This window comes from Astyanax mexicanus, chromosome 12 (assembly GCF_023375975.1).
Source record: "Astyanax mexicanus isolate ESR-SI-001 chromosome 12, AstMex3_surface, whole genome shotgun sequence".
Lineage (NCBI taxonomy): Eukaryota > Metazoa > Chordata > Actinopteri > Characiformes > Acestrorhamphidae > Astyanax > Astyanax mexicanus.
The window spans coordinates 29,018,867-29,090,955 of NC_064419.1; the positions used below are offsets into that span (position 1 = coordinate 29,018,867).

General features: G+C 36.6%; 2 protein-coding genes across 2 annotated transcripts; one reads left to right on the forward strand and one right to left on the reverse strand.

The window, feature by feature from the left end:
- Positions 1–1,746: 1,746 nt before the first annotated feature.
- hpdb (4-hydroxyphenylpyruvate dioxygenase b) lies at positions 1,747–12,157 on the forward strand. The gene is made up of 14 exons (XM_007237391.4): positions 1,747–1,878; positions 2,063–2,089; positions 2,333–2,395; positions 3,442–3,546; positions 3,666–3,708; positions 3,808–3,890; positions 5,281–5,370; positions 6,887–6,990; positions 7,103–7,180; positions 10,173–10,335; positions 10,931–11,002; positions 11,243–11,365; positions 11,620–11,736; positions 11,960–12,157. Exons 1-14 carry the CDS (start codon positions 1,876–1,878, stop codon positions 12,068–12,070), a joined length of 1,182 nt encoding a protein of 393 aa, XP_007237453.2. The 5' UTR covers positions 1,747–1,875; the 3' UTR covers positions 12,071–12,157.
- Positions 12,158–15,998: 3,841 nt separating this feature from the next.
- setd1bb (SET domain containing 1B, histone lysine methyltransferase b) lies at positions 15,999–46,717 on the reverse strand. Its single transcript, XM_022670521.2, has 20 exons — positions 46,407–46,717; positions 46,174–46,298; positions 44,373–44,471; positions 43,981–44,245; positions 43,097–43,218; positions 40,900–42,360; positions 37,744–38,475; positions 33,313–33,459; positions 31,986–32,070; positions 29,593–29,795; positions 27,990–28,068; positions 27,359–27,718; positions 26,133–26,312; positions 23,330–24,300; positions 21,759–22,050; positions 20,312–20,472; positions 19,567–19,671; positions 19,136–19,255; positions 18,268–18,405; positions 15,999–16,639 (listed from the first exon to the last, which is right to left on the reverse strand). The coding sequence occupies exons 1-20, from the start codon at positions 46,444–46,446 to the stop codon at positions 16,466–16,468; spliced, it is 5,859 nt and encodes a 1,952-aa protein (XP_022526242.2). The 5' UTR covers positions 46,447–46,717; the 3' UTR covers positions 15,999–16,465.
- Positions 46,718–72,089: the final 25,372 nt, after the last annotated feature.

A 72,089-nucleotide genomic window follows, 5' to 3' on the forward strand; every position in this document is an offset into this window, starting at 1 on the left:
CGCCCACCCCTATTGGCAAGTGTACATTTATCAGGATTAAATGAAAGTTGTAAATTTGAAAATGTATGATTTATTTTGTGATGTTTCATTATGTCATTCTATATCATTCTGATACTTCTTAAACTATTTGAAAACATAATGTATTTTTTTCTGTCTACCAGGAATGAACCGTGTGCCCCTATCCAAAGGGAACACAGAGATCAATCCACTCTCTACAGTTACAGCACACCAGAGTAAGCAGACATTACTTAACCACTGGTAATGAAGTCCCAAGATGCACACAGCGTTCAGTACAAGCTCTCATCTGGGAACAAAATACAGAGAAAGAAAGACAGAACATGATGCCAGAGTGATCTAGAGACTTTACTAGTATGCATTACCCAAATGTTGCAAACGTTGCATATTTTATAAAAGGGTGGAGTTGGGAGGGGTTTAGATTATAGGCTTCAGAATGACTTTGCATTTTTTTTTGACAATGCATGAAACTTTAAATGATTCCAGATAATCTTCTGAATATACGTATGTTTTGTAAATAAAAAAAAAACAAAAACAAGCTTCAGACCTAATCAGGGTGTGAACTGGTTAATGGAATGGTTAGTTAATGTTTTAATCTGCATTGCAGGACAATGTTTGATACAAAGCAGATCCACCTTAGCAGCTGGCCAATGAGAGTCGAGAATCACTTCTCCTCCTCTTGTTTACTCCAGATGCACAAACAGCTGGACAGAACCGTAAAATGCCCAAATTACTGAGACCGTATACTGTGTGAACTGAGTTTTACTACTTTGTACAGGATTTCTGAACCTACAGAGTTACAGCTGACATCTGATTCAGTCAACATAAACATGAACATAAATACGACTTCATTTGAAATTGTGGTGGAGACAAACAAGAAAGAAGCATTTTGTATTATGTGCAGATAAATGTATGATCATTCTGAACAATTATCATCAATCATTTTTATTTATAGGAAACTGAGAAAAAAATATGTAGATTGATGCATCTAAACATGCCTTTTGGATTAATTTAAAAGTTACTATTGATATAAAAATGATAAAATACTTAGTTACCTCTTTACACTATGGGTCACAAAGAACAGTACTTAAGACAGTAATAAGTTAAGGAATGTATCAACTAATTATAACTAATAAATATTTTTTTATACTAAACATTTTTAAATGTTAAACATATTAAACATATATGTTTAATGCTTGTGTATGTTGTGTATGACTTTATAATTATTTGAGACATTCTGTAGTAAATAATGTACCCTTATTGTAAAGCGTTTCCAATATTTAATGTAATTTTCTCTTGAATGACAGAACATTTATATATATGTAAATACATATACCTTGACATGCACAAGAATGTGCCTATTAGCTTTACATTATATATATAATTTAGTAAATGAGTACAGGAAACATTTTTTGAATATTTGATCAAATGTTACAGATGCAACTAAAATCATGTGGACTTTTTTTTTTTTAACCTTATTATTAAGTCTTACTTGGTATACCTGTTTTCCATACGGGAACCTAATGCCTTTTGTATATGTCTATTATGCAGCTGCACATAAGAAACCTGTTCGTGTGTGAATTTTAATTCCATTGCATTTGTGATCGATTATACTTTATATTATTTCAAATTAGGTGCCAATAACTATCTCTCATTAGTTTTGTGATAATTGTCATCAGTCCATGTTAAATTTACTATACAGTAATTCCAGACCAGGCATTAATTTTGAGGTAAGTTCTGCATACTGCATGCATCCGGTGGGAGGGGGAAACGCCCCCTAGCTTCTCTTGCTCTTTAAATTCAGGTTGGACCAACATTCTGCCTCAAAACCCCTCAAAACAGGACCTGCAGAACATCAGCATGGTGAGATGCATTTGGTTTAATCTAGCTTTGAACTGAAAATGTTTTTCTTGCAGTTTTTTTTATGTTGTGCAGATATTATTATTATTATTATTTTTTATGAAAAAGCATCTGAAGCTAATGACCTTCCACTCAAAAATATAAAAAAGAAATACAAAAACAGTGTTTTTCTCTGTTTTTTTTTTAGACAACTTACACAGACAAAGGTGAAAAGGTATGTGACTCAGGAACCACTTTTACTCTTAGTAGTTAATGTCTTTGAGGAAAAGTAATATGCTTTATAATTATACCTTTGACAGATAACAGAGTAATATAGGATGTAAAAAAGCCAACACAAATATATAAAACAAACTTTTTATATATATAATTTTTTGCATTTAAATCTGAGCAATTGCAGTGAGTATTCAGTATATTTATTTTATATATAAAAATGTTTTACCCGATTTTCTTCCATCAGCATGAACAGGGCAGGTTCGTCTGCTTTGACCACATCACCTTCTGGGTGGGAAATGCAAAACAGGTCAGCTTATTTTCTAATGTGTTTTCTGCAAACAGTGTTATCCCTATGTTCTTCATCTTTGCTGTGAGAGGAGTAGAGGAGAGGAGTAGAGGAGTTTCTGTAGAAAAGGATGCTATTGGTTCTCATGAGGGGTGGAGGTATCAAAGATTCAGCCACTGAACACCATCCGCTCACTAATTTGATCCATATTGGCATTCTTTTTCTGGGGTTCTTTCACTGAGTGACCACATGGGGGTGCTCTCTCCACAATTTTAAATCTGAATCTCCTAAAAGAATTCTGTTTTTAGTCGCTGTCATTGAGAACTTTAAAATTCTTTATAATATATAAACTGTGTTTAGTTTCATTATACATTTATATAATGTATATATATTTTTTTCTGATTTTGGTTTTTATAGGTTTATGTTTGAGGAAATTGAACATTGCTGTTTTTTTTCTTTAAACTACAGACAACATTTCTCCCAAATTTCAAATACATTTTTTGTCATTTAGATATATATTTGCAGAAAATGAGAAACAACTGAAATAACAAAAAAGATGAAGAGCTTTCAGACCTCAAATAATGCAAAGAAAACAAGTTCATATTCATAAAGACTATTAATATGTGGTGGAATAACCCTGTTTTTTGTCACAGTTTTCATGCATCTTGGCATGTTTTCCTCCAACAGTCTTACACACTGCTTTTGGATACCTTTATGACACTCCTGGTGCAAAAATTCAAGCAGATCAGTTTGGTTTGATGGCTTGTGATCATCTTCCTCTTGATTATATTCCAGAGGTTTTTAATTTGGTAAAATCAAAGTAACTCATCATTTTAGTGGATTTTTTTGAAACTGTATTGTGAGAAATGCTTGGCATGTGTTTATAAATTTTTTGGGCTCAAAAAATAAATCATTTTTGCACAGATTTCAGAATCCTTTCATTCTTTACACTTTCCTTTGTTTTTTCATCCCTTTTATTTTTTGCAATTGAAGAATATAATTTGTATCACGATATCTTCACGTGTATCTATAGCAAATTACTTATTGTTCTGTGTTTTGTGTCTCAGGCAGCTTCTTTTTACTGTAATAAACTGGGTTTTGAGCCGCTGGCATACTCAGGACTGGAGACTGGAAGCCGTGACATGGTCTCCCATGTAGTCAAGCAAGGAAAGGTGGGGATGTTGTTACTGTTATCATAATCTTCTTAACCTGCAATTTTAGTATAATAAAAGCTGCTATGATTGCTTCAACATTGATATGTTCTTGTTCTATGTTCTCTTGTTCACTGTAGATCATTTATGTCTTTTCCTCTGCCCTGAATCCTGGTAACAAAGGTAAAACAATGTGAAACAATATTTTTTTTTATTCAGCTTTTACCAAAAACGTATCAATAAAGAGTATACTAATACTAATTTACTGCATTGTTTAATCAGAGATGGGGGAACACCTTGTGCAGCATGGAGATGGGGTGAAAGATGTGGCTTTCACTGTAAACAACTGTGAATTCCTGGTGCAGGTAATGAACAACTCCCTGCCCTTTTGTTATTTTATACAGAGTTGTGTTAAATTTACTTTTTTTTATATTATTATTATGCACATATTATAATTTAAGACAAAATTGAGATTCATTTTAGTTCAGTAGAAGTTTATCATTATTATACCTTTGCACGAGTATACATACCTGTCAAGTCTCCCGTTTTGGCCGGGAAACTACCGTATTTTACTCCTCTTTCCCGCCGTCCTCCCGTATTAGTATTTTCCCGTAAATTTCCCGTATTATACTAAATAAAAAAATATATAGGCCACAGGCGACAATGCACTGACCGCTGTGTGTCTCTTAACCAATCGTGGTGCCGGTTCAAGGAGAAAGTCCCGCCTTTCAGGAGAAACAGCCAATCAGCTTGCTGGTTTTGCGGAGCGCAGTTTAGTGTGCGGGAAGCCCCGCCCCTCCCCTCGCTGTGAGTTCAGGCAGCTAGTCGGAGCAGCTGTCGTTAAAACTAATCTGGATATACGGAGATTTTTCTAAAAGAAAGGTAGTGTAAACTGTGATGAGATTGTTTCTGATAGCTGGTTAAAAAGACTCTTCTCTGAATCAAAACATAAATTAAACCCACTGTGTGTTTAATAAAATACAGCTTGTGACTCTTAACTTTAGAATTAGCTAGATAGATATTCAGGGTTTGAGAAAAATCTACATATATATATATATATATATATATATATATATATATGTATATATATATATATATATATATATATATATATATATACATATATATATATATATATATATATATATATATATATATATATATATATATAATGCCCTGCCCTGATGTGCCTGATCAGCCAATAACTATCATTTCCAAACTCTATTAGTTCAGGGCTAGTTTTAGGGTTTGTTAGAATTTGTTTAAATCTCAAGTATTGTGGTGTAATGTATTATTTAGAAGGGGTAGAAGAGATGGTTGAGCTGGAGAGAGAGAAAATGTGGAGAGGGCTGAAATTAACTGAACTGATCAGGAGTGGGCTGAACGATAGAAAGAAGTATTAATGAAAGATTATTAATTGTGTAGGCCCCTTAGGACTATTATTTACTTATGGAATATATCTGATCCATGTCCTTTTTGTAAATTTGTGCACCCTTCAATTTAAATTTTAAATCTATTAAATAAAAATATATATATAAATATATGTTGGGGCGGCGGAAAAAATCCCTTATTTTTAAGTCCAAAACTTGACAGGTATGAGTATAGAGTATAAAGAGAATGCTGGTTTTTGTCTCTGTTTATACTGAGGACTGTCAGTTTTCATTTGTATTAATTGACAGAAATCAGAAATACAAATACATTTCTACAAAAATGCAATACTACTGTTCAGAACATGTTTTGTGTGTAACTAAACAGAAAGCAAGAGAAAGAGGTGCCATCGTTGTCAAGGAACCTCATGTTCTAGAGGACAAATTCGGCAGGGTGAAACTTGCAGTGCTGCAGACTGTAAGTATTGTGCCTTTATACACAAAGTAAACAACCATTTTATAGTGAAAGTGAAAAATGCATTGGGTTTCTTTACTATTTTAGGCCTTCTACATAAATAACTATAAATCAACCATTTATTCCGTTTTTTTTTTTTCTGTAGAATTGTAAATTATTTTTAAAAGATTTTATGAATTAATTAATTTACAGTACCAGTCAAAAGTTTGCATTGTATTGACTAATATTTAAAGTGGAAAAAAATAAGATACATACATGGAATTATGTAGTAATCAAAAAAGAATTTGGCCTCCACAATCCCCTGACCTAAACCCAACTGAGATGGTGATTTGGGATGAGCTGCAACTTTAAAGTGTGAAGAAAAAGAAGCAACTATTGTTCAGCACCTCTAGGAACTCCTTCTAGGAACTAATCCAAATTTAGCAAATTAAAATAGTCTAAAGTATAAAACATATTCTGGTTTGATTACCACTTTTCCACATGTGCTTGTGTGTAGCTTTAATGCTTATTTTTAATAAAAAAAAAATCATATAAAAAACATAAAAATAAAAAACATGCAATGAGAAGAGGTTAGTTCAAAATGTTGAACTCTCCCCTTACCACCCATTCTCTCTACCCTTCTTTATCTCCTTATTTATCTCCCCTTTTCTTTTTATAACTCTATATTTCTCTTTCATTTTCTCTTAATTTGTTATCTTTCTCTTCTTTTTCTCCTCTTCTCTTTATTCCGTTTGAACCCCTGGCCTGTCTCTAGGTCCCTCTTATTAGTATTTGCTATTTGTCCACTTTATCTATTATCTAGTATAGCTCTTTTTTATGTAAAAAAAACAAAAGAATACGTGATTTCTCTTTCTCCTCTCATTTTATATACTTAGTTTGCTAGTATTTCCCCACGCCCTTACTGAAAGAGATGGAAAAGAGAGAGGGGGGCGAACTCAGATGATTGGGCAGGAGTTCGGGGCAGCTTCGCTGGAAAAGCGTGAAGCTGAAACCCCCCCACACAAGAGAAAGGGAGAAAATTAATGAAGGAGGAAGATAGGGAGGAGGTGGGTTGCGAGGTTGTTCGACACGCAGGTAGAGAGGAAGTGACGGTTTATATATGGAGAGTGGGAGGAGTAAGGGCGTGGCTCAAACTCCCAAAATTAAGTTAAAAACTCCACTAACTACACTCTAAGCCAAGGGTGCTTATTTCTTGTTCTGAAGATCTACCACTCTGACTTGAATATTCAGATGCACCTTTGAGTTTCCATAGACCTATACAGAAAAATTGCCTTTTCTAAAGAAACTTTGATTAATGCTCCTTATTTAAGGTATATCATTATACTAATGTATAAATTATGAAAGTTTAGGAATTAAAGAAATCTTAATTTAAATTAATTTAATTAATTTACATACAGACTCTTAGATTTAATTGTGTTAACAAATGCAGTCTATTAGCTATAGCAACATTTTAACATGGTTTTGCGTCTGCAGTCTTATAGAATTTCAGATGTTCAGCTCTTTATGTTCTCTAACTCAGTACGGAGACACTACCCACACTCTGGTGGAGAGGGAAGGCTATAATGGGCTGTTTCTGCCAGGGTTTCATGCTCCTCTGTTCCGTGATCCTCTATTGGATAAGCTGTAAGTAAAAAATATTCACAAAATCTTGATGTGTATGTCACGCAGCAGTTATTGTCATTGTTTTAATAACAGTCACATCATCAACAATCAACATCTATAATTTTTTTCACAGTCCATGTGGTAAACTGGATTTCATTGACCATGTGGTGGGAAACCAGCCAGACGATGAGATGGTGCCAGTGGTGGAATGGTGAGAAAGCAGCTTAGTGTCTCCTCTCACACTATCCATCTTTTTTAAGGGTGTTCATTAATTTGATTTTTGTTCAAATAATAATAAAAAATAATTCCAATTAAAAAATATGAATCATATTATAGACAGGTGGGAAGGTAAGTAGAGTGTGAGACAGCAGGGTGTGAATAATTATTAATTATTAAAACTTTTTATTAAACCAAAGAGCTGCAGCCCACAGGGCTATGTTAAATAGCTGGCCCTCCAAAGGGAAACTGCCATTCCAGTCCTGACCAATCAGAACACAGCTCACAGAGTCCTGCTGTCTCTATAGTGAGGGTGAAGAACACTAAAGCGAAAGTGTAGCTAGAGAGAAAATGCCAGGAATGGCAGAAGACAAGGGAAAGGGAAGGAGGGAGGTGGCTGTATTTCACTGAATGCTAGTGGCTGCCCGCCTATTGTAAGATGAGGCGCCAGTTTTGCATGAGAGTGAGTTCAGCCATGACTCAGCATCAGTCTGCATCTGGAGGTAGTTATGGGCGGAGAATTGAGGGGCCCTATATGCATCCCACAAACAGCAATTATCTGAGTGCAGAGGAAAGGGCCAGCAAGGGGCCTAAGATTATGAGACTTTGCTGCCACATTCTGCGCTTAACTAAAATCTTATTTAATTTCTGGTTATGAACACATATTTAATGATAATATTAATAATAATAATAAGAATTAAAACAAATGACACTCAGTCATTTGTTCACCCTTACATGTAGCCAGCTGTGGTATCTGACAGTTATCATTTAATCACAAATGGGCCGTTAGAAATGACCTGAAATAAAAATTCTCTTCACTTGAATCCTCGTTCGAATTAAGGAGGTTTTGGTCTCCTGGATGGTAGCCATTTTGGATTATACCAATTAACTTTACATTTGCACTTACTGCATTTAATAAATGGATAGTTACATTACATTACATTACATTACATTTGGCAGACGCTTTTGTCCAAAGCGACTTACAATAATGAAGTACAAAAGTAATAGGAATTAAGATAAACCATTTTTAGATAGGGCTTAAAGGAGGTCGAAGGGAAATAAAGGGATAGAGAAGTGAAGGAGGGGAAGAAGGAAATGAAGTTAGAAGTAGTTAGTGTGTTAGAGGTGTTAGGAGAGTAAGTGCTCTTTGAAGAGCTCTGTCTTCAGGAGTTTATTAAAGATAGTGAGAGATTCTCCTGATCTGGTAGTGGAGGGTAGTTTGTTCCACCATTGGGGAACTCTGTATGAGAACAGTCTGGATTGCTTTGTGTGAGTGTTTGGTAAAGCGAGGCGACGTTCATTGGAGGAGCGCAGCGGCCGGGAGGTAGCGTAAGCCTTCAGGAGCGAATGCAGGTAGGAAGGAGCTGTTCTGTCATCACCTTGTAGGCGATTGTAAGAGTTTTGAATTTGATGCGAGCATCAACTGGTAGCCAGTGGAGCTCAATGAGCAGCGGGGTGACATGTGCCCGTTTTGGCTGTTTGAAGACCAGACGTGCTGCTGCATTCTGGATCATTTGGAGTGGATTTACTACGCAGGCCGGGAGGCCAGTTATCAGGGCATTGCAGTAGTCGAGGCGTGAGATGACGACTGCTTGTACCAGGAGTTGGGTGGCCTGTTGCGTCAGAAACGGTCTAATTTTCCTGATGTTATAAAGCACGAAGCGGCAGGATCGAGCAACTGAGGCCACATGGTGCGTGACGGAGAGATAGTCATCAACCAGAACACCCAGGTTCCTAGCAACCTTTGTCGGTGAGAGAGAGAGAGAGTCGATACTTATAGAGAAGTTGTGTTGAAAAGATGGTTTTGCTGGTATGACCATAAGTTCAGTCTTTGAGAGATTTAATTGAAGGTGATGCTCCTTCATCCATGAGGATATGTCAGAGAGACACTGTGTCATAGTTGTCATAGTTGAGCAGAATTCAGACACATGCTGAGGCAGAAAACTGTATTTATTGTATAAAGGGGCAAAACAAAGAGTGGTCATAACAAATAGGGTCAATACCGGCAGACAGGAGCAGCAAGGGTTAACCATATCAGAGCAGAAGGAGAGTCAAGGGTTCATACACAGCAAGGCGATATCAGAGGAGAGGCAAAAATCAGGGTAAACGAGAAAAACAAATCAAGGTCGGTACACGAGAGATCAAAACATGACAACAGACATGACAATAGTAGTATAAATATGTAGTGTACTCATTTAACCATAGTTTTTATTCGAATATTAATGCACTATTGAGAATTGTGACTTAATTGGTAATTGTTTATTTTGGTTAAGCATATATTGTTGAATCCCACAGTGTTTTATGTTGCTGCCTACAAAACTGATATTACTACTTATTACATGAATGTACTAATAAGTGTCACAAACAGTTGGTTTACATACATACGTAAATCTAAGGAATTGTGCAAAAATAACCTAAATAATTGGTTGTTACCGTTCAGCCTAGATTTTATTTTATATGGATGGCAGCATTAATGCGAAGTAGAAAAGAAAATGGACATATCATGTAGTATTCTGTCATGCCCATATTAGGGTCTGCTGGTGTAGCATGGATTTAAAAAAATCACTACTCCTGATTTTAATTACTGCCAAGGAAACCTGGCTAACCTCATTTCTGCAGCTAGTTGATGAGAGTTATTTCACATGTAGCAAAATGTATCCTTTGGCACAATAACAACATAATTCTGAGGATCCACAGATGTTAACCACAGGGCTTGATATAATAAAAAAAATGATCATTTCTGTTAACAACAAATCCAGCTCAGACCAGAGTATGTAATATAAGCATGATGCTGTCTGTGGGACAACTACACAACTTCAGTGGTGTGGAGAAATGTGGATACCTGTACTGTTCTAGGAGCGTTTAAGCAACATTGTGTGAGAATTGGAATTTATTTGCTCCTTGTCAGTGAAGAATTAACAAAAAAGATACAGCTGCATTAGGGCAATTCTGTTTCTGCTCGTGTGTGTGTGTGTGTGTGTGTGTAGGTACCAGAAGAACCTGTTGTTCCACAGGTTCTGGTCTGTGGATGATAAGCAGCTGCAGACTCAGTTCAGTGCTTTGCGCTCCATAGTGGTGGCAAACTATGAGGAGACAGTGAAGATGCCCATTAATGAACCAGCCATGGGAAAACGCAAATCCCAGATCCAGGCAAGCACACACACACCCACACACACACATGCACAATTTTGAGGTTACCTACACACGCGCTTTAGAATGCGTGTGTCTGCCCATTTACACAAGGAAATAATTAACATGCATACACATGTGCACGCATTCTATTTATATCCAGATGCACTTCAGTAAACACACATGCACCTACACAAACACATTCAGTTCCCATACATATGTGTCCACACACACACATTTTTAATTTAGTTCACACTTCACACACACATCAGTGTACACCAGCAGATCGGCATCAACGAAGAGATCACGTACGATTACATACACATATATACCCAAACACATATTATTGCTGTTGTTCAAAAACCTTGTCTCTCAATTTTGCCATTTTTGCTCACTTTTTGACATAAAGTGTGTCTTGCAGTTGATCTTTACATTTGGCCAAATTTAATGATTAATGGACCAATATAAGTGCACCAATAAAAATAAATAAATAAATAAATAAATAAATAAATAAATAAATAAAAAAAAAAAAAAATATATATATATATATATATATATATACACTGATGCCCACTAATGTTTTTTTTTGTCCTTCTTTGTGTGTTTGTTTGTGCAGGAGTACGTGGAATACTATGGTGGCCCAGGAGTCCAGCACATTGCCATGAACACCTCCAACATTATTGAAGCTGTGAGTAAACCCTAGATATCTCCAACTATTGGATTAAAAACAGCAGGATCAAAACCAGAATACCTGGTATAATGAAGGATTTGACTATTAGCCAATAATCTTTTTACAAAACTGAATTAAGTGCAGGTATGCAGAATGAGTTAAATGCGATGAGATTTACAAAAATTAATTATATAAATGAACTAAATAAATAAATAAATATATAAATACGTTAAAAATTTTTTTTGCCTTTTTCCTTAGATCCGAAATCTGAAGGAGCGTGGCATGGAGTTCATGAGTGTACCAGGTACCTACTACCAACAGCTTAGAGAAAATCTAAAGCTTTCCAAGGTCAAAATTACTGAGGACATCAGCATTCTGGAGGTGAGATATTACCTTCTTTTTTATTACTATCCAAAATATAGTATATTTTGTATAGTATACTATATATTATAGTCTTATCCTTGAGTAACATTAACTAAGTGTCCTTTATTGTTATTTTTATTATTTATTTATTTATTTAGTTAGTAAGTTAGTTAGTTACTTAGTTATGGTTCTGCTAATGGAGGAAATGTGGATTTTTGCTATTAAGCTAAATCAACAATTCAACAACACTTTAAATCCTGCATTTCCTCCAGGAACTGAAGATTTTGGTGGATTATGATGATAACGGCTACCTCCTCCAAATCTTCACCAAACCAGTCCAGGACAGGCCCACTGTATTCCTGGAGGTTATTCAGAGGCACAACCACCAGGTGAGTTTGAAGAAGAAAAAAAAAAACATTTTAACCATGTAGCTTCTCCCTGCAGGCTTCACAGGTTAAAAGTGTTCAATCCATATGGGGATATTTAACAATAACATGTTAGCTCATAACATAGTCAGTAACATTCTGTTAAACAAAGTACACGTCTTTGTTCATAAATATATTTTGAAATTACATTTAATATTAAACCACGCTTTTGTTTTCTTTATTACAGGGATTTGGTGCAGGTAATTTCAAGTCCCTGTTTGAGGCAATAGAGGCAGATCAGAATGCCAGAGGAAACCTCACTGTCCTGACTCCTAATGGAAACACTGAGGAAATCTGACATACATCACTACACTCAGCAATAAGAAAGAACAATAAATCCATTGTGTTGGTTTTTCTACTTTTTATATTAAACACTCCTACAACACCTTCATTGTTTTATTTGGTATTTATGAATGTTGTTTGTGGTGCCCAAAAACTGTTAGCTATGTGTGTTTTACCCACATTATCTAAGGTAGCTAAGGTAGCTTTTGAAAATAGACCACCTAAAAACCTTTCTTTTTAAAACTTTTCTTTTTTGATTTTCCTTTTAACAATATTGAGAGGTTAATGTAATATTCCTGAACATTTAGAAGTTACAACTAAAGTTTTTTTTTTAATTACTGAGGACATCAGCATTCTGAAGGTGGGCTATTACATACAACAACACATTAAATGCAACTGCATTTTCTTAAGGAACCGACATTTTTGTTGGCTCATGATAACGACTACCTCCTCCAAATCTTCACCAAACCTGTCCAGGACAGTCTTGTGGAAAAAAGACCACCTAAAATCCTGTCTTTTTTTTTTAAATATGAATATTTGATTTTACTTTAACGCTGTTGAGAGATTAATGTAGCTAATGTTACTGAACACATAGCTAAGCTAACACATAGCTAAGCTAAAATATGTTAAACCTTTTAGACCTAAATAAAAAAAATAATTGAAATTATATTTTCTGCTTCTAATGCACACAAGTGTGATAAATATTGTGATAAAAAAATAAAAATAATAAAAGTGTTCTTAATCACATATAAGTATTAAAATAAGCTCTTTTAATTTGGCTCTCCCAGTGCAGTGGGCAGGGCTAAGCTATTGTTTCATTGGCTTCATGTTTTTCATATTCTGATTAACAAAATGTCAACCTTCTCAAAAGGTCTTAGTGTTATGTGCACCAAAACATTTGAAAAAAAAAAAAATAAGAAAGAAAATACATTTTGTCCATTGTAATGGACTCAGTGTCTGAAAGGGTTATATAATTTGAAAAATCTAACAAACGACAAATGGCTGTTTTGTTGTGAGGTAAAGTTTGGACACTCCCTAAGTTACATGTATTACTATTTAAATATTTAAATTAATAATGTATTGTATACAATGTAATGTTTATGAATATTTAAAAATATTAACAAACTCACCTCAATGTTACTTTTGAAAACCGAATATACTGTTTGGTGTTTTTTTTAGCAAAAGTCATAAAAGCCATCGTTATTTCGGTTTCCAAACATTTCAAAATAAAAGTCTTTGTTTAGCCTAGGCGATAGCGTTTTATAGCTCAAATGCGCCGAAAATAAACCCGGCAGCATAATAAAATTATAATTTTATGAGAGTTGCAGCGACAACGCTATGAACACTTAGTTATAAAGGCATGCATCATATCTTAATAAAATAGAGTGTACTGGCCTATTCATCTTCTATCAGTGATAACTCTATAGCTGTCCGCGCTGTTTCAGAACGGGGAATTGGCGCTACCTGGAACACAAGCGCCGGCTTTCAGCACGCCAATCGTGTCACTCCTCTTCCAACGCCGCTTCCATTTCTCTCCAATCAGCTCACGGCACAGCGTCCATTTCTTACCAATGAAATCTACTCCTCGTTTATCCCGTCCATTTCTTACCAATCAAACCCCCTGGTGTGTCTCCATTTCTTGCCAATCAAATCGCAGCGCTTGCCCGATGCTCTGTCCATTTTTAACCAATTAAATGTTTCTCCACCGCGGGCCTTCCATTTCTGACCAATCAAAATCCTCGCCACCTTAAAGCGTGGCTTAAAGAGATACACTCTTTAAAAAATTACACTCTTTGATTTTGAGTGTGAATTCAAACGAATTCCTTTGAAATTCAATTCATAATTTAAGTCTGGTTAGTAAAAAAAATACATATTATAAAAACCACCTTCAAGTATATAAAATATTGTGGCGTCTGTTATACTATATAAAATATTGTGGTATCTGTTATACTATATAAAATATAGAGGTACACCTGTTATACTATGTAAAATATTGTGGCATCTTTTTTACTATATATATATATTGTGGCATCTGTTATACTATATAAAATATAGTGGTACATGTGTTATACTATGTAAAATAAATGCTGGTATACCTGTTATAATATATAAAATATTGAGATATACCTTTAATACTATATAAAATATTGTGGCATCTGTTACACTATATAAAATATTATGTTATCTGTTATACTATATAAAATATAGTGGTACATGTGTTATACTATATAAAATATAGTGGTAAACCTGTTATACTATATAAAATATTGTGGCCTCTGTTATACTGTATAAAATATAGTGGTACACCTGTTATACTATATAAAATATTGTGGCCTCTGTTATACTGTATAAAATATAGTGGTACACCTGTTATACTATATAAAATATAGTGGTACACGTGTTATACTATATAAAATATTGTGGCCTCTGTTATACTGTATAAAATATAGTGGTACACGTGTTATACTATATAAAATATAGTGGTACACCTGTTATACTATATAAAATATAGTGGTACACCTGTTACACTATATAAAATATTATGGTATCTGTTATACTATATAAAATATAGTGGTACACCTGTTATACTATATTAAATTATTGTGGCATCTGTTATACTATATAAAATATAGTGGTACACCTGTTACACTATATAAAATATTGTGGCGTCTGTTATACTATATAAAATATTGTGGTATACATGTTATACTATGTAAAATATTGTGGCATCTTTTTTACTATATAAATATTGTGGCATCTGTTATAGTATATAAAATATAGTGGTACACGTGTTATACTTTGTAAAATATTGTGGTATACCTGTTTTACTATGTAAAATAAATGCTGGTATACCTGTCATACTATAAAAAATATTGAGATATACCTTTAATACTATATAAAATTGTGTGGTATACCTTTAATACTATATAAAATATTGTGGCATCTGTTATACTATATAAAATATTGTGGTATCTGTTATACTATATAAAATATAGTGGTATCTGTTATACTATATAAAATATAGTGGTAAACCTGTTATACTATATAAAATATTGTGATATAACTTTAATACTGTATAAAATATTGTGGTATACCTTTAATAGTATATAAAATATTCTGGTATCTACAATATTGTGGTATACATTTTATACTATGTAAAATATTTTGGTATACCTGTTATAATATATAGAACACTGTGGTATACATATTATACTATGTAACAATTTGTGATAAGCCTTTTATAGTACATAAAATGTATTTTTTTTTTCACATAATTTAGAGATTAACAGTAAATTAAGATTAGTGTATAGAAAAACGTGTTTAAATGCCTCAAAATTTCAGTAGATTTTAGGTACATTTAAAATCTAAGCTGCTGTTCTTTGATAGCACACCGGGATTTGAACTCGCGACCTTTGTATCTGCCCCGATCTTCCCTTTAGCTCAGAAAATGACAATAATAATATAAAAAGAAACATATTCAACGAAATAAACACTGCAGTTCTTTAAAAGAGGCAGAACCATTTCATTTTTCAGTTTTTGCTCGATGGTTAACTTTTCTTTTTCTCGCTTTCTTTCCTTTTCCCTTCTCCCCCCTTCTTCCCTCCATTTTTTCTTCTTCCCACGGCAAAGCAGACTATTGTTCCCCAGCTTTGGCGCAAATGGTAGAGCGCTCGCTTAGCATGCGAGAGGTAGCGGGATCGATGCCCGCATTCTCCAAGAATCTTTTCACTCTTCAACTTAAATAAAATATATATTATATATTTTTTACAAAGCATTCTTAAACAACGTACAGTATAATAAGTTGTTTTAGTACCGAAATAATATATAATGTACATATGTTAAAAATGTAATATGCCAGTCCAAGGCATTCTTGCACAGGGCAAGTAAGATAAGTATACTAACTACTTCTTTTTTTATACACAAAACAACCCGAAAAAAAGACGTTCTTGCAAGAAAATACTTTATTCATCCTGCATGTTTAACTATGAAATCACACAGGCTGAATATGCTTTTTAAATTAAGTATTTAGCCTTTGTTAAGGATAAGAAGAACTGTACAAGTGCTGAGAATCAAACTGTGTACAACGCTGCCTCCTGCTGGGTACATTTTATAAATACATGTATAAAACATTGTTGCTCATCGTCATTTCTACAATATAGTAGAGTCTACAACCGAGTAAAAACTACACAAGGCTTTTATAACCCATTTATAATACTTGCATAATCATCCAGATACCATATCTGATGCTCAATATACAAAATGTAGCAGTGTGTGCATCAGTTTCATTGCCAGTTACATTTCCACATCTTCACAAAAGGCTTTAAAAGATGTCTCCCATGTCTACAGGATGGATGAATTTTGCATTGTTTAGATAATGGCTCTTGGATATTGTCATATAGTGTCATAAACTCTAATTGAGGGTTCCTCTGCAGTTCTCTGCTCCACACAAACAGGGGATCTTCTCGTCCTCGATGGGAAACTTGTAATCGTACGTGATCTCTTCGTTGATGCCGATCTGCTGGCGTGAATAGATGACTATTTTCTTTTTAGCTTCAACTGTGATGACTTTAGCATAGCAGTTTGGCTGAAAGAAGGAAAAAAGGAAATGAGAGACAATCAGTCTCTGATTAGAAACAACACTTACATTCTAACTGGCCAAAAACTAAGGCTACGTTCACATTATAAGCCACATTGCTTAAATCAGATTTCTTCCTCAGTTCAGATTTGGTTATCTTGATGGTTCACACATTCACAAAGGTAAGTTATCTGTATCTGTGTGCAATGTGAACAAATCTGTCCCTAAAACACCTTACATGTGCACATTACGTGTATAAATGTCGCCTTCTTCACCAACAACTAAAAAAAACGTCATATTGGAGAGACAACTCGTAGCTTCATAAAGGTGAAATGAATGCATTAGCAGCTCATTTGTTAACATCTTTTTCTCGAGTGGAGAGTAAAGAGCTGGTCTGAAGTACATGCTCAGGTCCAGGAGGAGAAAAAAGGCCAGACGGTTTGCTTTTGCTGTTTTTGCAGCTATAGTTGCACAGCTGCACCAAGAGATGGGTGGATATGAGAGAGAAGCACATTACATTACATTACATTACATTACATTTGGCAGACGCTTTTGTCCAAAGCGACTTACAATAGTCAAGTACAATGTAAAATAATTTTAAAGGTAAAACATCTTTGGATAGGGATAAAAGGAGGTCAAAGGGGAATAATAGGATAGAGGAGTGAAGGAGGGGAAGAAGGAAATGAGGTTAGAAGTAGTTAGTGTGTTAGAGGTGTTAAGAGAGTAAGTGCTCTTTGAAGAGCTCTGTCTTCAGGAGTTTCTTAAAGATAGCGAGAGATTCTCCTGATCTGGTAGTGGAAGGTAGTTTGTTCCACCATTGGGGAACTCTGTATGAGAACAGTCTGGATTGCTTTGTGTGAATGTTTGGCAAAGCGAGGCGACGTTCATTGGAGGAGCGCAGCGGCCAGGAGGTAGCGTAAGCCTTCAGGAGCGAGTGCAGGTAGGAAGGTGCCTGTTCTGTCATCACCTTGTAGGCGATTGTAAGAGCTTTGAATTTGATGCGAGCATCAACTGGTAGCCAATGGAGCTCAATGAGCAGCGGGGTGACATGAGACCGTTTTGGCTGGTTGAAGACCAGACGTGCTGCTGCGTTCTGGATCATCTGGAGTGGTTTTACTACACAGGCCGGGAGGCCAGTTAGCAGGGCATTGCAGTAGTCGAGGCGTGAGATGACGACCGCTTGCACCAGGAGTTGGGTGGCCTGTTGCGTCAAGAACGGTCTAATTTTTCGGATGTTATAGAGCGCAAAGCGGCAGGACCGAGCAACTGAGGCCACATGGTGCGTGAAGGAGAGTTGGTCATCAACCACATCAAGCACATAGCGCATGCGTAAAAGCAAAAAGACACATGAATTCCTATATGACCATTCACATTCATATTGCATGCCCATGGATCTGATACGTATCCACATACCTCAGACCACATATGAAAGTGACTTAAATCTGATTTGAAAAACTCTGATTTGGCACGTTTACACAGCCATGAAAAAATCAGATCTGAGCCACACTGAGCAAAAAATCAGATTTAAGTCACTTCAGCCTGGTAATGTAAACGTAGGCTTATTGCCACTGATGACTAAATCGACATTCTGCTGACTGAAACCAATAAAATCCTCCAACAAAGCAGCTTATACTTACATTACAGCTGTGGTTTATGAACCTGGCCAAATTGCCACATTTTGTAGCATCGATGATGGTATCTTGGTCGACTCTAAACAGGTAGCTGCTACCGATGCCCTCCTGCTCATATCGTCTCTCACGCATGTCTGCTATTTCCTGGACACGAGATGGAAACAACATCAGATGAAGAAACAGCTAATTTCTGTTTATATATCACAAACAAGAGAAGACAAATATGCTTAAATTGCAGGATTATTATTTTTTAGCTATTAACAATATTATTTTTACTTATTTAATAACTACTAAAAAAATTGTTCAATGAAAATAAAACAAAATGTCCAGAACAGTGTCTCATTAGGACAAGAAAAATGTGTTCTTAACTTTGAATAGAAGTCAAATATTAACAAAAAATACATTTTAGAGCATTTCTATTGTTCTTTTCATCAATAATTATTTATACAGTGTACATAACGACTACAAGACGTCAAAAGATGGTAAAAATAAAAAAATAAAAAATGCGGTGCATGTCTTTAACTGGACAAAAGTGATAAGTTGTGTAAATTTGAGGAGATTAGTTTTAGAATTTCACAGACTTGTTGGTATACTTTCAGACGGGACAATTCTTAACACATAAATTTTAATCATAGAAATTTTTCTTCATTCATCACATTGAATCTTCCGTATGAGTTTATGGCTGGTCACAACTGCAAATAAAAATAGCATTTTTCAGATAATAACATTTAATCAGATAAAATAACCCAACAAGCTATTTAAATAGTTAAATTCAGAACACATTCTATCTTTGTACCAGGTTCAGTGGTTGAATACCAGAATTTTGAAGCCTCAAAAAAATGTTTTATAATGTGTTTTATAATGTGTATCTAACCTGTCGTATGCTCTGGCCCACATATTCGATTACCATCTCATCTGCAGCGATTGGCTCTTCAGCAAACAGCCCCCAGTCATGAATATGACTCCTGCTGAAGCGCAGCTTCTTCTTCCGGAACTGCAAAAGCCAACAGTGATCACACATTTAATTGAACATAATACTTTGGAGAGGGGACAAAATTATCACCACAGTGATGTATTACAATATACTTCCCATAAACCAAGACTCTCCCCACAAGTGTGTCCTTCTTTTATTTAATTTTATTTTAAATAACTTCCCCATGATAACACACCCTAGTAGAACAGTGTAAACAGCTTAGTAGAAAAAGGGCAATCTTTAAACTTATCACTGTTTGTGTATTTCTGAAGAGCTCTGAATGCTCAGTCCTAGCTGCTGTTAAAACTCAGTGTTGTATTTGGCAGCAGCACCTTGAGCTGGTTGAACTTGAGAAGATCGCTGTCACAGCTGAAAGATGACAGTAGGCGGCGCTGTTCTGCACGGAAATCCGATCCAGACCGTGATGACGATGGAAGCTGGGAAACCAAAATAAAAGGAAAAAGCATTCACATAAATCTTCACTCATATCTTATGACATTCTTTCTATGTACTGCACCACTTCAGGAATCAATGTCTCTGATTTTGCTATTTATAGGTATATGTTTAAGTTAAAAGAACATTGTTGTTTTATTCTATAAACTACGGACAACATTTCTCCCAAATTCCAAATAAAAAAAATATATCGTCATTTAGAGCATTTTTTTGCAGAATATGAGAAATGGCTGAAATAAAAAAAGGAGCTTTCAGACCTCAAATAATGCAAAGAAAACAAGTTCAGATTAATTAAGTTTTAAGACAAGTTTTAAGTTTTAATCAATATTTGGTGGAATATTACTGGATTTTAATCACAGTTTTCATGCATCTTGGCATTTTCTCCTCCACCAGTCTTACACAATGTTTTTACGTGACTTTATGCCACTCCTATATATGTATAGGGAAAGAGACAGATAAAGAGCGAGAGACTTTTTGTTTATAATAGACTTCTTTCTTTAACAACAGAATAAGAGTCACCATCTAAATCTTATCAAGTAATTATCTTTCTTAAAATGTTATAATTCAGTAAAGTATAATTCAGGAACTGTCAGTCTAGAAAAGTTTACAGTTTGTTTCTCTCACCTGAGTGTCCTGTGGAGGTTCCTCTGCGGGGGGGTGTGTGTGACGAAGGTATCGCAGCTTGTCCCGTTTGCTGATTTTATAATATCCTTCTGTCCGTGCACTTCCAGTGTAGTGATACCGAATTCCTTCCCTCCACACATTTTCCTCAGGAACACTGCTGGGTAAGGAAAAGTCAAGGAGCAGAAACCCTCACAAAGTTCATTTTGGCTTACAAGTGTTCATTTAAAAACAGCGAGATTATATTTTCTGAAATGTTGTTATGGACTATGGTGGGTTTCTGGCCAATAATGCTTGTGCATTATTAATGTCTAATGTCTTTTTTTTTTATTAATGGCTTTAAATGTCTACAATATTTAATAGTACTACTGCTACTACTACTAATATTAATAATATCGATAATAATTCTTATGTATGCTAGTGCTATAAACACATTTTTGTGTTTTGCTCTTCTTCTTGCTTTTAAACAATGTTCTAAAATCACTATTACATAGTGGAATAGTAAAACTTCAAGTCATTTGTGGTATATGTAGAAAGGTTATGCAATTGTTGCTTGCACCACTAGGTGGCACTGTATATTTTAAGTTACCCTGAAGTACAACTAGGCAGGGGGCAGTAGAACAAATCTTATTGAAGACAGGATGTCTGCCATTTCTGCTCTGTAAAGAATTCTCTAAATAAACAGTTAGTACCTTCATCTGAGTTTTCATTTATTGTTATAAGAAGACATTATAACACATTATATTTGGTAAGAGTTCCAGATCTTTCCAATTAAAGTATTTTAATAAAAACAGCTGAAATCACTACAGCTGGAGCTGAAGACAGTATTTTGTTATAAAGGCTTAAAACCTGAGGGGTGAAATGTGATACTCTACTAATTATCTAATATCAAACTTTACAAGCCTCAAACAATGAAAATCAAAATCACTTGAAAAGAGACATATGAGTACCAGAAAAAAAAAACAAAAAGTAATATAACGTTGTCTTCAGATGTATGGAGTTATGGAGGTTGGAGGCATGCAGTGGAAACTAGTTTGACATGTTTAATGTTTACATTTTTGAATTAGAATTTTTTGCTGAATTATTTATATAGCTAAACTGAGGGGCAACATAGGAACATATTCTGTAATTTGCACCCTCAGTCAGAATAAAAGCACACTGTATCTGTTTAAAAAGACAATGTCATATCAGTAAAACTGTCATAATTTGTTATAAATATTGGATGTTAACATGTTATTAAATGTAACATTTTATAAGCTATTGTTTATAAGAGTTACATTTAATAAAGAAATGCATAACTAAAATTAGACAAAAATGATAAGCTTTTATTTGGCTCTAAAAAAACTAGACTAAAACAAACAATAAAATGACTAAAATGTGACTAAACTAATATACAATTTATTCAAAAAACTAAAAATAATACCAAATAAAAATGTTTAGGTAAGGATATGAGGGTGATGAACCCAGTGTGTGTTGCTCAGCCAGTGACTGCTGTCCTGCAGCAGCATTCTCTCATACGAGGCCCGCAGGTGACCGATCTCCTCCACATTCACCCCTCTGGCCCAGACAGCATTAAGGACCAGTTTTTCTCTCCGCTGAGAGCGTGGAGCAAAGCGTCGCCAGCAGTGTGGAGGTCTGTGTGACCACCGTCTCCTTTTTCTCCACCTGTCCAGTGACTCTGAAAGTGTGTGGTTCTCCATTCCCCTTCCCTCAAGCCTGTTCTCCACTCTGTTCTCCAGCCCCTGTAGTTAGAAATGTTATTGTGACATGTTATATGTTACATATAAATCACTCAATTCATGCTGTATCATTAAAAAAATATATAATTCAGGCTAGGAGTGGGTGATATGGCCCTAAAATAGTATCAAAATATTTCAGGGTATTTTTACTATAATGATAATTATTGGAATATGATGTGACAAAAAATCATATAAAGATTTAATTTTGAGGATATACTACAGCAAAAAAATATTATGTTAAATTATTTTAAACATTCAGTTACAAACATTACTAAACATAACTAAACAAAAAACCTACCACAAAATTAAAGTGCAGAATATGTAGTACTAGAGCCAGAAAAGATATTGGTATTTTATCTTATCATGATTTTTTTTTACCATATTGACAAAAGTCATATCGATGATATCACCAGTACTTAAAGGACACTGTACCAAACTGTACATTTCATTTAAATTTTAATCTTTCAGCAAAGACTAAATAAGAATCACTGTAGTGTTCCTAAAAAATCATTTAAATAGCAGAATAGCAGAATCTGCCACTGCTGATGCATTTTGTCTGCATGTCAAAATATTATAAATACTGTGTACCGTAAAAATGTATTTAATTATTGTATTACAGCTCTGTCAGTCTGTGATTACATGGATTTTTTTTTCTACTGTTTATATCAGTATCAGAATTGTATTGTATCAACTAAATATATCAAAGGAATATATCATCCAACCCTATGTAGAACATACATATAAACTGCAAATATAAACAATTATCTAAAATACTCTCAAAGCTTTGCAGTAAATAGCAAAAAAAAAAAAAAATAGACTGCTTTTAAGATAGAATATTACTATTACTATTACTACTACACGTTACAAGGCTGTTTATTGGCAAGAATTTGGGAATACAATATGCATTTCAATATAGGAATTACGATTCAATATATCTATTATAAATAATATAATCCAATGTAAACTAGGCAGTGTAATAAAATTGCTTTTACCTAATTTTAGGACATTTTAGAAGTATAAAAAACACTATTATATTTATTAAATCTTTATATGTAAACTAATCATTTTACAAACACTGTGTTTGTAAAAATGTATACCTTATTCTAAAACAAAATGTTAATGTTGTGGCACTTTAATATGAATTTTTTTACTATAACTTTACAATTATAAGAATATTATTGCATACATACATATATGAAATGGCACAACCCTATCCCAGACCAGCTATACAGTGTGGAATGCCTTCAGATTTTTGGGATAAGTGGTAGAACTCAGCCCTTACCTGTAGTGGCCTTTTGCTCTGGGTCTCTGTTCGTTCCCCATGAATTCGCTCATTACGACCTGGAGCTTCAGGATCCCAGGATGATTTAGAGATCACCTTCTTAGCTGGTGTGCAAGACAAGTCATCCACATTTTGCCTGAATCTGTTTTTCTGCAAGAAGATCATTCTCCTTTTGTGCTGGAGTCGTTCTTTTCTCTTTCTGAGACGTGACTCGTCCAAAGTTCTGATCCGATCGGTGGAGAAATTAAGCTGCTCTTGTGTGAAGTCTCGATCCGTTACAAAATCTGGGGGCTTCTGTACAGGACTGGGTGTCTCTGAAGCTGAGGATTCAGAGGAGCTTGGAGAATATCTGGAGCTCCAGCCAGGATTCTGATTATAACACTGTTCTCTATGGTGAATGCTTACATCACCGTTATCTGACAGCGGTGAAGAAGGGCTGATGTCTCTTCCTGGAGTTCTAGGGACCCCGTTACCAGCACAGGGAGATGAGGAGGTGAAGGATGGGGAGAAGGGGCCATGCATCACCACCCTTAGTAGTGCATCTTGTGAGTGCACTGCTGTTGCGGTTCTCTGCGATGAATGTTCTCGCCTGGTATTCCTGCCAGGCGTTTTGGGCGTTTCCTCATAGGCGGGGTATGAGGAGGGTAAGGGGGGAGGAGAGAAGTAAACAGGAGGTGAAGGAAAGCGATGAAGGCCGGTAGGTGAAGGTGGAGGAGGTAGAGGTGTAGGAGGACAAGGTGATAGAGCTGGAGTTTCAGCCTCCATCTCTATCCCTCCACCTGGGGTATGGGGCAGTTCCTCCTCCGTAGCTGGAGGAGGTGAATGTCTGTGTCGAAGCTCCAGCTCAGGGTCGCTCTCGGACATGGAGCCAGTAGGTGTGGGGGGTCTAAGGTTGCCCGAATCCTCTAGTGTTTCTATGGCATCTCCCTGATCCTCTAATTCAGTCTCTGATTGGGTCTCCAATTCTTCATCTGTGAATTTGAAAAGCAAACATTTTTTTTCAATTAGGCAAAATGTTTTTTTTTTTTTTTTATCAATGGTCATCACTCTTACGGTATTTCTGAACACAGCCTTAATGCAAATCACTTTCAGGAACACAGCAGGATAAGGATTGCTATTTATATATAGCAATATACTGTTTTGTTTCAAATGCATTGAAACATGTAATATAAACTCCCTAAAACTCCATATTGCTAATCAAATGAACAGGGTAAACCTGTGATAAAGAATATTGATTGTCCAGCTCTGTGAAACTGACACCAATATATCCATAATTCCTGGTATTTGCTTATTTATTTGCTATTCAGTAACACAGATGCAGTGAAGTATAATAGAGAATTGTCTTGCAATGTATTGAGTATCACAGAAACACAGTGTCCCATGATTCCCACCCTAGTGCAGAGACAACTGGACAAATGTTACTTTTATGGAAGCATAATCATAAGAAAGCGATATAAGAAAATTCCTGAACACAAACACCATCAATAAATAGTAATCTTGCCTCAATTATTAAACAAAATCATCAACTTTATCAATACTTTGTCCACTACTGCTGCTACTTTGTCCAACTTTTCATGCCACTACATTAGTAATAGTATGTCAAAAAGCATGTGACACCACATTTGTCTAGTCTATTTAAAGCCTGTTCTAAATTACTCATCTCCTTAACAATCTGGTTACTTCTCAGTGGAGCACACTTGTTGAGCTGAACTGACTGTGCCATCTCTATAATTCAGCTAAGGTCACTGCCTCAATATGCCTTTCCAGTTACTCCACACAGGTGGGCTGTTTTTGGTGGGTTTTTCAGGGCTAAGAATACTTTGTGTACATAATTGTGTCAGAGGTTTTGATCACTGGGATGTTGTAACATACAGTTTACATACAATTTTAATGCATATGTTGTCTAAGTGTCAGCTCAAACTGATTTCTAAAAATATATTTCAAAAACTAGGGACTTTAAAATAATATATATTTTATTATTGGCCCTCTCTTCCCCAAAAATATACAGATCTTGAAAAATAAGAGAAAAGGGTTTCTTTAATTTTATCAAATTAAAAACCTCTTGACTATAATCAAGAGGAAGATGGATGATCACAAGCCATCAAACCAAGATGAACTGCTTGAATTTTTGCACCAGGTGTGGCATAAAGCTATCCAAAAGCTGTGTGTAAGACTGGTGGAGGAGAACATGTCAAGATGCATTAAAACTGTGATTAAAAGCCAGGGTTATTTCACCAAATATTGATTTATGAACTCTCAAAACTTTATTAATATAACTTGTTTTCTTTGCATTATTTGAGGTCTCAAAGCTCTGCATCTTTTTTGTCGTTTCAGCCATTTCTCATTTTCTGCTCTAAATAATTTTACTCAAAGATTTACCTATAAATAGCAAAATCAGAGAAACTGATTCAGAAACTGAAGTGGTCTCTTATTTTTTTTTCCAGAGCTGTATATCAAAAAAATCTATTGCTTTTTACTTGGTGAGGAAATGCATGGCACAGATGATGTAACACAGTTTTGGTATACAGTTTACATGTTTACCTGCTTTTATTCTATTAGTCTTTAATATCAGACTTTTCAGAGTCCACATGGTTTAAGCCTAGTCATGGACTACACAACATTTTAAATTAAACTTTTCCATTGAAAGGAAAATATAGTCTACCATCAGACTTAATCCCTGCCCAGGAATCTGATCCAAAAACATAATTTCATTCACTCTCATAATGATGAGAATGTCCTAAACATAGACTATCAACTACATTCATCTATATTAAAAAAGTTTGTTAATCAGAGTGATGTGTACCAGAAGATAATGCTTTATAAGATGGAGAAGGTGGGCACGGGAGCTCCAGTTCCTCAGCTGAAGACAGCAGTGCAGGATCCTGCAGCTCTAGTTTGTTAGACAGATGCTGTGTGACGGGATCCTGATAGCCATAGCCATGCAGAAACACTCTGACCCTCAGCTCTTCCTCTGCATCAGCACCTGCAAGAACAGACCAACAAACCTCATGACTAAAATCAACTCAACTCTAAAGACTACGCAGATGCAGTGATCACTTCAGTGACTGTATAATAAATACAGTGACTGTATAATACGTAGAGTAACTGTATATAATATGTATGTAAGTATATTTAATGCGTCAGTTGAAAAAACATGTAACTATATGTTTTAGGTTCTGAATCTTATTTTTATGCTTATCTATGTAGTCCTACAAAGCTGCAATCAATAGTTTTTGATTCAATCTTATCTGAGCTTGGTGTTAGGATCTTCAGTACACAAAGAAATTGTGTACTGGCCTCTTCCCTGAGAGGCCCCTGACTACATATAACTATGTTAATTAAATTATTGAGTGTTATCCCTCTGTGATTGTACACTCTTTTAAAGGTCTCCCAATTAAATTACAATTTAGTAAATGTTTTTAAAATGTAATAAATTATACTATTCTACTTCCATAACATACAGTATTTAAGTTTTTAATTATTAGGGGTGTCTCTAAATCCTCGATTCGATTTTCTTTTCTTTTTTTTTTACAGCAGAGAGGCCTATGCCAGTTTTAGATTAGTCTATGGTCAGTCATTGGTTTGATTCATCCAATTTACAATATCTTATTTCAAATGGTGGGCTTGATATAAGTGATGCAAAGTGATACAAGTGATCTGTAATACACCACATTAGGCACTAATGGTCAAATTTAAATAATTTAATTAAGATATATATGTAATGCCTCTAGTGGCTTTTTGGTAGCAGCAGTGTGCACTATTAAAACAGCAATTGTGCAACATAAAATAAATAATAAAAAAATACAGGAACAGTCATGTACAAAATAATAGAACAATTAGAGCCTTAACAAACTGAACTCTATCCTACTATAACAGTTAAACATGAAAAATAAGACTCGGTCCCTGAGAATTACAAGTTTTTTTCTTTCATAAACATATATTATTAACTTATCGAAAATATCGAAATTGTGACACCCCTATTAATTATCCTGTGTGTTTACTGTAACGCGGTTAACTGCTGAATCTCACCTAGTAGTGAATGATCTTCATCACTGGACAGTGGTGCAGATGGGGTCAGAGGGGGATCCAGCTCCTCCTCCCAGGAGATCACAGATGCAGCAGCAGGAGTGTGAGCAACTTCCATAACTTCCTTATACTCAGCATCCTCCTCATCTGATGATATCCAGATCTCCTCCACCACTCTCTGTTCAGCAGGCCTTTCAGCAACAGCGCATTCTTCATCATCATCCTCTTCCTCAGAGGACTCAGAGCACTGACTCTCTTCAGAGGAGTCAAAGTCAGATCTTGAAGAGACTGCAGAATCGTAATCCCGGTCTGAGGAGAATAAGGGCTCCGAGTGCAAGCTGGAAGATGCAAGGCTGATCACCTCTGAAACAAAATTTTAAAAAGTTAAGATGTTTTGAGATGTTTCTGTAATACATTTACTAAGGACAAAGCTCTCTAATTTCCATGGCTTTGATGCAGTTTTCATGATTTAAGGGAACTATTCAAAGCAATATAAAATCTAACATGTCAACTAAAATTCAAGTTAATTAAAACAAATCACTTATTTAGTCAAGTCTTCAACTGAATACATTTATAACTACATATTATTCATATAGTAGATCAACATTTGTGTAAGAAATGACTTCTTTGACACCTTCAGACTGATTTTCATCCTCTTGCACACTTGAAGGCCTCTTGAATTTTCTTTCATCTTCATCCTCCACATCATCATCCTAACAGGCAAGCAGAGAAAGCTTAGTTTTTAAATTACAAGTACTATTTATTTCACCATCTGTAAAATCTATAGCGCTATTGGGACTGGTTAATGGTGGATTTTTTTGTAATTTACACTTAGACAAGAACTGATTTTTAATCTATTATGAACTAAATTAATGAATTAATTAATTAATAAAGTAAAATGTGAATAGTTTTTTGGGTGACAACCAGTGATGTCAGTAACGCATTACTTAGTGACGCGTTACTCTAATCTGACCCTTTTTTTCAGTAACGAGTAATCTAACTATTACTATTTCCAATCCAGTAATCAGATTAAAGTTACTTATCCAAGTCACTGTGCGTTACTCTCTCTCTCTCTTCACCTCACACACTCACACACACACAGCCACCGTGATCCCTTCCTCATCCCCCCCTCCGCTCTCCCCCACATGCCCCTCGCTTTATCCCCTGTCTCTCTCTCTCTCGCGCTCTCTCTTTTATTTTTATAAAAAAAAAACTTATTTTTTCAGGAAATAGTTCAACTTTAAATGTCTAGAGATACATTGTTGCTGTTAAAAATGCATTTTCCAATAAAGGGAGTATTGGCAAAACTGGTTATAATGTTTATGTTAAGGCGGCGGGAGGTGGTGTCTGCAGCTGCTGAAAGTAACTAATAAAGTAACTTGTAAAGTAACTTAGTTACTTTTAAAATCAAGTAATCCATAAAGTAACTTAGTTACTTTTAAAATCAAGTAATCCATAAAGTAACTTAGTTACTTTTTAAAGGAGTAATCAGTAATCAGTAATCGGATTACTTTTTCAAAGTAACTATACCATCACTGGTGACAACAATAACCATACACTGACTAGTTTCTTTTAACATTTTAACAATAACTGCAGAGTGATTTGATTTCAATACGAATCTAAGCTTTAATTTACAGTGTGTGTTTTACAGCCTTACAATAATGTCCATAGACTGAATACAAACCAGTATGAATTTTGAAGCTTTACAGAGTGTGAGTTTTTTTAATCTGACTATAATAACCATAGACTGATTATAATCCAGTATGAATCTGCAGTGTTTGTATGTTTTTACAATCTAACAATAATAACTGTAGAGCACTTTCAATCCAGTATGAATCTAAAGCTTTTGTTTACAGTATGTATTTTTTACAGTCCAATAATAATAATAACAACCATAGACTGATTATAATCCAGTATGAATCTGCAATGTGTGTAGTTTCTTTTTTCCAATTTATAATAATACCTGTAGAGCAATTATAATCCAGTATGAATCTGCAGTGTGTACTTCTTTTTTTCACAATCTAACAATTATACCTGTAGTAGTAATAATAAAAATCCATAATAAGTATAATCCAGTATGGGTTTGTATATTTCACAGATAGTTAATATTCAGATTCAAAGCAATTATAAATTTCACTTAAACATCCTCTAATTAAGCTAACCTAATTAACTACATTACTACTTAAAATAAAGTCTACAGATTTGGTTGGACAGTGTCCAGATCCTGGCAGTGATACCTCATCTTCAACTGAAAGCTTGTTTTTTTCATTCTCTTCTTTTTCAGACTCTGAATCTTCCAACTTGTCCATCTCTCCCTCCTCCTCTTCATCACTATCCAGTTCCAGAGGCCTGGCATGCCGCCGTTTTACCACAGAGAGGTCAGCTGTGTTCTGGGGCTCATCCGCTGCTTTATCCTCCAGGTGTGTGTCCTGCTCTACTTCTAAACACAACATTGAATGCACAGTTACAATTTAGACTCATCTTAGTGCCAATGTAAATTTAAAATTCACACTAATTAGAAAGCTGAAATAAAAAGCAGTGATGGGTGCAACTAAAGATGAACACACCCTCTCTTAATTTTTATATAACTTTTTACTAAATAATTTTGCTTTATGAGCTTTGCTCCCTTTTTAACACTCAAAGTAAAATTAGTAACACCATCACTAGCGTTGGGTATACACTGTATGCAGAGGTGGAATGTAATGAATTACATTTACTCAAGTTACTCTAATTGAGTAGATTTTATGAGTAATTTGTCATTTTTAAAGTAGTTTTTAAAATAGGTAATTTTGCTTTACTTTTAAATTTTGACATAAGTAATTTTCTTTGCTACATTGGAAAACTCACAATTACTGAGTAAAAATTAAATGCTGGGAAAAAAAAAAAAAATTGTCTGAATTAAAAAAAAAAACAATATTGCACGGATGCTCGAGCGTGGAGTAACGAGGAAAAAACGTCCTCATGTAATGCAAAATGTGCCCCGCCGGACAGAGCTGTCAGCTTTCAAAACTTCCACATCAAACCTGCGAAAGCATGTGGTGGTGAGTATTTTTATCATTAAACAATCTGCTTAAATGTTAAAAAAAATAAATAAATAACAGGTAAATAACAGTTAAAGCACAGCCATGGCAAGTTAAAAAATAATAATGAACTGTAAAACTATAAAATTACAGTTTTATGGTTTGGTCTGAACAAATACTGCCTGAAATATCCAAATTATTATGTGGAATTAATAGTCCATTAAAACCTTTTTGCATCAAATAAAAAGTAAGTAACTATGTAACTTTTACTCAAAGTACATTTTAAATTGAGTGCTTTTTACTTTTACACAAGTAGATTTTTAGATGTGTACTTTTACTTTTACACAAGTAGAATTTTAGCAAAGTAAAGGTACATTTACTTAGTTATAATTTTTCAGTACTTTTTCCACCTCTGACTGTGTGACAAGTTTTTGAACCCTTCTCTAATTTTACAACATAAAATAAAAAAGGTACCATGGATGACCCTATAAAAAAAGCAGAAAAAATATTAGAAAATCAGGTCATCCTTAACAGGTAATTAACCTAACAAAAGAATTGTTGCGCAGACTGGCTAGAGCTGATCATGTCTTCTGAGCTGGACAACAAGCTGAAAACAGGATACTACTGACGTAGTCATATTGATTGATTCCATCCAATTGCATTGAAACAACCTATTGATTTACATGTCATATAAGTAAAACTGTTTGAATAAAGTCTGTGTTTGTAAGGAAAGGAGACGTGGAGGTTCCTCGAACCCCGCGCCTTGCTTTTCGTTTTTCTCTCTCTCTCTCTCTCTTTCTCTCTTTCTCTGGGTTCAGAAAGAGTTAACCTGTCGAGGTATAATTAGTGTTGAACTGTTGATGTACTTTCACTCTCTTCTAATATATCTCTTCATTCATGTTTCTTTCTCATATCTATAATGCTGAAATAATATAAAGTAAGATTAAAGTTCTGAACTTTGACAGAGTGGTCATCTTTTCATGTTCTGAGATTGTATGACTGAGAGAGCTCACATCCAAGTTTTACTTGATTTTTGATCTTTTTAAAGAAATAAAATTACAGCCTGAAATTCACTGCAGCGCTGCATTTAGGTGTAATAGGAGGAATAGCGGTGCTTTCGTGTCTGTGCCGGGCTCCTCTGAGCTTAAACCAGATCTAAGTTTTCCGAGGCGGCCGTAACCAACGCTCGCAAGAACTGCGACCTGCTTTCCGACCTTTAGTTCTAACAGTTCTACAAGGACTACTGGTTCATTCTTACATAACATTCTCACAACATACAGACACTCTGGCAGAAGCTGGAAAGAGACCGAATATGTCTGTGAAAGCCAAAAAACGAGAAAGAGAAACTAATCCGCCTGAAACATTTATTACACTCTGCAACTGTAGGGGGAGCCCACGAGCACAAAATCTAAATCCTACCTAGTGGAGCTTTAAGTCATGCTATCATAAATTACTCCACAGTAGACACATAGGCAAGTACTGTATGTAAACTTTTACAATAAGGATGCAGGCCACTGTCTACATGAATGCATGCCCAAATAGCAAGCTGATCTCAAGCCTTGGGTTTTAAGAGCTGGTGCTACAAACAGATAGAGCTTAAAGGAACTGACCTTCATCCTCAGAGACTCCAGGTGAAGGGGGACGGGTCCTTTTAGCCTCTACAGAGTCCTCCACCAAGGATTCCTTCCGCTTCACCTAAATATACAAAGGTTGTATATATGTATAAATGACCGAATACATTTTGCTGAAGCAGTTACATAATATACAACATATAACAATATCATAACTCTTTCCAAAGTGGCAACTTTAAAGAAGGAGGGGAAACACTCTCAACTTTCTACAAAAACAAAAGTCAAGACAACTATATGTATTATATTTTCGTACTATAGGGCGCACTTAAAACCTTTAACTGTCCCAAAAATCATCAGTGCACCTTATAATCCAGTACGCCTAATGTACAAAGGTTGTAAGAAGCAGTAAAGCTACTTCACTGAAGTACTGTAGCCTACTGCTAATCCTGGCTAGCACTGCTGGAGCAGCATTAGCATTAGCCACTAACCTTGCTAAGCGTTAGCTCTTTCGCCGAGGTGAGTATATCAGACGGTAGACTGCATGCTTACTGTGTTAAAACAAACTACGTGGGACAAACCACTAGCTAATAGTGGAAATCTGAAAATCTGAAAATTTTTTCACCCAAATAAATAGTTTTCAGGAGGGAAACCTGTGTAGATTAATTTCGGTGCTTGTTTGATCGTAAAATAAAAAACTTAAATAGGCCCCCACCACTACCACCCAGCGGCAAGTCCTGCTGAATTAGAAGAAAAAACATGGCGACACCCCTCTTCCTTAACAGTGTCTGTAATGTGCCTTATAATCTGGTGCGCCTTATGTATGAAAATAGACATTTATTGACAATGCGCCTTATAATCAAGTGCGCCTTATAGTGCGAAAAATATGGTACACCTTTGGTATGGTATGGTATTTGGCCTCAGCCTTTAACCTATGACACAGTGAAAAGAGCAGTTGCCAAACTCCTAATATTGCCTTTCCAAAAATGAAAAATAACAAAAATTGGAGGGACATTAAACAATATACTATTTGTCCAATTGTTTGTGAACAAGTTAGCTTAAACCATAATTTGAGAAAGGGATATAATGCCACCCCGCAGCATTGAGCTTTGGAGCAGAGGAACTGTGTCCTCCGGAATGATAGTTTTCAACTCAGCAAGTTTGTGCTAAGGCAGGTGGTCATTATCCAGTATCCTGACTTTACTAATGCTCATGAGTAAATCCTCACACCAATGCTTCATAACCTAGTAAAAAGCCTTCCCTTAGAAATTGTATCTCCAACAGGAATTTTAAAGCATTAAATTTGCACTGCATGATGGGAAATATACTGCATTTACAGTGAAGTAGATGGGACCTGTGACTTTATTACCTTGAAGGAGGGCAGTTTGAGAGTTGATCGAAGGCCCAATCCCAGTCCTGTACCCAGTGCTGCACTCTCCGGTCCTGTGCCCTCCACAGGATGCCATGGCTTTGGAACCTCTTTACTCTCTCCAGCCTTCACAGGAGTCACAGGTACCTAGAGGTACACAGGGATCAATAATCACATTTCCATGTATTCTTTACTTTACAGAAAGCAATCCTCAAAATAAAAATAATTATAAATATTTAAAAAAAGACTATTAGTAAAATCCATGAAATAACATTTTTAAATTTAAGGACATTTTCTGTAATTATCTGTCAAGTATTGTGAAAATGGAATGTTCCCATGACTCTTTGGGATTTGTTTGTAATTTGTTTTTAGTAAAAAAAAAACTAAGTTTAGCAGTAGTCATTGTGTGATATTTTGGTGATGTTGGCTGAATGTTTTTGGGTAGTTCTATGTAATCACCATCATGATAGAAACTTAGTTCAGACTAAGCTTTTTGGGGATGTGTCAGTACGAAGTGCCTCCTTTTTAGATGCCCCATATAAAAACAGCCTGTTGTTTTAGTAGAAGAAGAATAGCAGAGGTAATTTGTTTATTTGGAACAATTTTGACCTTTGGGCTTTTTGATCTAACAGGAGTTCTCTGTAAAAAAAAAAAACCTTTTTACTGGCAGCGGAGAGCACCAGAAAAATATTTAAATGGTAATTCACAATTTTTATAGATAATTTACAGGTAACCGATGCTGTAGAAAGATGTTATGTATGAAGTGTATGTTATGTATGTGTTTATCCTATTTGTCTACTCCTCTTTTGTTATCTGAACACCACAAAGCTCAGAGAAAGAACAGGACCTTGAGAAGGTCATTGTAATTGTAATTTAAGACTTGTTTTTTGTCCATATCTAAGCTATCCTAGGAGACACAGCAGTGCTTCCTGGGGTTGAGTAACTGGGTGTACAGATAATTCGCGATGATTCAAGGTTGTGGATTTGTGAGGATTATACGGAAAGAAGAGTATAACAACATTGTGGATATATGAAGGATCATTACATGTCCAAAATATTATGTAGCTCTTCTTATAGCTTGGTGCCAGATACCATAGCACATCTTCAGAGGTCTTGTGGAGTCTAGGAACCTATAAAAGTTGTTAAATGTTTTTCTGTTTTTGTTTTTTATATATTTTTGTTGTATTTGAGATTTTTTGGCTTTTAACTGTTGCAGCTACATTTAGCAATAACATAAAAGCAAATAACATTTATATTAAAATATATTCAGGGGCAGGGCACATATTTTATACTATAAATAAAAGTGGAATTTGTAACTTAAATTGTCTGACTGCAGCAAATCCCTTTTCTAAACAAAGATCTTTTCAGTAATGCTCTTAAATCCCTAATTCAATCCAATTGTAGTTTACTAGTTCTTCCACAAAGTAGAGGAAGTAGCATTGAAGAAGTAGAATAAATCCACCTGTGAGTGCAATTAACAAAATGCTGCTCCTCACTAAAGGGGTGTGACGAGATATTGTGGCATGTGATCTCGTGAGATTAAAACGTGACAATATTTTTCGTCAAGCTTAAACCTGTCTCGCAGGAAAAAAACAGTTTACCGTGGACTTTTTAAGAGGGATCTGGCAACACAGTAGCAATAGCAGCGAGTGTGGTGGCTGAGCAGTGAGAGTGGCTCTCAGCAGAAGAGGATAATTCAGGCATTTGCATAGAAGATACCAACTGCTCCTCCTGGCTTCTTTTTCAGCCAACCTCACTACTGCTAAAGCTGAATTTTATCACAATAAATTCTGCTCTCTCACAGACTCCCGGAAACTATTTGCTACATTTAAATTACTACTCAACCCTCCGCTTCCTCCTCCGGCTACATGCCTTACGGCTGAAACACTTGCCTCATTCTTTACTGGCAAAGTGGCGGCCATCAGCAACCAGTTTACTGATGCACAATGTAGCAGTCCTACTGCATCCTCTACTGCCCGGTGTCCCTCCACCGAAGGCGTTGCTTTCTCCTCGTTCACTCCTCTCACTGAGAACGAGACACTGGCTCTCCTAACACGTAGCCGTCCTACTACGTGTCCGCTTGGCCCAATTCCTTCAAACCTACTGCAAACTATCGCACCTGCAATCATTCCGGCTATCACTCACACAATCAATGGCTCTTTAACTTCTGGTGTATTCCCGACTGCTTTCAAACAAGCACATGTGACACCACTGCTTAAAAAGCCTTCTCTCAACCCCGCCCAGGTTGACAACTACAGACCGGTCTCACTGCTACCCTTTCTCTCTAAAACACTAGAAAGAGCAGTTCTAAATCAGGTCTCTGGCTTCCTCTCCCAGAATGGCCTTCTGGACCAGAACCAATCTGGGTTCAAAAAAGGACACTCTACCGAGACGGCTCTGTTGTCTGTGACTGAAGCGTTGAAAACTGCCAGAGCTGCAGGTCAGTCCTCAGTGCTCAGCTGTTCTCAGCCCGCTCTTTATCCACTGGGGTTCCCCAAGGTTCAGTACTGGGACCCCTTCTGTTCTCCATTTACACCACCTCTCTTGGTCAGGTTGTCCGCTCACACGGATTTTCCTACCATTGCTTTGGTGATGACACCCAGCTATACCTGTCTTTCTCACCTGAAGATCACTCAATCTCTGCACGGATATCGCAGTGTCTCTCTGACATATCCTCATGGATGAAGGAGCATCACCTTCAATTAAATCTCTCAAAGACTGAACTTCTGGTTATACCAGCAAAACCATCTTTTCAACACAACTTCTCTATAAGTATCGACTCTCTCTCTCTCTCACCGACAAAGGTTGCTAGGAACCTGGGTGTTCTGGTTGATGACCAACTCTCCTTCACGCACCATGTGGCCTCAGTTGCTCGGTCCTGCGGCTTTGCGCTCTATAACATCCGAAAAATTAGACCGTTCTTGACGCAACAGGCCACCCAACTCCTGGTGCAAGCGGTCGTCATCTCACGCCTCGACTACTGCAATGCCCTGCTAACTGGCCTCCCGGCCTGTGTAGTAAAACCACTCCAGATGATCCAGAACGCAGCAGCACGTCTGGTCTTCAACCAGCCAAAACGGGCACATGTCACCCCGCTGCTCATTGAGCTCCATTGGCTACCAGTTGATGCTCGCATCAAACTCAAAGCTCTTACAATCGCCTACAAGGTGATGACAGAACAGGCTCCTTCCTACCTGCACTCGCTCCTGAAGGCTTACGCTACCTCCCGGCCGCTGCGCTCCTCCAATGAACGTCGCCTCGCTTTGCCAAACAAACATTCACACAAAGCAATCCAGACTGTTCTCATACAGAGTTCCCCAATGGTGGCTGGTTCCCCACTTACTCTCTTAACACCTCTAACACACTAACTACTTCTAACCTCATTTCCTTCTTCCTCTCCTTCACTCCTCTATCCTATTATTCCCCTTTGACCTCCTTTTATCCCAATCCAAAGATGTTTTACCTTTAAACTTATTTTACATTGTACTTGACTATTGTAAGTCGCTTTGGACAAAAGCGTCTGCCAAATGTAATGTAATGTAATGTAAAAAGATGCTTCTGCTACTTTTAAGATGTATGTCTGGCTGCATTTTGGCTCCAGTGGAAACAATAGATGGTAACAGAGTGAACAACAAGACTACTAGTATTAATCCTTTAGCTCTGTACTGTATTTAAAAAAATTGTTCTGTCTCTGTTTGCACTTCAAGCATAGTCTTAATACGACTGGTTGTAGTTATACATAGTTAAATTACAAGAGATTTAGGAAAAAAAACACAAACTTACTATGACTGGTTGTGGTTTGCACTATATAAGACCTAGAAAAGTTTTATTTTTATTTTTTATTCTTATTTTTATTTCTATTTCTTATAAAATCAGTGTGTGAGAGAAACCAGTCTGTTAGATTTGCGTTATATGATTTTGTCAAATAAAACTCTAGTTTTCAAGCAATTTTTATTTTTGATGTTTTCTTCAAAATTTTATTTTTAAATCTCGTCTTGTCTCGTTTTCGTGAACCTAGTATCATGTCTCGTCACATCTCGTAATATTACACCCCTACTAAATAAGTAAATTTTTTTGGACATCGGTACAATTACTCAAATATACTGAATAGATACTGCTTTACTTTTGGTTATGTCCACACCAGCTAGACAGCTATATGCATGCACACCATAAGAAAAATAAATGTATGTACACGAAAAAATAGAAGCATTTTGGGATTTGTAGTAAGTACAGATGTTAAAAGCACAAATTCAGTTTTCTAATAAATTGTTTTGTTTTTGATTTTTTTATTCTGTGTATCTGTGCGTATTTGGTGTTTATATCTGCTCTTATTCCTCAATTCAGTGATTTTTATATCATGTCATGGAAATCATAGGGCCCTAAAAGTCCAAGCCCTACACATGCCTCCCTTTTTCAAGTGTGCAGCGTTACCTTGGCTGTGCGTTCTCGCTCATCCCACCATTGGTCAAATGCAGCAAAAGCTATGCCTTCAACAATTCTGCGATGAATGTCTTTCTTCACAATGGCCCTGAGCTCAGCAGCTACAGCAGCCAGCACTCCATCCACCGTAGCTTTATGGAGAGACTCTTTCACAGGGACATATCCTGGTGGAGGCACTGAAGGATCGAATACAGGCAGGATTGGAGGCGGCCATGGGGTTCTGTATCCTGGAACAGGAGCTGAACCTCCAATAGAGGGAAAGGGAGGACACTGCCTTAGTCTGGCTCCATCTTGTGGAACAGCAACCCCAGGAAAGGCTGCAGGTGTTGGCGCAATGGGAAAAGGAGGGGAATATATGGGGTGTGTTTTCCCCTGTGTTATTCTGGTAGGTATAGGAAGAGGTGCGGGAGGACTGTTCCACCTCTGAGGCCTGCCAAACTGGCCCATGGGGAGCTGTGGCGGGGGATAGAAAGGGGGAGGGGGTATGGAGAGGTTGGCAGGAAGGGGTTTAAGCAGAGATGGAACAGGAGGCAGTAAAGAAGGAGGTCCACACAGAGGAGGTAAGTTTGGAGGCCTCATCGGAGGAAGCAGGGCAGGGAAACCTGGTGGAGGGAGGAGAACAGGAGGAGGAGGCATCCGGAAGACAGGAGGAGAGGGTGAGGAACCTCCCCCACAGGTCCCAGGCCCAGTCTGTTCTAGAGTTTCACCTTCTCTGAGGAACAGCTTAAGAAGTGAGAGAGAGAAAAAAACATGCTTAATCACAGACATTGCAAATTATATTTATAGTAATAGTAATAGTAATAGTTGAACACCTGACATTAACATGCTTTTTGTATCTGGATATAAGAGGTGCATCTCAAATAAATTTAATATAATTGAAATAATTTAGTTCAGAATGTGAAACTCATGTATTAGATAGATTTATTACACACAGAGTGATCTATTTTAAGTGTTTATTTCCTATATTGTTGATGATTATGGCTTACAGCCAATGAAAACCCAAAAGTCAGTATCTCAGAAACTTGTACTTTTGACAGTGTGGGCAGTGTGCCAAGTCCTGCTGGAAAATGAAATCCGCAACTCCATAAAAGTTGTCAGCAGAGGGAAGCACTGCACTGACTTTGGACTTGATATAAAACAGTGGACAAATCCCAGCAGATAACATGTCTCTCTTAACCATCATGGATTGTGGAACTTCACACTAGACCTCAAACAGCTTAGACTGTGTGTCTCTCCACTCTTCCTCCAGACTCTGGGACCTTGATTTCCAAATGAGTGATGGTTTGGAGAGTCATGTCATCTGCTGGTGTTGATCCACTGTGTTATATCAATTCTAAAATCAAAGCAGTGTTTTCACTGAAAATCTTACAGCACTGCACTGCTGACAACTTTTATGGAGATGCAGATTTCATTTTCCAGCAGGACTTAGAACACTGCCCACACTGCCAAAGTACCAATTGGTCTTATTTAATATAAAACAATTCTAGAAATAGATCCCTCTGTGTGTAATACATCTATATAATATATGAGATTCACATTTTGAACAGAATTACTGAAATACAGTAACTTTTTAATGATATTCTATTTTTTTGAGATGCACCTGTATATACTTTGAGTATATTCTTTAAATTCTGTTTACACTTGTCAAGAAAATGTATTCCCAGTTTTACTTTCCCACCCAAAAGAAACACCAACAGATACAGGACATTACATCTCTAAACAGTAGTTTCTTATCAAAATTGTCCTGGTCCAGAAGCATTTAAGTTGTTTATAAGAATAGTGGGGGTCTATAATGCAACGGAACAATAGATGGCCCCCACATTAATGTAATGGTATTACATTTAAAAACCCAAGACAACAGAAAACACTGCACTCATCTACTGGTAAGCATGTGGCCTGTCCCAATCATAATCTGAAATGTGGTATATGATATCCATAATGTGTCTAGAGAGTAATACGTCCACCAAAAACATGTTCAGTCAAGGTCCTGTGTAACAAAGCTATCTGTAAACATGAGTATAGACATCTTTAAGAAAGAGGAGACTATCAAGGTCCACTCTTAAGACAGATCTGAAAACATCTACAAACGTCCATTCCATGTGTCCATTCTCCCACTGTAAATGTTTACTCAAAAACTATGTTCTAAAGCTAATGCTATTATCAATACCAACATGGATGAACCACTTTGTGATTTGAATGTGTTATATGATTAATCTACTGCAATACAATATCAGCTAATATAAGATTTTTGAATGCAAAAAAGTCACCAAAATTAACTGGTTATAACCACATATTACTTGTTAGCTACAGTAATTTAGCTCCAGAAGCTCAAATTTAAAACATACAGGTACATTTCATCTTCAATTATTTCAGTAATTCACTTCAAAAAGTGAAACTCTTTTACGTAGATTTATCACACACAGAATGATCTATTTAAAATGATATTTTATTTAAATGTTAATGATTATGCCTTACAGCTAATGAAAACCCAGGACTCAGTACCTCAGAAAGTTTGAATATAATTAAAGACCATTTGTTTCTTTTGGGCAGGTGCATGCTGAAAAAAATTAAATCTCCACAAAGCTGGTCAAGTGCTGTAAAATTTACTGGTAGATACTCTGCTAACCAGTAGACTTGATATAACATAGTGGACCAACACCAGCAGATGATGTGGCCCTCCAAAACATCATTCATTGGCTCTGGACCTTGACTTTTAAATTAAATACAAAATTATGATTGGTTTGGGGATGGTTAGTGTCATATGCTGGTGTTGTTCTGAGAATAAGTCCAAAGTCAGCACATCCATCTAGAGATGGAGACGCAGATTTAATTATTTTCAGCAGGACTTGGCACCAGCTCACACTGCCGAAAGTATAATATAATATATAATAATATAATAATATTCAAATTTTCTGAGACACTGACTTTTGTTTTTTTTTTTTGTCTGAAAGCCAAAATCATTAACATTAAAAGAAACAAGCACTTAAAATAGATAAGTCTGTGTGTAATACATCTATATACTATATAAGTTTCACTTTTCAAACTGAATTACTGAATTACATTTTTTCAATGATATTCTTATTTGTAGGATGCACCTGTAATATGTACATCATTTCCATCATTTAAAGACACATAAAAGAGCTTTACCGTTGCTGTTTGTTGAGAAAGAGCCGGACGAATCGCTGAATAATGTGATGATATGACTGGTATCTTGGACGCGTGTGAGCTGTCTGGAGAAAATACTTCTCCTTCTTCTACAGAGTCTGAAAGTGACCTGGGACTTACGTCCTCAATACCTGGCTCAGAACAGTCTTCCTGGTTTTGTGGAGAGGCAGGATGCCTGGAATTGACGGTGACTCTAGAGATAGATGTGACATCAGGTGGCTCAGGTGACGGAGGACAAGATTTGGAAGAGGAGTGCTGGAAATCGTTGGGAGAAGCAACAGAATGCTCTTCAGAGTGCGAATCCGAGTCTGAGGTGTCTTCGTTTAAAGGAAGATTTGAACCGTGAGAGCCTAGAAGCATCTGGATACGAGAGTCCAGGCTGATTGGGGTGGGATCTGGAGCAGGTGACCCAGTGGGTGGGCCTTTTCCCAGTCCAGGAGAGGTGCACTGTCGCAGTGGGCTATGAGTCCTAGCAGTTGGCCCCTGCTTTGTATCAGGAACATGAGGAGGCGAGGTGTATGGAAGATATGTGGAAGGTGTCTTAAGGGGGTTTTCCAATGCTTTCACCAGTGAATCCAGATGCATAATCTTTGCTTGTGTAGGATTTACCTCAGCGCTTCCGATACTATGGGGTATTGCTGGAGTCTGCTTGTCTGCACATTCTGCACCTGGATTAACAGGTACTTCCCTGGCTGTGTTAATAAAAGCAAATGTATTCTGTCCCAAAAGACCTGCGGGTCTGTCTGAACCACTTCCACTTTGAGAAGAAGGTATAAGAGGCTTATCTGGCTGTATATGAGCAGGTAAAGGCACTAGACTGTTTGCAGGTCCAGAGCGATATTTAGGCCTATTGAAAACAGGTCTGTGCACATAGTGGTGCTCTGGCCTACGGTTGTAGGCATTTTGGTATTTCGGCCCCCAAACACGGCCCCTGGGACCCCCCCGAGAGGCCCTTCCCACTGCATGAGGTTGGCACCCCGATGCCATGTGACCTCTAGAAGTCCTTGAGCTTTGTATTATATTAATTAAGGCCCCCTGCCTCGTGTTCACTGCTTTACTGTGTGGAGTTAGCTGCACCAGGTTAGGATTGGGGTGGGTACTTTGAGAATCAGACGAAATTAGAGGAGTCATGTTGGAGAATATTTTTGAGCTGCATGCACCGTGCACCTGCAAATCTGGGACAGACTGGGACAGATTGGAAAGACCCTCACACTGGGGAGGGGTTCCCGGGTTACTGTGGGACATGGGAGAGGTGTAGGGAGTGTCCTGGTACAGGGGGGTTTGCCAGAAGCTGCTGGGTGTGTCCTGGTGCATGCTGGAGTAGGCCGTGTCCATGGACAGAGGGGTGGAAGCATCGAATGAAGTGGAGCTAAGGAGTCCTGAAGATAAGGAGAGCGATGAAGACAATAAGCCATGTGTCAGTCTCTTCGCTGCCTCGTACTCCTGAAGAAAACAAAGAAGTAATGACAGTTAATAAGCACAGTTCTGAAAATCTAACAATTTAATTAATACACTACAATAACTTATCCTAAAACACTTTTTTCAGTTATACCAAAAAATATATGAATCAAGGTAGTGGAAAATGAATCTTTGGGAATATTTTTGTTGTATTTAATAAGAAAGCCAGACACAATAGGAGCAGTTGAAATCAAATAAAGTACGTCAAAAAAAGAGATCAAGTGAAATAAAAAAAAACTCTTATAAAAAGACCTACACTATGTACTTACCTAAACAACCTACACTATTCCTATATTATCTACTATATTATTAGTTTTATATTGCATCATCTTATATCTATATATTTTTTTATTGTACATAACTGTATTATACAATTTAACAACTGTGTATCTGAATTTATATTTATTTCATATTTATTTTTCTTAATATAATTTTGTAATATGATCTTTTATAATCGTATTGTGTGCCATGTAACTATTAATTTTTTTATTACAATTTTAGTTTCTGGGGATGAAACAGTATAACGCAGATAATGCTCCTGTAAACTTAAATTAAAAGCATTTTAATTTGACTTTATTTTTGGTATGAAAAAAAAATATCATAACAAATAGATTTTGGAATTTTGCATTTAAAGGTGATCTAAAGCAAACCTTTCCCTTGAACCAAAAGGAGTTTACTTTAGTTATTTGACTTTAGTTTCAAATTCATAAATTACACTCACACTGTGGGAGTCAGAGCTGTACGATGGAGACAGAGGCCCCCAGGCTTCTTCTCCTAAAGGCAGAGTGAACGGGGTGTACAACCCACCGACAAGAAGCTGAAAGTATCGCATCCTCTTTTCACCTGGAAGCAGAGAAAGACCAGTAGGGCACTCACAGAATTATAATTATATTAATAATAGCTCTATAATAAATCTTCATCACTATACCAATAATTTTATATTATCATGTTATGTAATATAAATTAATATAATGTTCATTTACCATTCAAAAGAAAACCAACACTATACATTCTCATCATATTTAAAGTGGAAAAACGGTTTAGTGAGTGGAAATTCTATAGACATCACTAAAATTACACTAAACCAAAACCAAAACGTTTTTACCATTTATAACTACAATTTACAAAATATTTATTAAACACTGAACATTTTTACAATGCAAAATATTACTAAATTAGTAATTGTTTGACATATATTTAATTTATTCAGTTGCCAAAAAATCAGTGAATCCTTACTTAAAACTGTTCTTAATAATAAATACAACAAATTATTTCTATTCTAATATAAGGATTTCAACTCATGTATGCTGTTATGTTAAACTTATGGGGCTTATATAATCTTCTTAACTAACATACGGTACTGCCCTAAAATAGCCTTTTACACAGCATAAATTATACAATTTATTAATCTATTATAATATTTGTTTTTAATATCATTAGTGAATGTATTAAAATTCCAACTAAATCTAATTACATCATCAGACTCCAGCCTTTCTGGAATGAAACAGATGCTGTAGTAAAAAGAGACTAGTGGGTCAGTGATGACTAAACAGTAGAAACACTGGATCTGAGAATCTGAGAGAAGCAGGGTATTTTTTTTCTTACCTTTGGGGTCCAGCTCCACATGGATGTTGTTTCCCATAACAGAGGTGTTGTGAAGTTTCTGCACAGCCTCATTTGCCTCTCTCACTCTGTCGAAGATGACCTTGGCTATTCCTAAGTGCTTCTTATTCTTGGGATTGTACAAAACCTCCAGCTCTTGAATTTTTCCAAACTTTTTACACATGTCCCTTAAAAAAGCTTCCTTAATGTTGTCGTTCAGTCTGGCGAATGTCACCTCCTTTGGTGGTCCAACATAATTTTCATCAATCTAATAAAAAAATAATAATTTTGCTAGTTAATCAAGCTTTCCCATGAATGGCAAAGGAAATGTTGACACTTGCAATAGAGACGATAGAGACAAAACAATACTGAGCTGAGAGAGTTGCTGCTCTGACCTTGAATTTGGGGATTGGAAGGTCCGTCTCTTTGAACTTGGTCCAAAAGCGAGCCAGTCTGGGATCTCTGACTTGTTCCAGGGGAGGAATTCCAGGGTTCTGTTGAGGATAAAAGTATGAATCTTTATTTTATACATTTATTAAAATTATCAACACCAATAACAACACTGATATGCACAGATCCTTTACGCTCATGTTATGTATAGGTGTGATATATTGTTTATTATTTTTAAAGCCTAAATCACTACATGCCATGCATTACGTTACATAATAACATATTAATACTATAGTAGTTACTGAACCATAGGCCTGAAATCTCACCATGCATAACTGATTAATGTTGTGTGCATATCACTAAGAATTAATAGTTTTTTTGTAGGTATCCAAACAGAAATTTAGATATTTTACTGAAAAGGCTAGATCAGTGGGTCTCAAGCCTGATACTGGAAATCCCAATGCACATTTAAGCAGTTTCTTGCTCTTACATACCACCTTGAACTCATAAAGGTCTTGATATTGTTTAGATTTGTTGTATCAAATGTTTTGAAAGCAGGGTAAACAGTAAAAATAACAGCACAATGTGTCCTTCAGAAACAGGTTTAGGAACCAGTGATCTACGTATGCAGTTGGTTACCCATTACAATAAAATACATGTGAATTTATTTATTTTTTTGTATCTAAGCTATGTCTTTTCTTATTACAGATAACATGGTATACAAAAATACAGATATTTAGCACATAATTAAATATATATGACATACAATACTGTGCTTTTTTCTTAGCAATAGTTTTCTTTACTGTAAATCTCATCCAAAGATCACATTCATTTTTTTATTAAGTTTTTAAATTAGGTTTTAATAAATGTAAGTACACAAATAATGTAGTCAGTACCATAATAGTGATAGTACTGATACAGAGTAATAAGCACTCACATGCCAGATGAGGACTTTTTTAACTTTTCAATTTTCCACAGCTGGAAAAATAGCTCTTCGGCTAACTTTTGTTTAACACTGTATGTACTATAACTACTATTTAATTACTGCATGTTTATGACATACTATATACAATTACCCTCAATTATCAAAATACATGTATAATCCATTTATATATATATATATATATATATATATATATATATATATATATATATATATTCAAAATATGGTATGTATTAATTTGGACACAGCTGTGAATGTTTACAGCTTTATGGTTATACAGCTCTGGAAGAAAATGAGAGACCACTTAAAAATGATGAGTTTCTTTTATTTAACCTAATTAATAAACCTCTGGAATATAATCAAGAGAAAGATGGATGATCACAAGCCATCAAACCAAGCTGAACTGCTTGACTTTTTGCACCAGGAGTGGCATAAAGTTATCCAAAGCAGTGTGTAAGACTGATGGAGGAGAACATGCCAGGATGCATGAACACTGATTAAAAAAAGGGTTATTCCACCAAATAGTGTTTTCTGAACACTTAAAACTTTATGATTTGAATTTGTTTTCTTTGTATTATTTGAGGTCTGAAAGCTCTGCATCTTTTTTTGTTATTTCAGCCATTTCTCATTTTCTGCAAATACATGCTCTAGATTCATTTTACTCGAATATATACCTATAAATAGCAAAATCAGAGAAACTGATTTAGAAACTGAAGTGGTCTCAGAGTCTTTTTCAGAGCTGTATATACATACTTTCATATGGTTTAAACTGATTTATAACAACACCCACTTTCACACCACCCTGACCTCCATCATCATCAACAACAACAGCAGCAGCAGAGTGAGACAGAGCATCTACTCACAGGAGAGCTGAAATACTGCCCATCATAGCGGTACAGCTTTTCGGTTCCTTCTTTTAAAACTGGATCTACGAGGAGTCTGTAACTGCTCCAGCTCGGTCCCCTCTCCTCCCCGGACTCAGAACTCTCTGTTACAGGGGAAATAAAGTGGAAAAGACAGAGATAAACTCGTTATTCTCAGTTCAGGCCCTGCGGGTAGAGGAACAGGTAGCTAGCACACACAGTAGCAGCCTTACCGTTATCTTCCTGCGCCTCCTTTTCGCCACTTTCGCGCATGGTTTACAGTCATGGTACTTCAGGAGGCCTCAGACCCGGCTCTGCGAGTTAAGCTGAAACTCTCCTCATGAATAAAAGGCGGCTGAAGGGCTCGTATTGTGTTCTGAAGCGAGCGGCGGAGCTCCGTTTGCGAGTCTGTGCTTTTCTCCCCTGGGGGGCAACGTTCCGGTTGCATCACAACAGGTGGGAGTAACCTGCAGCCCCACCCGCGCCGCCCGCCTGTTTTCACACAAACCCCACCTGTACTCACACAAGTCCCGCCCCTGCTCCGCTGCGATTTGCTAATACTTATTTCTCGCAAGAGTTCCGCCAATCGGAGCACTCAGAAGTTATCCACATCACCTAGCAACCACAGATGAGTCGTTACGCTGCTAGCTCGGTGCTAGAAAATGATGTTATGATGACAGCTAGGTTAGCTTAGCAAATTTATTTATTTTATATATATGATGTTATGATGACAGCTAGGTTAGCTTAGCAAATTTATTTATTTTAGTATTTATATTTCACAAAACATCAAAATACATTCATGTACTTTAAGAAGTGGACACAGCTTTTTTTCTAAGGCAGTTAAATACTTAATAAAACAATAAATTCAACAAGAAATATATTAAAAAAGAGTTTACCTTTACCAAATTATTTTTTTTAGCGATCCCAGAGAGGAAACAGAGAGGAAACGAGAATTCCCACCAGGCCGCTCCAATTTAGCCATGAATCCTGCCACAGTTGGTAAAATGGCTAGGTAGCTAATTAGCTAATTAATGCATAGTTCTGATTTACACCTAGCTATTTAGTAAACTAGCTATGTTGTATAAATATCTCTTACGATTGACACATTGCTATTGCCGGTGTAACACTGGATTACACAGTGTCTCATAAAGTTTTAGTATTAAAATTTAGTATTAAACACATTCAACCAAACGTCCACACATCTGCCATTACCATTAAATATAGGATAAACCAACACCAGAAAACCTAAAGTAACCCAGAGAAATGACTCTGCTTCTGCTTCACTGGAGCTTCAGAACTGAGTTTCCCTCTGCACAGTGATATAAGCATACAAATTAAGGTTTGGGTGGATGTGTAACGTTACATTTTAGCTCCTTCAACCACTGATGCAGCTCCTTTGCTTGTGTTAGTTATCTAGTGAGATAGCTCCACAAAGCACAAATATTTTTTTGTGTGTTGTGTGTGAAAGCTGGTACTGTTGTTCGCCCACTGCACACAATCACTCAGGTTTGTGGACGGTGGAGTGGGTGAATGCCAGTGTTTCAGGGTGTCTATGTTACCTTCTGGCTCTCTGCCTTTAGTTAGGCTGTTATATTCAGATCTACCGGAGTCATTAGCCACACTCCCATAATGTTTTAATATCATCTGTTTTCCATAAATCAAGTCAAAACCAATTTCATCTTCCTTTTAGTTACTGACTGCCCACCTGTCCGGCCCAATACCCATGGATGTTGGACCCTTTTGCTCTCCTGTCCAGCCAGACTGATAGACGTTTTTGGAAGTCATGCTTCCCCATCACCCACCACAGATCAGCTGCCCATCGTCCAGTTTATTCACCTGCTTCAGACAAGTTGTTCACTCCACTACAGATTACATTTAAATTTATAATTATAATTTACAAGTATGTTGTGGGACTGTTCATTTTATACAGTATAATATCATTCTGGTCAGGGACTGCAGATGAAAATGAGCCATTTGATTAAATCTGGAACAAGTACATTAGATATACAAATATTGCTATTGATTAATGTGTATTCTCCCTGTAAAGTAAATAAATAAAGTCATAGTCAAATGGGACTGTGAAGGCTGGAATACATGCAGACAACAAGTAAAAACTCTAGCACAGATTAATTTGACACAGAAACACACACAAACCATTATGGAGAACACGCAGTCATAAGCCATTAGCTAGCACAAGCGATTTGCATGTTGGGTGTGTTTGTCCTTTTCCTACTTATCGTTCATACTTTACGATATGTAGTCATTACTCATAGACTACCCTTCTCAGGGGTATTCATGTTTAAATATTCATTTATAGAACCTAAAGCTTCCAGAAAGTTCGAAGAATGTTATAGTTTTTTTTACAAGGTATTGTTTTAGTTAATAATAATAATAATAATACTAAAAAGTATTTCCATGAATTTTACTCAACCTGTAATTTATCTTAATTTTGTTTAAATAATATTTAACTAATCAACTTCAAGAACTGACTGTTCTCTTACACGGCTCTAGACATTGCACTGTTGCGCTTGTGCGTGTCACGTCTGGTGCTGTTAGCTCCTCTGTCCCTTCCACACCCAGCTCTAACGGAGGTTCTCAGGTCAACAACTACATTACCCAGAATGCACCACCCGCTGACATCACGCACTCACCTGATCACGTGACACCTCACCTGCTTCCTCCAGGAAGTCCTGAATACTGATTAATGGCACTATAAAAGAGCACTCCACACAAACACGTATTGTAGGTTCTCCTCTTTACAAAGCGTTACTTTATCTCTTGTCTCAGTTTATCTTGTGTATGACCTTGCCTTTGTTTTCTCGACGCCGATTATTGCCTTTGCCTCTGATATTGGATTGCTTGTGTATTACCTGGACTGTGTTTTCACTACTGCCTCTTGGATTACCTCTGACATTGGATCTCTCGTGTATGAACTCTGGACTGTCTCTCGTTTATGGTATGGTTTTGTCTACATTGCTCTGGTTTCTGGTGATTAACTGTTTTCTGTATCAACCACGTATTACATCTGTTTATTTTTATAATAAACATATATTTTTATCAGTATCTGCACGTGTCTGCAATTCTGTGCTCATCATGACAGTGCGCCTATCTTTGTTTCTTCAAATGTTCAACTGCATCGCATTAACCACTGCAGTTTTACTGATTCACTTTTTTAAAATCACTGTCCATATAGTCAATTTTGACTTGTAAATTATTAACTAACAATCTGTACAACATAAAGCCCTGTATTTGAAGCTCAATTCTACACAAAAGGTAACTTACTAAAAAGGTTTTGGTGCTTTAGGTGTTTAACTGAGCTGAAATTCAAACTTAATAAATGAAATAAAAAGAAAATTTAAAAGTAAAGGTGTTTTAGGGCTTCAAACTTAACATCTGATGGCCCAATGTCTTATGGTCTATCCTCCATTGCAGTCACATGACAAATCTTGTAGTTTATCCTTCTCACTACAGGTTAGTTCTGGATGACATGGGCAAAATTTCTATCACAACGTTGTTTTTTATGTCAGTTTATACAATATAATTTAAGTTAAAATTTAAATAAAATATTAGGTCAAAAAGTTCTTATTAAAAAATGTTCTTTATTGTTCTTCGTATACCAGTTCAAATATATGAGAGTACTCTAAAATAAGATATGATGTGTGGATTATGCCTACAGTTTACTTAACCTTAGTTATTACTCTCACAAAACCGGATAAATCTGTCAGCTCAGTGCCCAATATTTTCCATTCATATAAATTTAAGCCCTTGATTCCAGAAATCAGGCATGCCTGGTAAAAATAAATTTAGGTAACTGCACTTCATTACTGTACATGTACATGTACATGTTTTGGATGATTTGTATAGTTAAAATAAAGTGTTTTTACCCACTTGATAACTAAAGTGTGAGAATTAAGAAGAGTAAAAGTTAAATAATGAGGCCAAACAACCATAAACCGTAGTTGGACTGTAAATATATAAATGATTATGTACCATCCGTTACTTTTCTGTATATTCTGTCTTCTTCTCTACTACTTTAAAAGGCAGAAGGCCACTTTAATATGGGAACTTGGGTATCAAATTCATAGCTGAATACTAAAACATGCTCGTTGCTCTATAGTCACATTTTTGTTTTTCAGCTGTTTAAACAATAAATATTTAATTTGTCACTTATGAACAGATGCTACACTAATTAAACTAAACATTTTTGTGAAGGCTAGAGAGAAAGAGTAAGCTGGGGAATGTAATAATTAGGCAGTAAGACTGTAAGGCCGTTTTTGTCCAGTAGATGGTGATAAACGTGTACTAATAAACTGCAGCTGTTACAGCAGTGGTTCTGAGCTCAGCTGTAGGAAGCTCATATTGACTGAGCTTATACAGAGATAGATCTACATCCTGCATCTTCACTCAGCTACTCATAAAGGAAGTAAGTATGACTGGGCAGTATAGTTTAAGTAAAAGTTTCATACAGCGCCCAAATATACAAAAGTATAATTTATCAATGCACAAAATTAAATTAGATCACCTAAAATGTATCTTTGTTCTAAATTTCAAGGGAAATAGCAGTATAAATCTGTCTTTTAGGCAAACATCAATAGATTGTTGAATATTCTATGCACCCGTAGTTTTAATTTCTAAAACTTGAGAATGGTGAAATACATGCCAATATATGTGCTATACTTTTAAGTTATAGTTTTGTGCACATATGGAGAAACTGAGTCAGATTCATAAAAATTTGGACATTAATAATTTTTAATTACTTAACTGTTCCTTTTGTCAGTTTATATTGGGTAAAACTATGCATTATGAGCAATTTGCAATACTTCAGATCCTGATTGTGCTATGGCGTAGTTGTTAAAGCAAAATTATATAGTTGTTTCATCTAAACAATCACTGTTAACAGGAAAAACTGTGTGTATATTGTGATTAATCCTGTTGTGGCTGCTAACTACACTATGTGACTTCACTGATGACGGCAGAAAAACACTTTCGAGAACTGAGTAACAGAGTTTTTTAGGTAGAGTACTCTAATATTACTCTGCGTCCTCAGTCAACATGCTTCTTCTCGCTGGTTCTGTATCTTTCTGTAAGTCCAGAAATGCAAACATTACGTTTTTCTTTTTTTTATGTAAATATATATTTTATAGTTTTATTTTTTTTTACAGATAAACACACAATCAGTATATGTTTTTGATTGGTGTCTCAAAATGTAAATTCTACTACTTGACTGTAGGGGGGGCCCAGGAGCAACACATAAAAATTTGTGCATCTTGAGGATTAAAGAAAATGAATGAACTTTTTCATGAAAGGCAGAATTTACATGCCATTTACATGCATTCTTCTGCATTATTTTATAAACAGGAAAACCTGTTTACTTGCAGATCTGGTTCATTCTAGAATGGCAAGTACATTTCATACCTCCCATATCGTTGCTGTCCAATGAAAATCAAGTGTCTCCACTTTTGTTGATTCTTAGTTTACAAACTTTCTTAATTTCTGCGTCAAAACTCTAAAATTACCTGAAATAAACTGTTTTTACATTGACTTCCATTGAAAGTGATGAAGGTTTAATCTTTCTCCTGTTAAGTTGCTGTTATTGAGATACTGTCACGCCTGGCCCTGTTTCCTGTCTGTCCTCGTGCCTGTGTTGTCCCACGTGACCCGTGCCCCTGTGTTCTGCCTGTGATTTTCCATTACCTCATGTCTCATTTGTAGCTCCACCCCTTCCCCAGGTGTTTCCACTCCCAGTGTGTTTCCTGTTTAGTTAAATAGCTTTCCTCTGTCACCTGTCCTGGTCGGTCTTTGCACTGTCTCCCGTTGTCTGTCCCTCTGCGTTTCTCTGATCTCAGTGTTTCCATAGCCTTAGCCCGAGTCCCTTGTTCTGTGTTTATCTCTGTTTATTTTCTAGTTCCCTGTTTAGTTTTCTTGTCTACTCCCTTGCCCTGTCTAGTTTAGTTATTCTTATTATCTCTTGTTTGTTTTATTTATGTTCTCTAGTCTCCCTAGTTTGTTTTGGTTTGTTTCGCTGTTCTTTGTTTATTTGTTTATTTACTTATTTAATAAATTTCTCGCCATACCTGCACATACGTCCGCCTCCTCGTCTCTCTGCCTGGGTCAACCCTGACAGATACTTGTTTTTCTTTGGACAGTAACAATATAAACCTTTTGTTATTTTACCAAAAACCTATCTTTATTGAAGATTGAAATTTTAAATAATCATTCAAATTGTATTAATTTCCCACTATTAATCAAGCTTGCTTGTTTATTTTGGCCACAACTTATTTATTGATGACATCCAACCAATGATTTATACATTCAACTTGGATTTTACGTGATTCTGTAAAATATGTAGTTTCAGTATTCAAAATATATATTTTATGTCCCAATGGGGGGGGGACATAAAACATTACATTTACTTACATTACACTTAAAGTAATTTTGAAAACAGTACTTTTAAATTGTTTCTCGCGTTAAAAGCTTGAGTTGATACTTCAACTAATAAAGAATTATTTATTTTAAAATCTATAATCCTACCTGAGTAATGAATGTCAATAATTTTGACTTCTTTGTCTGCTAACAATTCTAATAATTGTATATAAGACTGTATGCTTCTAATGATAAAAAAGCATGTGACCTGCACCTTCAAGTCACGTGGAACGCAGTGATGTATGTGAACGCTCTAAATTCATATTTTTTTTTTGTATAAAATGTTGAGGATGCACCAACAGTACATTATTAATTGGTCAAATCTTTTGTTGTGATATTAAATCAACCTGTTACAAATTTGTTAGAAATGATAATGTGGTAAAAATCTGTAACATTCAGTTTTAGACGTGTTGAGTAGAATTCTAGTTTGGTTTGCACACAGTTTGAGTTATTGTCACAAAATTGCAGATAATGTTACTTTAACATTTATTTTTCATCACAATCAGATCAAATAAGGACTTGTAAAAAAAGACAAAAACAACTTAATTCACAACATTTGTTCTAATATACAAACAATTTGTAACAAATGAAAATGCATTATAATCCATAAAATTCTGTTTTAGACATGTTGTGTAGAATTTTTATTTGAGGTTTGCACACAGTTTAATTTGTTTTACAAAATTGCAGGACAATGTTAAAAAAGACTCTATTGCCACTGTAACATTTTTTTTTAGATTTTAAACAATTTTATGATATTTATACTTTAATTGTCCCTGCAGTTCTAGAAAAGACCATCTCTGTTATTTTAAATGCTGAACTGCACACTGCATAGGAGTGTCCACTAGGGTCAGTGTGTTCTTCACTCAGCACCGCCAGTACTCAAATCCTACAGCAAACTTCTGAAGAGTGAAAAGCATTAACAGAAATATTAGCAGAGGGAGGAGAAAAGTGGGTAGAGTCGTTCTCCTCAGTTCTTCATTCTGCTGAATTCTGAGCTGCTTATCTGTGAGAACATACGCACAAAGATCTACATATGTATGACCTTGTCTATGTGTATCTGCCTTTGAATTCCTCTGCAAATCTTTTTGTTAATTCTGTAGGTTATTAATTAAACAGAAGGCCAGTCTTTATTCTTCTGCTCTCTTATCTCCACACCTCTTTAGCTCCCTTGTTTAATCTTTCACCATGTTTCCTTCTCATTCTGTCTCTCTCTCTTTATCTCTCTCTCTCTCCTTTATACTCTACCTCTCTCCATCTTTCTACCCCCTAGCCTTTCTTTGTTCTCGCATGCTTTGGTTTCTTGCCCCTTTTTTAATTTAATGTATTCTCTTAATTTCTCTCTCTACCTTTTATCAGTTAAAGCACTTTGTAAAAGCTGCATTCTCCTCTCGAGCAGTGAAGGACATCTCTCACACTGCTGACCCTCAGTCCTCTATAGTGTCAGAGTGACTCTACGGCCTCCTTTTCCAGGATATACTGTTGTGTTCATAATTATTCAACCCCCAGTAAAGTGTTTTAGCAAGTTTATCATTTATGTTTTATCTTGTTCACAATCAGATCAAATAAGGACTTGTATAATAGACAAATGCAACGCAAATTACAACAGTTTTTTTTTTTCTAATATACCAACAAATGTCCTTTTTGTGATTTCTTCATTGATAAAATTATTTAACCCCTTAAAGATTAGCGCTATCACGAACAAAAGTTTCAATTAGGTGTTTTTTAATCAAGTAGACGTGAACAGAACCATAACGAGCAGCAGTTCATGTTCACATTACTTGTCTGAAGTGACTCAAAACTGATATTTTGCTCAGTGTGGCTCAGATCTCATTTTTTCATGGCTGTGTGAACGTGCCATGTCTGATATTTAATATGGATTTAAACTGGTGATCCTCAGATCATGGTGGCAGATCCTTAGTGTGGACCGCTTCAAGCTCCTTAATAAGTGTGCACCAATGGGTGCTCTTCCAGTTGAAAAGGGCTCTGTTATGAAATACCTTCTGTCTCTCTCACTCGACAGTAGATAAAAAAAGATGCAGTGCTGTTTAGGGTCCTACAGGTGAGTAAATATGATGAAGTTACATATGGTTATGTACTGCTTTAATGCAGAAGTGCCACTCCTGTGGACTGGATAGGTGTGAACAGATTCCGGGCTAAACTATTACCTTTAAAGATCAGATGAACACCCTCAGAGAAGAATGTGAAAGTCCGGTTAGAAACTGAACTGTGGTCACAGTAGATGGATCTCTGCGTTAAAAGTTGAATCTAGGTTGCCTGGAAAAAAAAGTAGGCCTTTGAAAAGCACTCAGAAGTTCACAGGCAAAATGTATGGTATACGCTCTTCACAAGCCTGTCTCTTTCTGTCCATCAAAAAGTTTCCTCGTGCTGCTGTGGGACCTGTGGCGTTGGCCTTTGATTTTAATACTGAGAGCATAATTTATGTAAGATGTTTGAATGGCTTTTGGTGTACGGCTAGATTAAAGCGAGCCCCATGTAGCAGAACAAAAAACTATTCTGAGGCGTTTGGGAGAGAGTTAACAAAGCGTGAGGGGAGAGCAGACGGTGGGGTGTATGAGTGTGTGTGAGGTAGGAGGTGTTGAGGGAAGTAGCAGCAGCAGGGAAACACTGTTAACATGTGTGTATGGATGTTTTTGGGTAACACTGGAGTGCAGATAAATGAGTTCGTGGAAAGTAAACATGGAAGTGATGTTCTTCAGTAAGTTCAGTGTGGTCTATTCATTTACCTGCTATTTAAAATGTGTAAATGGCTTTAGGTTCTAGAGCTGGAGAAAAAGTTTTATATTATGCAAAAGATAAATTATGCTTATTTACCCTCCCCTGCATGTGACCTGTGTTCCTCCCGTGTCTCCTTAAGAGTTTTCACCTCTGTTTAATTTGTAGCTCCGCCTTGTAATTACCTGTACCTGTTCCCTCCAGTGTATTTCGTCGCTGTCCAATTAAAAACAGCAACTTTACAGGAAAGAGAAAAAACCTTGTAAACTTTCAATGGAAGTCAATGTAAAAAGAGTTTATTCCAGGTCATTTTGAAGTGTTTCTATTGGTCCGTTTATCAAGAAATTTCGGCACAGTGTAAGGGACAGTTTGTCTGTTCAAATTATGTAGTATACTAAAAATCGACAAAAGTGGAGATAATTTTTTTTTATCGGACAGCGGCGATTTGTACCCCAGTGTTACCTGTTTTCTTTCTTTTTGGCTCTTTGTTTGTTTTCGTGCATATTTTTTATGAAAATACTTGCATTTGCGTACGCTCTCAGTCTCCTGACAGACGCTTTGAAGCGATTATTGTTGATTATGAAAATATGTTGACTCCAAATTTTAGTATTGACTAATTTGTAGTTTGTAACTTTTGAAAAATAAAATATGTGTATTGTACTACAGTGTGATTATAAAAAACACTATGATGGAGGGGTGAGGGCTGCTCACTCACTTCACACTCAGATCTGCCTAGGTTTCAAAACATAATATAGTACATATTTACATAATAATAGCACATTTAAATGTCTAGGAATAAAACTAAGAAAAGGAGCCTCACCCACAGTAAGGATGTCAGAAGAGTAATTGACTAATTGATTTTTACATAAATTAATAATTTTACCACATTTTTTTCCCCAGCTTCCTCCCACAATTCCCCTTTTGCAGAGCCTAGTGAGGCATTAACAGTTTTATTTAGAGAAGTTAAAGCATTATTAAAGCATAAGTCACTTTTTAATAGAGCACTTTTACTCAAGTCTGGGTAGCATTTAAAATGTTTTTAAGCATGATTCTAATATTGCTGTGACAATACAAGTTTTAATAAAGCAATTGCCTAAACTAATATATATATGCTATACTGTATCTATATATAAAACATTCGATTTGCATTTAAATATACACTATTAAAACATTTTAAGAATCTGATCAAAAAGTTTATTTGGCAATTAAAGAACCAATTGTGTCTAAACACATATTTTCAACTTTGAGTGAAGGTGGTAGCAAAACAAAGAGAATCCAGAGAGGGTTTAATACTTTAGTTTTTTAGATTAAAGGGATGGTTCATTAATTAATTATAGAAATTATTGTTTGCTGTTCAGACGGACTAAAGGGTGATCTCAGAATTAGTGTCAGTCAAGTCCAGTGCATTGCAGTCCATGAAATGCTTCCCAAAGTGATGAGTCTTCAGTCACAGTTTGAAGACAGCAGGGCAGTCTGCTTTGGATACCCCGGGTTAAGGTTGCTTCTCCAGGGTGCCGGGCCAGAAAGTTTAGATGCTTGTCTTCAATGCTTCTTGAAAGATAACAAGTCAAACTGAGCTGTAGTTGAAGTTTAAAAGGCTCTAGCTACGGATCAAGACCATCAGATAGAGAGGGGCTGGACCATTTTGAAGTTTGTAGGCAAACATCAGGGTTTTGAGTCTGGAGCAGGCAGGTAGGGAATGTAGGAGAAGGTGTATAAGAAGATGGATGGATGGATGTGCAGATGTTTAGTATTTAGATGTTTGGAAGCGAGAATTAAAAAAATAAAAAATAAAAAAAAACACTGTTTTAAATATCCTGCATTTATTTATGAAGTTTATAATGTATTTACAGCTCTGAAAAAAAAAAATTAAGAAACTACTTCAGTTTCTGAAACAGTTTCTCTGTTTTATCTATTTATAGGTATATGTTTGATTAAATTGAACATCATTGTTTTATTCTATAAACTATGGACAACATTTCTCCCAAATTCCAAATAAAAATATTGTCATTTAGAGCATTTATTTGCAGAAAATGTGAAATGGCTGAAATAACAAAAAAGATGCAGAGCTTTTAGACCTCAAATAATGTAAACAAAACAAGTTTTACGAGTTAAGAAATACATTTTTGGTGGAATAACCCTGGTTTTTAATCACAGTTTTCATGCGTCTTGGCATGTTCTCCTCCACCAGTCTTACACACTGCTTTTGGATAACTTTATGTCACTCCTGGTGCAAAAATCTAAGCAGTTCAGCTTGGTGGTTTGATGGTTTGTGATCACCCATCTTCCTCTTGATTATATTCCAGAGGTTTTCAATTTGGTAAAATCAAAGAAACTCATAATTTTTAAGTGGTCTTTCTTTTTTTCCAGAGCTGTATAGTGTGTTATTTACTTTCTTGAAATAAAAAGCGCAAAGAACACATTATTTGGTGGTGTTTTTTTTTTTTTTAACTCTCTTCTATTTTCATGTACTCTCCATATTAAAGGGGAAGTAACACTATCACTTGGAATCAGAGTCATTCACAGATCCATTAGGTGGGGCAGTCAGCAGCCTATAGTCTACTCTGGGTAAGTTCAAGGCTTGTAGTAAGTGTGTAAATAATAAATAATAATAAATATCCCTAGTTCATTAAATGATAAAGTTATTTAAAAATTAAAGATATAGATAAAAATGTCTAATCTCGTGCTTTTAGGAGCCTGACTGCAAAGTCAAAACTGTCAGAAAGGTTCTAACACAGATTGTATTTATTGTATCTACTGAGACATTTCAGATGCGTCTGGAACAGAGCAGATTATGTTAGGCACTTATGTCAAATAGCCAAGAAAGCCTTTAAAAAGCTTGTTAAGATGCACCTGGTTTATACACCACGTATATGACAATCTGAGACAAAGCATGTGTGTCATCTCCACTACTTTCAGGATCTAATAGCTCATGAAGAAGCACGCACAAGCTATAACTCACCCTGTGCCAGACTGGGGTCATTTTATGCCACTGTTTATTCAGTTGTCTCTGGCTGTATATGAAGGGGCTTAAGTGGGATCCGTTTTCTGGCATTAATACTTTAATAGGACACCATGTGGTGTAAAAATGCAGACCCTTGCCCTGTGTGTTATCATTGCCCTTAACAGACACTGAGGCGCCACAATTAGTGGAATACTCTTCTCCTCTTCACCTCTATAAATGTGTGTGTGTGTGTGTTGTTTTGAGCTAAATCTTTATCACCATCTTGTTAATATGCTGTTGGTCCTCCAAGTGCCATCAAAACAGTTCAGTCTACAGTATTTTGTAATGTGTTTTGTGATATCTTGCAAGATGTTCCAGTAGATCATTTTTGTTATTTGTTATAAGATGAAGATCTTGGTATTGACCCACTGATAAGGATGCCAATGTCCAAAGAAAAACAGGGATCATTGGACAAGACCACCTTTTACTAGCACTCTGTGGTCCAGTTCTGATGCTTCCATGCCCATTGCCCATCCTCTTTTCAAATTCTTCCAAGTCAGGGTATTGGTGCCTTTCTGGAATCACTGGGCACAAGGCAAGAATAACTCCTGGATAGGGTGCCAGTCCATTGCAGGGTTCTACCAGTAGCCATTACTTAAAGATCTAGACCTTCCAGACCTTGTATAGATCTATGTGGGAGGAAACCAGAGCATCCGAGAAAAGAACACCAAAGTGGACACTAGAAGAACACACCAAACTCCTCATAGACAGTGACTGGAGTAAGAATCGAGTGCACAACCAAAGGCCGTTGGAAATACGTAACTACTGCCATCAACACAGTTTTCTGCCAGATTTATTTGGGAATTTAAGCTTTGTCAAAGTGCTTTCTTGAGCGAATGAATGAATAGGTTTTACTTATAATTACCTTTCTAGAACCCAAGGACGCTTTACACTTTAGGCAGCGCTTTACATTCAGTACTCAACCAACAAACACCAGGTTGATTTAATGTAACCAACACTTTTCACAGGGAGAACAAGGAAACTCCACCCAATCGGGGACTTGAACACAAGACCCCAGTGCTACCCATGAATTACTTTTATTGAGTAAATGAGAGAATATCCCAGCACTGATGGGACTTAGGAGTGTTAATCTCAAATATAATTTACAAGACTGTCATGGAGAGACTCAGAATGGCAGCAGGTCATCTTTAGTGATGAGCCCCACTTTTGCATTGGTGAAGAAAACAATGAATCACTGTGTGGAGGTACCATAGTCAGTGCCAAGATCAACAAATTGTCATTCTTCACATGTCCAGAAGGACTGGTGTCATGATGTGGACCAATATTGTGTTAATGAGGTCCTGCAACTTGTGGCCATATCTTTTCTGAGTTCACACTCCGGTGCAATATTCCAGCAGGACAATGCTCATCTGCAGACTGCTGCCATCTCAAGAGCTTGCATTAAAGACACAGATAATATGTCATGGTCAAACCTATTTCTGATTAAAATGTGTGGGATGCTTTGGCTCATTAATTGTGATTGATAATCTTTATCTTTTTTCTATATTTTTTTCCCATTTTCTCCCAATTCAGCTGCTAATTAGCTGTTACTCAGCCGTATGTCTGAGTAGGGTGAAGACTAGCACATACTTTCTCCGACACATGTGAAGTCAGCCACCGCCTCTTTTTAAACTGCTGATGTTGCTGATGCTGATTGACATCACCCTAGGAGTGATGAGAGGTAAGAGCGCCATCTACCCACCTAGAGAGAGAGAGGGATCTGGCAGCTGGTGGCAAGCTGCATGACCGGGATTCCATCCAGCGATCTCCCGATCATAGTGGCATCCCTCTGAGCTCCAGCAACCTTTATCTGTAGCATTGCAATCCAAATTTAAATCCATTTTTTGCAACCATTTCTTTGATGGTTATGAGTGTTATTGTGAGTAGAAAAATCCCATTTTTTTCAGTTTGTGAGACGTCTGGTAACTCAAGTATGATTTACCTTGCAACAATCTTTCTTACATGTGCACACACACATACACACACATACATACACTCAGACAACACACAGAATGGAGCAGGTGGAGGGCTAATCTAATATGTCTGCTCTTTTTAGGTTCAGTTCTTTTGAATAGAGCCAGTTCAGTGAGCTGCTGCACCTCCAGGAGCGAGGAGTCCAACTGTGGGGGGAGCCAATGAAAGCGAAACTATGAAGAGAGAGACAGAGACAGAGAGAGAGAGAGAGATGCTGTAGGGGTGGCCAAGAGAGGGACAGAGAGAGAGCAAGAGGTAGGGAAACAGGAGAAAGAGAGATGGATTGATAGTTGGAGAGGCCTAATGCACAGAAGATGAATGAATGGAGGTAAAAGGTAAAAGTGAATAATGAACAGAATAGTTACACAAACTCCCTTTCTCTCCCTTTCTCTCTCTTTCTCCACATCTCTCACTGAGAGAGAGAGAGAGAGAGAGAGAGAGAGAGAGTGAGTGTGTGTGAAAGAGTGAGCGCGAGAGTGCTGTGCGGTATGGCGGTATTGTTTCTGTGACAGAGATCAGTGGCTGGATGAATGCGCTTTATTTTGTGGCGGGGGGCTGCTCTCCCAGGCTAATAAAATGCGCGGGCTCCCGCTGCCTGCAGTGGCGTGCTGGGCACAGCGGGGGGCTGCGCTTTTTTGTGTTCCCCCTGCCCAAATTATGGAACCGTCAATAACCCACCCTGGAACCCGTCAATAGAACTGCGCTTCGTGACTGATGGGAGACCAACTTCAAGGCTAATGCAGAAAAAAAAGTGAGAAATAGAGGGGGTGTAGGGGGATGAGGAAAAGAGAGTGAGAGAGAGAGAGAGAGAGAGAGAGCGAGAGTGGGAGAAACCTGACCTGCTTTTAACCAAATAAAGTCTATGCATGTGTCTGACATGGAGGGTTTGTTGTGAGGGTTTGTTTGTGGAGTGATGGCTTTTGTGAAAGGGAGGCACCCAATGGCACAACAAACCATAGCCAGAGTCTCTCTCTCTCTCTCTCTCTCTCTCTCTCTCTTTCTCTCTCTCTCTTTCTCTCTCTCTCTAACCATGTGGGAGGAAACATACCACCATCAACCATGTTGTTGATTTGCCTTGATCTAAACGGTGACATGCCTTCAGGGTGAAGCCTGAAACACAAGATGCACTCCGCCGCATTAGCGTTAGCATTAGCAAAGCATGACTGCTTTTAACTTAACAGGAACCTCCTTTGCGAACTCATCGATTTTCTCTCCCCCTCAACAACAGAAACAGGCAGAGTGAACCCGGGTAAGATTATTTAGAAGCTTTATTAGGGTTGACCTCCGTAATCACAACGCTAAAGTAGTAAGCGTTTCTTCAGTTAGCGTCTGTTGTTCCATTCAGCAGGCAGTAGCTATGTCTTTTTTTTTTAAACCACAAAGGTTGTTGCACTCCATTTCATCAGCAAAAATAAATAAATAAATAAATCGACAAACCAATAAATATATTTTACTTGGTTTGATGCATCACAAAATCATGTTAGGTGTTGAAAGTGCAACAAAGTGCACAGAGGAAACGAAACAAAAAACCCCACAGTTGATTAAGAGATCAGTGTGAAGCACGCTAAATTACTGGATAAAAGAAATCCATTTTCATTACTCATTTTCAGGGGTGGTTTTGCGAACAAGACTTCAAAGCATGTAAAATGCTGTTTTAACCAGGCATGGGTGATAAGGCCCCAAAATAATATCACAATATTATTATATATTGCAAAATATACTATTAATTTCAATAGTATACTACTGCAACAAAATGAATATTAATGGTTGTGTTTTAATAAATCTAACAAACATTCAGCAGGTAAAATGTGTAGTCTTTTGTATGTATTTTGTAAACATCAAGTTACTAAGATTTTGTATAGCGTTTTAATAACGTATGAAATATATAATCTAACGTTAAAAAGAATTATGTGACGTAACTAAACATATACAACAATATTAAAGTGCAGAATATTAAGTGCATGCAATTAAACTGCAAAGATAAATAATTTTACCAAAAAATGCCATTTAAGCCTCTTTGAAGCAAATAGCAAAACAAATTCAAAATATACTTTTTTTTAATCATTCAGAAATAAAGATTATATTATTGTGCATGACACACTCTAAGTTCCAGGCCTTACAATAATCTCTAAACAGGGTTATCTGCTTATTTTGCTGTTTATGTTTGTGGCTATACTCTTTGGTAAGAATCTATTTAATGTCTGAATGTATCTGTTAAATAAAACAATATTGATAAATTTGTCTGAAATGTAATACTCCTGAATTATTTCACACTTAGAGTGTGAAAGAATTAAAATGAACTGAATTCAAAGCAAAAATATATGACACAGACATGCCAAAAGTCATGGGATAGCATTATATGCGTTCCCTCCAGGAATGGCTAGAGAACACCCACACCTGCACACATTTAACCTACCTTGAGCCACAGTGTCACGTGTGTACAGATATTACAGATAATATATAATGAAAGGCATTACCACCCACAGTAGACAGCGCAGTGGATGGTAATGATCGTGACTGGTGGCATATTCTATGCAGGAGGCCCCACGTGCAAATCTCAAAGATCATTGCAGAGTTCATTAGCAAAGGATAGTGTATTAACCAAATTTGTCTTAATGGTTGAATTGGAATAATTAGTGTACATTACTTTCAGGTACATGTAACAGATTAAACGGAACTACAACCCCTATCTGTTTAGCATCAGCCTGAAACGAGTACCACCCCATCTCAGAGTGGTCTTGTGTTTACGTAGCTTTGAACGCAATGGTCAACTGGACATTTGTAATGGCGGTAGTTTCTGAGGAAACTGCTCTGTTTTCTGACTTTGGAGGTTTTTACAATGGGAATCCCAGAGGACACATCAGAGCGCTGCCAGAAGCAGCATCACAGTGAATTATTAAACATCATGTTTCAAATCACTAGTTTAAAGAAGAGAGCAGAGGGGGAGAAGAAACCCTTCTGTCCTGCTTCACCACCACCAAAACAAGAAAAAAAATAAAGATAAAAAAAAATAAAGAAAAAAGAGCAAAGAGTGAAACTTTTCTCTGTTGTCTCTTTCTTTCTCTCCGACTTCGAGCTTTTCTGGCTCTTTTGACGGTTGGAAACACCACGCACACGTTCAAAGGGCCAGAGTCTCAGAAGCCACCTAGCAGCATGAGGATTCAGATATGCAAATGAGTCAGCGGGGGAGACTCTCTCTCTTCTCTCTGTTTCTCTCATTTCTCTCTCTCTCTCTCTCTTTCACTCTCTTTCCTCTCTTCTCTCTTTTCCAGTCCCTGTATCTGTCGGTATATCTATCATCACTTTATCTCTCTCTCAGAGTCTTTTTTTATTCACTTGCAGGCTGTTCTTTAACTACAGTCCTATGGAAAAGTTTAGACACCCTTACTAAAACTGAGTGTGTTCATTTTGCTTTACTTTATTGTAATCCACAATCACTGTTTATTAACACAACAAATTGTCGCTGTCCAATAAAAAACACTTATCTCCAAAACAGCAGCTTTACAGGAGAAAGAAAAACCTTGTAAACTTTCAATGGAAGTCAATGTAAAAAGAGTTTATTTCAGGTCATTTTGAAGAGTTTCCATTGGTCTGTTCATCAAGAAATTTTGGCACTGTGTAAGGGACAGTTCGTCTGTTAAAATTCTGTAATAAACTAAAAATCGATAAAAATGGAGATAAGTGTTTTTCATAGGACAGCGATTATACAAGTGTGACATTTGCAATGACTGTGAAGGTTTTTGTGTGACAGAGATGATTTACATTATATGTCCAAACGATTGTGGACACCATAATGTCTACTAATGTACTCATTCAGCTTTTTTAATTTTCACCCATTTTTGTCACAGATGGACAAATTTCACAGACACAGCTTCTTATGTCCCTATAGAGAATTATTGTCAGTAGAATAGGACTCTCTGAAGGAGATGAACCTATTGGCGCCATGCCTAAAGCCAAGTGTGGGCTAGAGGGATAAAAATCTGCCAGCATTGAGCTGTGAAGCATGTATTAACATGCCAAATGCCATGGGACATTGGACAAGTGTCGTGTCTTATGACTTTTGCCATGTCCCATAGAAACTGTGGCCTGTGGGACATGTGTGTGGGGCCTGCTGCACTGAAAGTAGATGTGATGTCTGTGATTTCTTGTTTGTTCGCCTGGACAGTTCCAGCCTGACACCACTCGTCATGGTCATTACCATACACTGTGCTGTCCACTGTGAGTGGTAATGCTGTCTATCATGTGACACTGTGGATTAAGGAAGGTAAATGCTTGCACAACTTCCATCCATCTGGCAATCACTATCAGGCCTCGCTCCAGATCTAGTAATTCATATTACCTTGCTAAAGGAATGCTGGCGACTGTTCAGCCTCACTTAGAGTATTATATGTGTACGTACATGTGTAAATTGCTAGCATTTTTTATCATAGAAAAAATATATGAATTTTCTTACTCTTTAACAGTTAAAAATGTTTTTTTTGTCTCCTATAGAATTATAAAAAATAAATGTAAAAAAAAAACTAAATATACTTTTTGTGATTTTTTACATTGTAAATTAAAAAGTATTATTGTAAGTCACTTTGGACAAAAGTGTCTGCCAAATGTAATGTAATGTAAATTTAATACTGTAGATATTAAAGCTATACAGGAACATCTGTGAAATTATTTTGCAAACAAAAATTATTTAAGAAACCAGAATATGCTTTATGCTTTAGGTTCTTCTAAAGATCTGCGCACACAGTGTTACTCAGTGGTATTTTCTCAGTGTTTCATGAGTCACCTGAAAAAGTTTTCTCAGCATCTTTTTCTGGAGTTGCTGAACAATAGTTGTTGCTTTTCCTTCACGCTGTGAAGCTCCAGCTCATGGAGGCCAAAGACTTTTTTTTATTAATATATAATAACATATGTGTCTCTTAATTGTTTTAATGTCTTTAATATTAATATACAAGGTAGACAATAAATAGAATAAAGAAATAAAGAAAAACATTGAATGAGAAGATGTGTTCAAATCTTTGAATCATACTGTATGCAAAATAAAAAAGTGCTTTTTTTTAAACCTGCATGTAAAAGTTGTTACTGTATACAAATTAACAGAAATGTTAATGCTAAAAGAGATTCTACACAAATTTCAGTAAAAAGAAAATTGAGTTTTGAGTGTTTGCAGTGTTTAAAATTATACTATTAAAGAAAAATATATAATTTTCAATGCGTTAATGGCATCAATACATTTAATTTAAAGAAGCTGATTTGAATGTAAACCTGAAGAGGGAAATGTGAATGCATAATGAAAGAAAGTTTGGCATGACCGCGTGTGGGTGTTTGAGTGAAAGATAGAGAATGAGTCTTCCAGAGAGAGAGAGAGAGAGAGAGAGATGTGTGTGTGAGTGTGTGTGTGAGAGTGAGAGAGGGCCTCTTGTCTCTTTATGGCGGCTATGGCAGCCCTTAGAGTTAGTGCTTAGTCCCACACGGCTCTCTTTTCTCCATGTCCGGGACACATGCTGAGCAGGAACCTGAGCTGATTGGGTTTCATTCAGTACCCTGCTCACCCCCTCCACACACACACTCACACACTCACACACACACCTCATCTCCAGCTGGCTACGAGCGATTGTTGAGGCGCTAAAGGGTCGTGTCGGGGTCACCCACTGTGGCGCGGCTAAGCTAACTCCCCTGTTGTCCTGCGCCCCTCCTGCAGGTTGCTAGGGCCCGGTATTTGCTCTCCAGGGCTTGAGTGGAATGACACAGCCGTGGAGCCCCTGCTGGATCTCCTCTAGCAATCCTTTTTGTGTTAGCTTTGGTTATTGGGGAGCGTTAGCGCACATATACACATATGTGCTTTCACCAGAAACTCAAAGGATAGACAGTGGTGTAATATATATGGTATATATGTGGTAGCACTTATCGTACCCTCTGTGGCCTGGAGAACCTGAATGTTGTTAATCGTTTGTGTAGATAACAGTGTCAGAAGTCACAAAAAAAAGTATAGAAGTGGTGGAATGATGCTAATGTAGCTTGATTGATCTGTGAAGTTCTAAAGCAGAGCATGATTCCATTCCTCCAGGAACTGGGCCACATAGCAATTTCCCAACTGCCTTGCAGAGGAAGCTAAAGGTGAAGCATGTCTTCAGACCTAAACCCTATTGAGCATCTGTGGGGCATCCTCAAACAGAAGGTGGAAATGTGCTAGGTCTTTAACTCTTAATTTATACTGTAAATAGTTATTACTTATACATCTGATGCTTCTGACACACTGCTGTCATATAAAGGTGGACAAACCTTTTTGACAATGTTTAAAGAAAAGGAAACAGTGGGCTATATAGTGTTAGAAATACAACCAAACAAGTCGATAGATAAAGATTCAACCTATAAAGCAGACACAGTTGTCGGTGTTTTGAGTATTTTTGCATTTTTGCAATCTATTAGAATGTTAAGCAAGTCTACAGGAAGCTTGGCATCATTATGGACATAAATAGTAGTAGCAATAATGTTAAATAAAATTGAAATTATTTTGGCTACTCTAATAAAAGAATGAAACTTGCTAGCTTACCTTAGAAAGGTCACTCTCCCCCTCCATCAGCAGTTAGAGTCTGAGGAAGCCCAACTGGTCATACATTGGTCATACAGACCAGGGGTGGGTTTCCCGAAAACGATCAACCTTAGCGAATAACGAACGAACTAACGAATGACGTGAGTAAAGAACGAGCCAGTTCTGCGAGTGTTTCCCAAAGAGCTTCGCAAAGTGAAAATTAACGAAGGAGGTTAAAGAACGTCTTTGTTGACTCCTCCCCCGAAACAGCGCACTTAATCGATCCACAAATATCGATTCAACACTGCCAATATGCAGTATTTATTCACTATTACACCCTAAAAACGTAAAAATGTGTTGTAATCAACAACATTATACAAATTATAATATTTAAATTACAAAAGGATGTACTTTGGCATTAATAAAATACTCCTAAAGATACATATGACTAAATAAATACTCGAAAATCTAATCTATTTTAAAACATTAAACTTTTTTTTACTTTTTTAAAAATATTATTGTTAATATATATTATATTAATAGATGTTATACTAATATTATTAATAGTAATATTGATAGTAATATTAATTTATTATTAATAATATAAAAATAATATACAAATAATATAATAATACATATATATATATATATATATATATATATATATATATATATATATATATATATATATATATATATATATATATATATATATATTAAAACCAAAAGGAGTATGTTTTATTATACTTTATACACTCTGTAAAGCTCCAGCTCATCCTAAATCACCATCTCAGTTGGGTTTAGGTCAGGGGATAGTGAAGGCCATGCACCTTTTTGTTTACTAGATTATTCCATATGCGTCAATTAATAGTTTTCATGGTTTTAATTAAAAAATAAAATAAAAACATTGAATGTGTCCAACTTTTGATTGGTATTTATGAGCTGACACACCCCAGAGTTTGCCCAGATGAACAGCCACAATGTTGGTTAGAATCACCTGATTAAGGAATAATATTAAATATTACCTGCACATTCACCGATACCCTTTACAATACGTGTAGGTGTGATTAAAGACACCGCAGGCGTCCCCTGCACCGGACCTACAGTACCAGGAATTTTACCAATATCATGGAAATATATTGTGTTGTGCTGTAATTCCCTGGTTGGAAGTGTATATAAGTGTGTGTATGGCACAGTAACAGCCTGATTACAGAATCCACGGACTTGGTGACTTTGCAGCTTTGCTTAGACCGTGAACATCATCCGCAGGAATCTGGATTTTAATTATTTATTCGTGGGTTTGATTGGTCAATTCCAATGTGCCCAGTTAGATTACAAGCCACAGACAAAGTTGGCATTATAATATAATATAATATAATATAATGTAATGTAATGTAATGTAATGTAATGTAATGTAATGTAATGTAATGCAATGTAATGTAATGTAATAAAATATAATGTCATGTAATGTAATGTAATATAATATAATATAATATAATATAATAAAATAATTATAGAATTATAGAATTATAGAATTAATTGTAACATAATATAATTGCTTCAACCACGGAAATTATATTTTTTCTCCCTCAATATTGGCGGTCCCTGGTGTTTAAGGTGCTGAACTGCAAGTCGAGGTCCCCTAAAGAAGCTCTTAAGAATAACGAGTGGGTCAGGGCACTCGTTAATCTGCGAGCGAGTTTACGTAGTACTTTAGTTACGCACCGGTTTGGGAAACACTCTTTAATTAACGATCAATCTTAAGTACGAGTTAACGAAGTTCTTAGCGTTACGAAGCTTTCGGGAAACCCACCCCAGGTGGGGAGATGATGCTAAAGCCCCATTTATACTTCTATGTAGAAACTTTGCTGTAGCCTATGCATTGCCGTGTAGCCTATGCCATACCTTGACGCGCACCTCTCTGGAAATGTAACAAGTGTGAAAGAGGGGCCGCGAACCATGGTCCGGACCAAAGGACCAGATTTTGGTCCGACCAAGAGAGATGGTCTCGGTCCGGATCTTCTAAACCATGGTCCAGTTCGCCTGCAGTGTGAAAGCGCTTTTCTGGATGGTTCGAACTTTGGGACCAATTACAGGAAGCTGAGCAGGCGTCCCTCAACAACGGCAGCAGAAGAAGAAAAAATAACCAACTTCTACTGCCTGCATCCTGCGAGAAGGCGGAGTTGGACGTCAGCGCGTCCAGTCCCACACACTTTGTCCACGCTACGCCTTGTCAGTCTTGCAAGCTTGTAGTGTATACACAGTATTTAAGGCGGACGACGCGGCACATTATATTTAAAATCCTCTAACTGCCCTGTACATTGTTTACTTCCGTTCAGAGGTGGAGCTAAGACATGACGCTAACAAAGTGGGCGGAGCTGGACGCACTGGACGTCCAACTCTGCCTTCCTGCAGGCTGCAGTCAGTACCCTCTCGAAATAACCGGAAAAGCAGGAAAATGAGCCGTGGATACAGCTGCTTCAGGACGAGCACGTTCGTTTGGCGAATTTTAACTAACATTGAGTACTGTGCCTGAAGTTGCTGCTGCTGGTATAAAAACCACAATAGCAGCGCTACTATGGAGACGAAATGAATCTGTTCATTAATTTTATCCTTATCCTGGAAAGGCTTCCCGCCGAATGAACCACCCGCTGAATTATCAACACGCCAACGTCAGACGCATGTCCTTCTAAAACCAATCAGCGTCAAGTTAAGGAAAACGCATCGATACGTAAGTGATGATGAAAGGATGTAGGCGTATCACACAAAGGTCTTTGATGCACTCCCTAAACTGCAGTGTGTGAAAACAAAATAGGCGGACCAAATATATACAATGTAGCAAACACATAAACCTTGGTTCGGACCGCGGTCCGGACTTTCAGGTGTGAAAGCACCTTAAGATTCCAAAATATCATACACACAGACTATGTTTCTGGGGTCAGGGAGCCTCTGCCAATATGCAAGAGATTCTTGGAACTTTAATGAAATGTTTGATGTCTGTATCATTGAATACGGAACTAACTATAAAGTTTAGTTTAGCATGAATGAACTAGTAATGTACAGCTCTGGATAAAATAAGAGATCACTTGATGATGTTTTTCCTTGATTTTACTAAATTGAAAACCTCTGGAATGTAATCAAGAGGAAGATGATCACAAGCCATCAAACCAAGCTGAACTGCTTGAATTTGTGCACCAGGAGCAGTGTGTAAGACTGGTGGAGGAGAACATGCCAAGCTGCATGAAAACTGTGATTAAAATCCAGGGTTATTCCGCCAAATATTGATTTCTGAACTCCTATAACTTTTATGACAATGAACTTGTAATTTCTAATTTTCTGCAAATAAATGCTGTAAATGACAATGTTTTTATTTGGAATTTGGAATTTGTCTGTAGTTTATAGAATAAAACAACAATGTTCATTTTACTTAAACATATACCTATAAATTGCAAAATCAGAGAAATTGATTCAGAAACTGAAGTGGTCCCTTAATTTTTGCCAGAGCTGTATATGCTTCCATTACATAAGAGCTACTTTAACCTTTAATTTACTCCACTACAGAAGCTGCAGAAGCAAGACACCAAATCTGTCTTTGCTGATTGACTATTTTCAGGTTAAGATAAAAAACTGTCTTTTTTATGAGCTTTACCCACATAAACGTTAAGAGTCTGTATATTATTACCCAACCCTCAGGTCCCTCATTCTCATATCTTACACATTAGCTTACATTTATGCCGTTTGTCTGATTTTTGTCCAAAATGACTTACATTTGATTTAAGAAAAAAGCTAGAGTTTGAGTCCAGCCCAAGGACAGTTTAAGTAGCAGTTAATTAATAATTAATAACATAATTATAAGAGGTTTACTTCCATTATGTTGGTCGCACAAATATGTATGCACATGAAGGAAGACAGAATGCTCTCTATTCATCCAAGCTTAGCCAAACTTCAGCTTCAGGTTTTGGATGGAGCCGCCCTTTTAAAAACGCTCCAATCCCTGAGGAGATTCCCACTCTAAAGACAAACACTGTGATTTTATTCTCCTCCAGAAGACCAAGCCAGACCAAGCCTTTCTCTTCTCTTCTCTTTTTTTCCTTCTTTCTCTTTCTTACTGTCTTTCCTTTCTGTCTCTCCCCTTTCTGGTTCTCTCACCTTCCTTCTCTCTCCTTCTTTCTGTCTATGCATCTTATTTCTCTCTCCTACTTACTGTCTCTCATTTTATCTACTTCTCTCATCTTCTTTTTGTCTTTCTTGTCTGTTTTTGCTTTTTCTATTCCCTGCTCTCTGTCTATCTCTATCCTTTCTCTTTTTCTGTCTGGATCCTCTGTTTCTCTCTCTTCATTCAATCTATCTCTTTTCTCTTTTTTTCTGTGACTCTTTCAATATCTTTCTTACTGTGTGTTTCTTTCTTTTTCTCCACATTCTTTCCATCTGTGTCTCTATCCTTCTTTATCTACCTATTTCTGTTTTATTTTACTATTGTTTCTCCTTCTTCCTGCCTCTCTTTCATTTCGTCTTTATTTCTCCCTCCCTCTGTCTGTCTGTCTCTCCTTCTTCCTCTGTCTACTTCTTTTTGTCTCTCCTTTTGTCTGTCTGTCTCTTCTTCTTTTTATCTCTCTCCTTCTTCGTCTGTCTACTTTATTCGATCTCTCCTTTTGTCCGTCTGTCTCTTCTTCTTTTCGTCTCTCTCCTTCTTCCTCTGTCTACTTTATTCGATCTCTCCTTTTCTCTGTCTGTCTCTTCTTCATGTCTCTCTTCTTTCTGTTTAATTTCCTGTTTTTCCTTCTTCCTGCCTCTCTTTCATTCTTTATTCTTTATTTCATCCTGTCCCTCCCTCTGTCTGTCTGTCTCTCCTTGTTCCTGTTGTGTCTTCTTCTTCTTGTCTCTCCTTTTGTCGGTCTGTCTCTTCTACTTTCTCTCTCTCATTCTTCCTCTGTCTACTTTATTCGATCTCTCCTTTTGTCTGTCTGTCTCTTCTTCTTTCTGGCTCTCATTCTTCCTCTACTTCTTTCTGGCTCTCTCCTTCTTTTGGTCTCTCTTCTTTCTGTTTCATTCTCCTACTGTTTCTTCTTCTTCCTGCCTCTTTTTCATTCTGTCTTTATTTCTTCCTGTCTCTCTCTCTGTCTGTCTGTCTCTAATTCTTCCTCCATCTACTAATTTTGAGCTCACCTTTTGTGTGTCTATCTCTTCTTCTGTATGTCATTCCTTCTTCCACTGTCTACTTCTTTCTGTCTCATTTTTTTTGTCTCTCCCCTTCTT

What these genes read in the sequence shown, in the direction of transcription:
- hpdb (XM_007237391.4), top strand. An exon ending in AACTTGCAGTGCTGCAGACT is followed by an intron (nt 5,371 to 6,886) that starts GTAAGTATTGTG and finishes TCTCTAACTCAG; the next exon opens with TACGGAGACACTACCCACAC. An exon ending in GATCCTCTATTGGATAAGCT is followed by an intron (nt 6,991 to 7,102) that starts GTAAGTAAAAAA and finishes TTTTTTTCACAG; the next exon opens with TCCATGTGGTAAACTGGATT.
- setd1bb (XM_022670521.2), bottom strand. Translation starts at nt 46,446, where the DNA reads ATGCGCGAAAGTGGCGAAAAGGAGGCGCAGGAAGATAACG. An exon ending in TCAAACTGCCCTCCTTCAAG is followed by an intron (nt 32,071 to 33,312) that starts GTAATAAAGTCA and finishes TTGTATATTTAG; the next exon opens with GTGAAGCGGAAGGAATCCTT. An exon ending in TGAAGATCATTCACTACTAG is followed by an intron (nt 26,313 to 27,358) that starts GTGAGATTCAGC and finishes CTGTTCTTGCAG; the next exon opens with GTGCTGATGCAGAGGAAGAG.